The sequence below is a fragment of the Lithobates pipiens genome, unplaced genomic scaffold, assembly GCF_037356315.1.
Source record: "Lithobates pipiens isolate NorthernLeopardFrog02 unplaced genomic scaffold, aLitPip1_a1.2 Scaffold_35, whole genome shotgun sequence".
In the NCBI taxonomy this organism is placed as follows: Eukaryota; Metazoa; Chordata; class Amphibia; order Anura; family Ranidae; genus Lithobates; species Lithobates pipiens.
In genome coordinates, this window is record NW_027507811.1 from 7,021,526 (window position 1) to 7,092,823 (window position 71,298).

The following is a 71,298-nucleotide window of genomic DNA, read 5'->3' on the forward strand; positions in this document are numbered from 1 at the left end:
TCCAGGTTCAAGCCCCACCATCCAAGTGGACATACGGTAGCTCTTAGTAACAGGGCCACTCGCGGGCTCGCTTCTCTTGCCACGCTTCGGCCACGGTCTCGCTTTGCTTGCCACGCTTCGGGCACGGCCTCGCTTCGCTCGCCACGCTTTGGGCACGGCCTTGCTTTGCTCGCCATGCTTTGGGCACGGCCTTGCTTCGCTTCCCACTCTTCGGGCACGGCCTCGCTTCGCTCAGCAATTTTTTATTCTAACTCTATGTCCACTTGGATGGTGGGGCTTGAACCTGGACTCAGTGCGCAGGCGCCGCTCATCTTCGGAGACTTTCTGCGTCTCCTTGTCCTCCGTACTGCACAAGCACAATACAGGATGGACACTATCCGACGGGGGACAGTATTCGACACAACACCGGGTTCCCTTAACTACAATGGCGGCGGAAGCACCCGACAGCTTATGGAAACATGCAAAAAACTCCGATATCCCCAACGAAAGTCTAGTGGAACCAATTGCCTTCAGAAGTCACCTACTTAGTAACTAGAGTCTCAGTATAAATACTGCTGTTCTGTGAAGCACTCAGAGGTTTGTTAGAGAACCTTAGTGAACAAACAGCATCATGAAGGACAATGCACACACCAGACAGGTCAGGGATAAAGTTGTGGAGAAGTTTAAAGCAGGGTTAGGTTATAAAAAAAAAAAAAATCTCCCAAACTTTGAACATCTCATGGAACTCTGCTCAATCCATCATCCGAAAAAGAACGTTTCTTTCACTCTCTCACTCACTTTCTTTTACTTTCTTGGACCAACACTGGGTCTATAGCACAATTAATACAACACTAATCCATCACCCAGATTTTCCTCTTTATTTTCATTCCCAGATGCCCATATTTATGTTCAACTTGCCATCTGCTGTCCCATGGGGATTTTATTCCTGGGTACATCTGTTCTGCATATCCTTGCGGTCTTTGCGGAGAGACGCCGTCTGTAGTTTACCTTTGGTGCCCACGACTATATGTAGAATCCATGGTCATTGTGTAAGTATGGAGAGAGGTCTCCGCGGTATTCTCCTCTCCCCACATAATAGATATCATTTTTATTTCTCTATTTTGATACATCGTTTCATTTATCTACATTTTTTGGATACACTCCTTGCATCTGCCGCTGATGTATGGATATAATCCCATGAAACGCGTCGAGATTTTATATGCTACGTTCAGATGTTTACAATGAATTTTTCAGATGTGTAGAACATGGATTCCTAATCTACTCTTACCAATGTTCTGACGGTTTCTGCCCACATTAATCATGTTGGGTTCTATTTTATATGAGAATATGGATTGATGAATTTTGCGTATATTGTAAGTCCTGTACTATTACTATGTTTTCTGATCTGTAAATATATGAAAAAATGTTTTTGATACTATTTGTTTTAGCCCTTGTACACACGGTCGGACATTCTGACAACCAAATCCGACGGATTTTGTCCGAAACTGTTGCATACACACGGTCGGACAAAGTTGTCAGAAAATCCGATTGTAGATAACGTGATGCCGTTATTTCGTTACGACGGGGCTATGTTCAGGCTAGTAGCCAATAGCTTTGGTCTAGGAATTTGATCTGAGCATGCGTGGCACTTTGTCCATAGGAGTAGGCTACACATGATCGGAGTATGTCCGATCGGAGCATTTTGTCGGAAAATTTTTACGGACAAGTTGGAAAACTTGGTCCGTCGGAGTATCAGTCCGATGGAGACCACACACAGTCGGATTATCCAACAAAACGGTCCGATAGGACACATTCCGTCTGAATCTCCGACCGTGTGTACAAGGGCTTATACTTGCATGTGTGCCATGGAGTATATGCATGGTTACATGGAGTAAATACATTGTTACCGGTACTTAGTGTTCTTTTTGCTTTCCTGCTGCACGCCTCATTTAAAGTCCCAACCTTTTGCTGCATTAATAGGGATGGAGACATTTGACTTACGGGGCTTATGCCTCATTTAAAGTCCCAAAACTCTCCCTTTCTCAACGTTAAGAAATGCCCCTGGCACTATGCCCAGAGGCTTCTATAGAAAAAGAGGGACTTGCTTGTGTAGTGGAATATTTTATGTTCTAAAATTGCTTTATTAAGCACTCCTTTCAGTATGCTCATGGAAAATAAGTATTTGTTTTAATACGTGTATTTCCATGATAGGATGATGAATATGTTTGGGGTACATAGACCACACCCAAATAAACAGGTCTGTCCCCTATTGGTGGTCAACTACAGGTGGATTTTCTCAAAATATTTCCCGGTCATATCCTGCTTTGTATATTGTACATAAGATGCTAAAAAGAGGAAATAATACTTTTATGACCTTTCTGGGTTTGTGTATTGAGTGCATTGCTCCCGGAGCTCTGTGTCTGGTAGTGAGGAACGGAGGGTGCCGGCACAGGTTAGTACACAATAAGGTAGTAAGTAATACATCTCTTATGCCGCGTACACACGACCGGACTTTTTGACACCAAAGGTCCGACAGAACAAGTCCATCAGACAATTCGATCGTGTGTGGGCTCCATCGGACCTTTGCTTGCCAAAAATCAGGCAGACTTTAGAAATAGAACATGTTTTAAATTTTTCCACCGGAACTCCACCGGACCGAGAAATCTGTTCGTGTGTATGCTAGTCCGACGGACATAAAACGACGCTAGGGCAGCTATTGTCTACTGGCTATGAACTTCCCTATTCTAGTCCGGCCGTACGTCATCACGTTCGAATCCGTCGGACTTTGGTGTGATTGTGTGTGGCCAAGTCCGTTCATTCGGAAAGTCAGTCGAAACTCCGCCGAAAGTCCGTCAGAAAGACTGTCGGGCCTAGTCCCTCAAAAAGTCCGGTCGTGTGTACGCGGCATTAGATAGATAGGTACCCTTAACTCATTACAAATCTGGGAATATTCTTTTACTGATCCCTTCAGAAGTTGGCTATAGTATCCCGGGTCGCTAACTTATTAAATGACTGTGAAGGATCCCCCCTCTCAGTGTTTACCCAACACCCTTCCCTTACACCACTGTGGTGTACATAGCCAGCGCTGAGAACGTAGCAATGGGGGCAGGGACCCAGCAAGCTCTATCCTCTAAAGCAGCCTTTCTCAACCTTTTCAACACAGATGAACCCTTGAAATAGTTGTGGTCTCAGGGAACCCCTGCTAAAAATTTGAAATTTACAACTCATGATACATTCGTGTGAAGGCCAGTGAGAGGAATGGTCCTTACACTTGTGGTCATTGGGAAGAATTACCTCCTTACAGATAGCAAAAAAAATCAAAAATCAATGGTGTCAGTGGTAATTTATCTGAGAGGCAGAAAATGCCCAATGCTGAAAGAACCCCTTGCAACCTGTGGAGGAACCCTAGGGTTCCAACGGAATGCTGGTTGAGAATCACTACTCTAAAGGGTACCTACAGGATGGGTTTTCAAACTTTTTAGATACAAGGCCTGCAGCAAAAAAACTTAAAAGGAGAACTCTACCTTGGGACAACACTAAAGTTCCCTTATAAAGACAAACTGCCAAGATCAAAAACTTGTTTTCCTATGATCTCTTAATGCTGAGAGTCCTGGTAATTAGGAAAATTGCGGACCAGCTATAAAAGGAGGTTAAATGATGTTTAGTGTATCCTTATTGCAAAGGGATGATTGGTAATTTTTACAAGGCCTGCAGCAAAAAACCTTCAAGAACTCTACCTTGGGACAACACTAAAGTTCCCTTATAAGACATAAAGACAGACTGCCAAGATAAAAAAACTTGTTTTCCTGTGATCGCTTAATGCTGAGAGTCCTGTTCATTAAGAAAATCATGGACCAGCTATAACGGAGGTTAAATGATGGTTTAGTGTATCCTTATTGCATAGGGATGATTGGTCATTTTACAAGGCCTGCAGCAAAAAAACTTCAAGAACTCTACCTTGGGACAACACTAAAGTTCCCTTATAAGACATAAAGACAGACTGCTAAGATCAAAAACGTGTTTTCCGGTGATCTCTTAATGCTGAGAGTCCTGTTCATTAAGAAAATTGTGGACCAGCTATAACGGAGGTTAAATGATGTTTAGTGTATCCTTATTGCATAGAGATTATTGGTAATTTTTACAAGGCCTGCAGCAAAAAACCTTAAAGGAGAACTCTACCTTGGGACCACACTAAAGTTCCCTTATAAGACAAAGGCAGACTGCCAAGATCAAGAACTTGTTTTCCTGTGATTGCCTAATGCTGAGAGTCCTGTTCATTAAGAAAATCATGGACCAACTATAACGGAGGTTAAATGATGGTTTAGTGTATCCTTATTGCATAGGGATGATTGGTAACTTTCTTCAGCTAGTAAAAGGATAGATAGCATTTGAATGTGTGTATGTTGTAATATTTGGTGGGTTGTTTAGCTCATTGTAGCGCTCACCTTAGTTAGTCAGGTTGAAAAAAAAAAAGACACAAGTCCATCTAGTTCAACCAATAAAATATTACCATCCCATATACACAATCCGTGACCACAGTTGATCCTGAGGAAGGCAGAAAACCCCAGAAAAGCATGATCCAATTTGCTACAGTAGGGGAAAAAAAATCCTTCCTGATCCTCAAGAGGCAATTGGATTTTCCAGTGATTAGAGTCCACACCAGTTGTGCCATTTAAGGACTTGTATGCCCTCTTTTATTAAAGAGAAAGAAAAACAAAAAAACAGCAACAGAACAGTTGCCCACACAGGGGTATCTATTAATGCAAAACAAAGTAAGAGGAATTACGGGTGGAATGATATATGGGTCTATGAACTGATGAACCTATACTTACGTCATGTTCATTAAGGAAATTGTGGACCAGCTACAACGGAGGTCAAGTGACTTTTAGTGTATTCCTATTGCATAAAGATTATTGTACATTTTCTTCAGTTAGTAAACAATAGATAACATAGCATATAGAAAAGGTTTGTTTCCTTGGGCTTACTGCAGGAATCAGAGAGCCGAAAAAATAAAACTACCTTGTGGTTGGAGTCGGTGATGTGAGTTGAGGTGATGAGGAGTTTGGAGGTGGAGGTAGTGATGGGGTTGAAGGTGGTGAGGGTGATGTGGTTGGAAGTGGTGATGGTGATGTGATGATGGTGATGGGGTTGGAAGTGGTGATGGGGGTGGAGGAGGTGATGTGATGATGGTGATGTGGTTGGAGGTGGTGATGGTGATGTGTGTGGAGGAGGTGATGTGATGATGGTGATGTGTGTGGAGGAGGTGATGGTGATGATGTGGTTGGAGGTGGTGATGGGGATGGTGATGTGTGTGAAGGAGGTGATGGTGATGTGTGTGGAGGAGGTGATGGTGATGTGATGATGGCGATGTGGTTGGAGGTGGTGATGGTGATGTGGGTGGAGGAGGTGATGGTGATATGGGTGGAGGTGGTGATGGTGATGTGTGTGGAGGAGGTGATGTGTGTGAAGGAGGTGATGGTGATGTGTGTGAAGGAGGTGATGGTGATGTGGTTGGAGGTGGTGATGGCGATGTGATGATGGTGATGTGGTTGGAGGTGGTGATGTGTGTGGAGGTGGTGATTGTGATGTGTGTGGAGGAGGTGATGGTGATGTGTGTGGAGGAGGTGATGGTGGCGATGTGGTTGGAGGTGGTGATGGCGATGTGGGTGGAGGAGGTGATGGTGATGTGGGTGGAGGTGGTGATGGTGATGTGTGTGGAGGTGGTGATGGTGATGTGTGTGAAGGAGGTGATGGTGATGTGGTTGGAGGTGGTGATGTGTGTGGAGGTGGTGATTGTGATGTGTGTGGAGGAGGTGATGGTGATGTGTGTGGAGGAGGTGATGGTGATGTGTGTGGAGGAGGTGATGGTGATGTGATGATGGCGATGTGGTTGGAGGTGGTGATGGCGATGTGGGTGGAGGAGGTGATGGTGATGTGGGTGGAGGTGGTGATGGTGATGTGTGTGGAGGAGGTGATGGTGATGTGTGTGAAGGAGGTGATGGTGATGTGTGTGAAGGAGGTGATGGTGATGTGGTTGGAGGTGGTGATGGCGATGTGATGATGGTGATGTGGTTGGAGGTGGTGATGTGTGTGGAAGTGGTGATGTGGTTGGAGGTGGTGATGGTGATGTGTGTGGAGGAGGTGATGGTGATGTGATGATGTGGTTGGAGGTGGTGATGGTGATGTGATGATGAGGATGTGGTTGGAGGTGGTGATGGTGATGTAGTTGGAGATGGTGATGTAGTTGGAGATGGTGATGTGGTTGGAGGTGGTGATGTTGATGTGGGTGGAGGTGGTGATGGCGATGTGTTTGGAGGAGGTAATGGTGATGTGGTGATGGTGATGTGGTGGGAGGTGGTGATGTGTGTGGAGGAGGTGATGGTGATGTGGTTGGAGGTGGTGATGGTGATGTGGGTGGAGGAGGTGATGATGATGTGACGATGGTGATGTAGTTGGAGAACGTGATGTGATGATGGTGATGTGGTTGGAGGTGGTCATGTTGATGTGGGTGGAGGTGGCGATGTGGTTGGAGGTGGTGATGGTGATGTGTGTGGAGGAGGTGATGGTGATGTGTGTGGAGGTGATAGTGATGTGATGATGGTGATGTAGTTGGAGATGGTGATGTGGTTGGAGGTGGTGATGTGGTTGGAGGTGGTGATGTGGTTGGAGGTGGTGATGGCGATGTGGGTGGAGGAGGTGATGGCGATGTGGGTGGAGGAGGTGATGGTGATGTGGGTGGAGGTGGTGATGGTGATGTGTGTCGAGGAGGTGATGTGATGATGGTGATGTGGTTGGAGGTGGTGATGTGTGTGGAGGAGGTGATGATGATGTGTGTGGAGGAGGTGATGATGATGTTGATGGAGGTGGTGATGGTGATGTGGGTGGATGTTGATGTTAATGTGATTCGAGGTAGTGATAGTGATGTGGTGATGTGATGATGGTGATGTGGTTCGAGGTGGTGATGGCGATGTGTGTGGAGGAGGTGATGGTGATGTGATGATGGTGATGTGGTTGGAGGTGGTGATGGCGATGTGGGTGGAGAAGGTGATGATGATGGTGATGTGGTGATGGTGATGTGGTTGGAGGTGGTCATGTTGATGTGGGTGGAGGTGGCGATGTGGTTGGAGGTGGTGATGGTGATGTGTGTGGAGGAGGTGATGATGATGTTGATGGAGGTGGTGATGTGATGATGTGGTTGGAGGGGGTGATGGTGATGTGGGTGGAGGTGGTGATGTGGTTGGAGGTGGTGATGGTGATGTGTGTGGAGGAGGTGATGATGATGTTGATGGAGGTGGTGATGGTGATGTGTGTGGAGGAGGTGATGATGATGTTGATGGAGGTGGTGATGGTGATGTGGGTGGATGTTGATGTTAATGTGGTTCGAGGTAGTGATAGTGATGTGGTGATGGTGATGTGATGATGGTGATGTGGTTCGAGGTGGTGATGGCGATGTGTGTGAAGGAGGTGATGGTGATGTAATGATGGTGATGTGGTTGGAGGTGGTGATGGCGATGTGGGTGGAGGAGGTGATGATGATGGTGATGTGATGAGGTTGGAGGTGATGATGGTGATGTGGTTGGAGGTGGTGATGGTGATGTGGTTGGAGGTGGTGATGGTGATGTGTGTGGAGGAGGTGATGATGATGTTGATGGAGGTGGTGATGGTGATGTGGGTGGATGTTGATGTTAATGTGGTTGGAGGTAGTGATGGTGATGTGGTTGGAGGTGGTGATGGCGATGGTGATGTGGGCGGAGGAGGGGATGATGATGGTGATGTGGTTGGAGGTGGTGATGTGTGTGGAGGAGGTGATGTTGGTGATGTGGGTGGAGGTGGTGATGGTGATGTGGGTGGAGGTGGTGATGTGGTTGGAGGTGGTGATGTGGGTGGAGGTGATGTGGGTGGAGGAAGTGATGGTGATGTGGGTGGAGGTGGTGATGGTGATGTGGGTGGAGGTGGTGATGGAGGTGGTGATGGCGATGTGGGTGGAGGTGGTGATGGCGATGTGGGTGGAGGTGGTGATGGCGATGTGGGTGGAGGTGGTGATGGCGATGTGGGTGGAGGTGGTGATGTGTGTGGAGGAGGTGATGTTGGTGATGTGGGTGGAGGTGGTGATGGTGATGTGGGTGGAGGTGGTGATGTGGTTGGAGGTGATGTGGGTGGAGGTGGTGATGGTGATGTGGGTGGAGGTGATGATGATGGTGATGTGGGTGGAGGAAGTGATGGTGATGTGGGTGGAGGTGATGATGATGGTGATGTGGGTGGAGGAAGTGATGGTGATGTGGGTGGAGGTGGTGATGGTGATGTGGGTGGAGGTGGTGATGGAGGTGGTGATGGCGATGTGAGTGGAGGTGGTGATGGTGATGTGGGTGGAGGTGGTGATGGTGATGTGGGTGGAGGTGGTGATGGCGATGTGGGTGGAGGTGGTGATGGTGATGTGGGTGGAGGTGGTGATGGCGATGTGAGTGGAGGTGGTGATGGTGATGTGGGTGGAGGTGGTGATGGTGATGTGGGTGGAGGTGGTGATGGCGATGTGAGTGGAGGTGGTGATGGTGATGTGGGTGGAGGTGGTGATGGTGATGTGGGTGGAGGTGGTGATGGCGATGTGGGTGGAGGTGGTGATGGTGATGTGGGTGGAGGTGGTGATGGCGATGTGAGTGGAGGTGGTGATGGTGATGTGGGTGGAGGTGGTGATGGTGATGTGGGTGGAGGTGGTGATGGCGATGTGGGTGGAGGTGGTGATGGTGATGTGGGTGGAGGTGGTGATGGTGATGTGGGTGGAGGTGATGATGATGGTGATGTGGGTGGAGGAAGTGATGGTGATGTGGGTGGAGGTGGTAATGGTGATGTGGGTGGAGGTGGTGATGGAGGTGGTGATGGCGATGTGAGTGGAGGTGGTGATGGTGATGTGGGTGGAGGTGGTGATGGTGATGTGGGTGGAGGTGGTGATGGTGATGTGGATGGAGGTGGTGATGGCGATGTGGGTGGAGGTGGTGATGGTGATGTGGGTGGAGGTGGTGATGGCGATGTGGGTGGAGGTGGTGATGGTGATGTGGGTGGAGGTGGTGATGGTGATGTGGTTGGAGGGGGTGATGGTGCAGAGGAGGAATTACAGGTGGAATAATAGATGAGTCTATGAACTGATGGACTTATCATTGGAGTCTACTACAGACGTCCTGAGATTTATGAGAAGGGGGAGAGTCGGCTGTTCCAACAAGTACAAGTCGGTAAAACCAAACTACTAAGAAACAATATTAAGATTATATTTGTATTTTTATCAGGTAAATATGAAATGTTACATCTATAAAATGTCATATTTTCCCCACTTTAAGACAGCAGGTGGTGCTCTCCAGGAAAAAACCTGTAATGTAGTCTGGTCTCCCCTTCTCTCTCATCCATATCTAGAGTCTCTCCCACCAGGATGTCTTCCTATGAAGCTTCTGCTGAAGATCAGGGGAGATCAGACTACACTGCTAGAGGGACTCAACCAGCAGTAATATTCCCTCCTCTCAGAGTAAGCCACACACTCCATAAGGAAAAAAATAAATAAACCTTACTACAGACTTCAAAGTGTTTCTTCCATGATAAAGATCAGAGGAGCGCTCAGCCGCGTGTTTTCTGAGGTGTATATTAAGGTGAGCTTCTTCCCAGTGTGAGATCTCTGATGTACGGCAAAATATGATCCATATAGAAGACGTTTCCCAAACTCAGGACAACAATACACCTCCAGGGTTGGTGTGGGTTCTCTGATGTTTGAGAAGATAGGACTTCTGTGAAAAAACATTTCCCGCACTTGAGGCAGGAATACGGCTTTTCCCACGTGTAGCATATCTGATGTTCAGGAGCAACATGGACTTTCATGAAGGGAATTTTCTACACTAAGAAGCTATGCATAGGTTTTATTGGTTGAACTAGATGAACTTTTTTTTTTTTCTTTTTTCAACCAAACTATATAACTAGGTATCTACTCACACATGTGAGAACTACAGTGTTTGTTAAAATCGTACTTGCGTGAAAATCTTTTCCCGCACTCGGGGCAGGAATACGGCCTCTCACCCGTGTGAGATCTCTGATGTTTATTAAGGTCTGATCTCTGCGGATAACATTTTCCACACTCGGGACAGGGATACGGCTTCTCCCCCGTGTGAATTCTCTGATGTATTTTAAGATGGGAATTCTGTGAAAAACGTTTCCCGCACTCAGAACAGGAATAGGCCTTCTCACCCGTGTGAGTTGTTTGATGAGATAGAAGGTGTGATATTTGTGTAAAACGTTTTCCACACTCAGGACAGGAATACGGCTTTTCACCCGTGTGAGTCCTATGATGTGCATTAAAATGAGCCTTGTGTTTAAAACATTTCCCGCACTCGGGGCAGGAATGTGCCTTCTCCCTTGTGTGAGATCTTTGATGTTTAACAAGTTCTGATTTCTGAGACACACATTTCCCGCACTCAGGGCAGGAATATGCATTCTCACCCGTGTGAATTCTTTGATGTATTTTAATGGCCGATTTTTTTGAAAAACGTTTTCCACACTCAGGACAGGGATACGGCTTCTCCCCCGTGTGAAATCTCAGATGTGAATCGAGATGGGCCTTCTGATAAAAACATCTCCCGCACTCGGAGCAGCAAAACGGCCTCTCGCCTGTGTGAGCTCTTTGATGTTTTGCAAGGTTGGATTTTATCGTAAAGCGTTTTCCACACTCGGGACAGGGAAACGGCTTCTCCCCCGTGTGAGATCTTTGATGTAAAACAAAACAGTCATATTTACGTGGAAAACACTTCCCGCACTCGGAGCAGGAGTATAGCTTCCCACTCGTGTGCAATTTCTGATGTTCAGAAGAACGGGGCTTCGGAGAAATACATTTTCCGCCTTCCTCCGTGTGATCTCCTGTGATGTCCTCATCTTCCATTTTACAACCTGGAGATAAAGTGAGACGATCCTTTGAGGGTTTCTCCATGGCGTGTCCTGGAAAAATATAAAAACATCATCAATAGATATGAGAGGGTTAGTTCACTTCCATCAAGATTCCATCTGGATCAGGTAGATATGAGTGAGGAGATGTTCTCTGTGGAGGTCCCAACCAGCCGGGACTTTTCCCCCCACTTCTGTCCTTTGGTCCTCATCCCAGATCACTTCTACATTTACACAGCCTTGTCAGAAGAGCAGGAACCAATGGGGACTGGGAGGTCCATGCTCTTCACACAACCACAAGCCTAGGCACTGGGTCATGTGACCTCTGATAGACAAGAGGGTCAAAGTCCTGACTTGAAGACCCTTTACCATAGAACAAGTGACCATAGGCCTAGGCTTCTGGTGATATGCAGCACTAAAGGGAGCTTGCAGAGAGAAGATACGTGTTTTAGAGTTACTCCTCATCGCAACGAGACATTTAATATAGTTTTGTAATAAAATTTAGCTATAAGTCTTCTGGAAGAAGAGGAACCAACCTAAGAAAGGCTCAATCTGTGTTATCACATCTGTGCTACTGTAACTAGGAGTGACCCACAACCTAATACTGGCAGCTGAACCGCAAATAGGGTATCAGTACAGGGAGGGGACCATCATCCACCTAATACTGCCAGCTGAACCACAAATAGGGTATCAGTACAGGGAGGGGACCATCATCAACCTATTATTGGCTGATATCACTCAGCTCCCGCCCTAGTCTGGACCAATCAGTGAGGATAAGAGAAGCATATATGATGGGTCACCTGTGCTGATCTCTGTAGGAGTGTCCTCCTCTATGAATGTCCTCGTCATTCCAGCCTCCTCCGTATATTGCTGATCATCCCATATATACTCCTCCTCCTCCTCCTCCTCTACGTCACACTCAATTTTCACATTAATTAGATCTTCACCCTCAACTTTCATGTTCATCAGATCTTCACCCTAAACCAAACAGAACGGCAGAAAATAACATCTGTAACATAGAAGTATTTATGATGTGAGATCACATAGAAAATATCATCTTGTAGAGTCCACACATCATCTCCACATGTCAGAGTGTTCAATCACTTTATGTTCCCGACCCTCAACTCCACCTACCTGATGATGGTGGGGGATGGTGTGACCTTCAACTGTACCTACCTGATGATGGTGGGGGGTGGTGTGACCTTCCTGTGTGGAATCCCGGGAATCCAGAGAACGGGGGCATCTCTCTGGTGGGTTTCCGTTATTAGAGGACTCCATCATAATGTCTTTGTAGAGATCCTGGTGTCCTTCAGAAAGCTCCTTCATCACACCATAGTCCTCTTTATAACCTTCCTTAACAATACGAGGGGTGTGCTGATAAGTATTGAGCCTTACCCAAAAAAAAAAAAAAAGGAGTTATGCCCCGTACGCACTAATCAGATTTTCTGCTGCATTTTTCCTTCAGGTTTGCCAAAACCATGTATTGCAAGAGCCGGCCTGATTGCATACAAATCAAAACTCCTAAAGGTTTGACCTCATATTATATGGTTTTGGAAAAACTCAGCGGAAGAACTAATAGTGTGTGGGGGGCTTTAGAAAGCTGTAAATTGCAGGGTGTACTGGCCAAGTTGTCCATCTTCAAATGGTGCAAAAACCAACTACATATGGATTTTAACTTATCTTCTTATTCTTTTTCAGGTCCAACGTGAACATGGCGGCACCTCCAGAAAATTGGTGGAAGAGCAATAGGATCATAATCAAGTTCTTGTTTCTCCAAGGGAAAGGTGCAAAGCAGATCCGCGATGAAAAGTCACAAACTTTGCAACTTGGCAACAGTTGGTTGTCAATTTTAAAATCGGGCAGTTTGGTGTTGAAAGTGAGAAACTTTTCGGTCTCGGTGTCTGCAAAAGTCCGAAGTTTTGGGATCCACTTTGCTATAAGCTTTCTCATTTCCAAGTCATTGTGGATAACGGCACCAACTCTCTCACGTGATATTCTCAGATATGTAGCAATACATTTGGCTGATATTCGGCCTTCCTCCATGATCATGTCAGGTCCTTGGGGGCCTCCTAGTCTCTCCCTATACCTCTTCCTCTCTCTGTTGGGGTACCCCAAGGCTCAGTCCTTGGGCCCCTCCTATTCTCGCTCTATACCTCTTCACCTCTCTGTTGGGGTACCCCAAGGCTCCGTCCTTGGGCCCCTCCTATTCTCGCTCTATACCTCTTCACCTCTCTGTTGGGGTACCCCAAGGCTCCATCCTTGGGCCCCTCCTATTCTTGCTCTATACCTCTTCATCTCTCTGTTGGGATAACCCAAGGCTCCGTCCTTGGGCCCCTCCTATTCTCGCTCTATACCTCTTCCCTGGGCCAGTTGATGACCTCCCATGGCTTCCAATACCACCTCTATGCCGACGACACGCAGATCTATCTCTCCACTCCTCACCTCACCCCCTCCATCTCCTCACCGATCTCCAACTTACTGAATGACATATCAGTATGGAGGTCACACCACTTCCTCAAACTCAATCTTTCCAAAACTGAGCTTCTTATATTTCCTCCTTCCCGCCCCCCCCCCCTCATGATTTTACCATCAAGATCAACATCACAACCATTGGTCCCTTCACACATGCCGGTGTCCTGGGTGTAATCCTTGACTCTGACCTCTCCTTCAGCCCCCACATCCAATCACTGGCTAAATCCTGCCGCCTTCACCTCCGCAACATCTCCAGAATTCCACCTTCCTGACTAATGACACCACAAAGCAACTCGTTCACTCCGCGATTATTATCTGACTACGGCAACTCTCTCCTTAATGGCCGACCCTTACACAGGCTCCTCCCCCCTTCAGTCTATTATGAATGCTGCTGCTAGACTAATACACCTCACTAACCAATCTGTGACTGTTGCTCCTCTCTGCCAATCCCTTCACTGGCTCCCCCTCCCTCACCGTATAAAATTCAAAATACTAACCATAACATACAAAGCCATCCACAACATCGCCCACCATCTACGTCACCAACCTCATCTGCAGATATCACCCAAATCGCCCCCTCCGCTCCTCCGAGGACCTCCTGCTCTCTAGCTCCCTTGTTACCTTCTCTCATGTTCGTCTTCAGGACTTCTCCAGAGACTCTCCCATCCTCTGGAACTCCCTGCCCCGATATGTCCGATCAGCCCCTAACCTATCCACCTCCAGGACTTCTCCAGAGCCTCTCCCATCCCCTGGAACTCCCAGCCCCAATATATCCGATCAGCCCCATAACCTATCCACCTTCAGGACTTCTCCAGAGCCTCTCCCATCCTCTGGAACTCCTGGCCCCGGTATGTCCGATCAGCCCCATAACCTATCCACCTTCAGGACTTCTCCAGAGCCTCTCCCATCCTCTCGAACTCCCTGCCCCAGTATGTCCAATCAGCCCCTAACATGTCCACCTTCAGGACTTCTCCAGAGCCTCTCCCATCCCCTGGAACTCCCTGTCCCGTTATATCTGATCAGCCCCTACCCTGTCCACCTTCAGGACTTCTCCAGAGCCTCTCCCATCCTCTGGAACTCCCTACCCCAGTATATCTGATCAGCCCCTACCCTGTCCACCTTCAGGACTTCTCCAGAGCCTCTCCCATCCTCTCGAACTCCCTGCCCTGGTATGTTCCGATCAGCCCCTAACCTGTCCACCTTTATGAGATCCCCAAAAACTCAATTATTCAGGGAAGCCTATCCCACACCCACCTAAAAACTGTAGAATGTAAGCTCTACGAGCCGGGCCCTTCTATATTGAACTGTACTGTAATTGTGCTGTCCCTCCTCTACATTGTAAAGCGCTGCGTAAACTGTTGGTGCTATATAAATCGTGTATAATAATAATAATAAAAAATAAGAATAATAAGAATAATAAATAATGTCATGGATGACCTTCACATTTTTTGCAGGCACAGAGACAGGAACAGAAACAGGCCTTCCAATGAAAGTTTCTCCCTTTCATACACCCAAAATGGGCCAGTTTTAAAATGGACAACTCAACGTTTTAACTGTAGGGTCACTATAAAGCTAAAGTTTGTGACATTTCATAATGGATCTGCTTTGCACCTTTCCCTTGGAGAAACAGGATGGTCCTATTGCTCTTCCACGATGATTTTTTTTTTCCTGGGAGGTGCCGCCACATTCACTTTGGACCTGAAAAAGAAAGAGAAGTTAAGTAGTTGATTTTTGCACCATTGAATATAGACATATTGGCCAGTACACCCGGCCATTTACAGCTTCCAAGCCAAGTTTTTTACAATATTGTATTACAATTCCTGGGGTTTACTTTTATTTTTTTTTAACAACTTGCGGATCGCCCACCGTCGGTATACGTCGGTATGTTGATGTAGAATGGCTAATTGGGCCCAATTACAGGGAATGTAAATATCCCTTTTTACAGAGAGATCTCGGGTCGGAATTGATGCCACAACGTCGCACCGGCACCCGAAAAGGTCATAAAGATGGCTGGGGAGACCATCTGGTCCTCGGTCAGCTCTACATGGCATCGCTACATCCTCCGAGGGTCATAGAGATGGCCGGGGACCAGCTGGCCTACGGTCAGCTCTACATGACATGGCTTCCGACCTACGAGGTCATAGAGAAGGCTGGGGACCATCTGGTCTTCGGTCAGCTCTACATGACATCGCTTCCGACCTCCGAGGAACATCGGCCCTCAGTCAGCATTACATGACAGAGCTACATCCTCAGAGGGTCATAGAGATGGCCAGGGACCATCTGGCCCTCAGTCAGCTCTACATGACATTGCTTGCGACCTCCGAGGGTCATAGAGATGGCTAGGGACCATCTGGCCCTCGTTCAGCTCTACATGACATTGCTTGCGACCTCTGAGGGTCATAGAGATGGCCAGGGACCATCTGGCCTTCGGTCAGCTCTATGGTAAACTTCTACCGCCGGCCAATTCATTCTGAACAGCCGCTATGATTGTTTTTATTTTGCAGGTAAATGCCAGGAGAAAAGAATGATGCCTGCAGCTGTACCCATCACCCAGATATCTCCACTCAAAGCCCATGACGTCATATGATGGCCTATGGGCGGAAAGTGGTTAAAATGCTTTACATTTTCTATTCTATCCCCATTAAGCTCAAAACAGTCATGATTTTCTGTGTTTATGATCTTCGTCTTGTGTCGATTCAGTTCTAATCCCATGTTTCGACTTTCGGTTTTGACTTCTCTGAGTAAATACAGCATATCTGCTGGCGATGTGTGTTGTGTCGTCTGCATAGCGCAGGTTGTTTATGGTTTTCGAAACGCCAACTTTGATACCGACAGACTCTTCTTCCAAACTTGCGTTTCTGAAGAGGACTTCACAATAGTGGTTGAATCACCACAGGTTGAACTGGATGGACTATTGTCTTTATTCAACTTTACCTACTATGTAAATTAGGTCAGGTGACAATATTCACCCTCGCCTGACGCCACGTGTTATTGGAAACCAGTCAGTCAACGTTGCCATATTCAGTTCTCACTGCAGCTTCTTGATTTTTTTCCCCGAGACTCTTCATCAAATGAATTATGCATTTAGGTATTCCCATTTGCAACATAGTCCTCCACAATTTATTATAATCCACACAAAACACTTTGCTGTAGTCAATGAAGCAAAAGTATGAAGTCTTATGGTATTCTTTGCACTTCTCTCGAATATCCATCTAACGTTGGCAATAATGTCTCTTGCTCTTCACCCTTCTCTGAACCCAGCCTGAACTTCAGGTAGTTCTCGCTCGATGTATTCTTCCTTGTATTATTTTCAGCAATACTTTGCTGGCATGTGGAAAGATAGCAATTGTTCGTTTTGAGATCGCCTTTCATTGGTGTCTGTGAGAGTAATAGTATCATATTGTGTGTCAGTGGTAGAAATTCTGCTCCATCGTTGGCGTCAGTGTAAGGAATTCTGCTCCAATGTTGGCGTCAGTGGAAGGAATTATGCTCCAACGTTGGCGTCAGGGGCAGGAATCATGCTCCATCGTTGGTGTCAGTGGCAGCAATTCTGCTCCATCGTTGGCGTCAGTGGAAGGAATTCTGCTTCATCGTTGGCGTCAGTGGAAGGAATTCTGCTCCATCGTTGGCGTCAGTGGAAGGAATTCTGCTTCATCGTTGGCGTCAGTGGAAGGAATTCTGCTCCATCGTTGGCGTCAGTGGAAGGAATTCTGCTCCATCGTTGGCGTCAGTGGAAGGAATTCTGCTCCATCGTTGGCGTCAGTGGAAGGAATTCTGCTCCATCGTTGGCGTCAGTGGAAGGAATTCTGCTCCATCGTTGGCGTCAGTGGAAGGAATTCTGCTCCATCGTTGGCGTCAGTGGAAGGAATTCTGCTTCATCGTTGGCGTCAGTGGAAGGAATTCTGCTCCATCGTTGGCATCAGTGGAAGGAACTCTGCTCCATCCTTGGCGTCAGTGGAAGGAATTGTGCTCCAACGTTGGCGTCAGTGGAAGGAATTCTGCTTCATCGTTGGCGTCAGTGGAAGGAATTCTGCTCCATCGTTGGCGTCAGTGGAAGGAATTCTGCTTCATCGTTGGCATCAGTGGAAGGAACTCTGCTCCATCCTTGGCGTCAGTGGAAGGAATTGTGCTCCAACGTTGGCGTCAGTGGAAGGAATTCTGCTTCATCGTTGGCGTCAGTGGAAGGAATTCTGCTCCATCGTTGGCGTCAGTGGAAGGAATTCTGCTTCATCGTTGGCATCAGTGGAAGGAACTCTGCTCCATCCTTGGCGTCAGTGGAAGGAATTGTGCTCCAACGTTGGCATCAGTGGAAGGAATTCTGCTCAATCCTTGGCATCAGTGGAAGGAATTATGCTCCATCCTTGTGTCATGGTTATGCAATAGAGTTCATCTGCTTACCTGTCTCCATGTGTTCATTTCTAGAGACCAGCCAAGCCTCACCTGACTGCTTTTATAATCCATCCTCTGGCATGGCTCCACCCTAGCTCCTATCAGACTACTCTATATTAACCTGTGCACTGCTAGCCAATCCTGCTGATCAACTTTTGTGTGTTAGCTTCCTGTTACCTGCCGTGTGCTCTTCTACTGTTTTCCGTTACCGACTTTGGCGTGTCCTGACTATCCCTGTTTGCCTGTGATCCTGACCTTTTGGCGTGTCTCTGACTATTCTTGTCTGCTTGTGGCCCCGACCTTGGCTTTGTCCCTCACCATCCCTATCCTCCTGTTGCCTACTGTGGGTGTGAGCTGGGGGACCCTGGGGGTCGCGACCTGGAGCCAGTTGCAGCCAAGTCCATTCTCACCACTCGAGGCTCTGGTGAACACCTGCTGGCTCTTAGACTCCGCGCCCCAGGGAATCTTACGCTCTAACCCCCGGTGGGATCCATCTTGGTGTTCTGGCGGCCCTGCCTTCCTATCACCTTGATCCCTGTCCGCAGCAGTCAGCCGTAGGGTTCACAACCTTGCGGTGCACTCCTAAGCCCTACGGTGTGCATCTGTCACCTGGGCTCTAGGTGACTTGACACCTTGGTGTCAGTGGAAGGAATTAAGCTCCATCCTTGGCTTCAGTGGAAGGAATTATGCTCCAACGTTGGCGTCAGTGGAAGGAATTGTGCTCCAACGTTGGTGTCAGTGGAAAGAATTCTGCTCCATCCTTGGCGTCAGTGGAAGGAATTATGCTCCATCCTTGTGTCATGGTTATGCAATAGAGTTCATCTGCTTAGCTGTCTCCATGTGTTCATTTCTAGAGACCAGCCGAGCCTCACCTGACTGCTTTTATAATCCATCCTCTGGCATGGCTCCACCCTAGCTCCTATCAGACTACTCTATATTAACCTGTGCACTGCTAGCCAATCCTGCTGATCAACCTTTGTGTGTTAGCTTCACCTGGGCTCTAGGTGACCTGACACCTTGGTGTCAGTGGAAGGAATTATGCTCCATTGTTGGTGTCAGTGGCAGCAATTATGCTCCATTGTTGGTGTCAGTGGCAGCAATTCTGCTCCATCGTTGGCGTCAGTGGAAGGAATTATGCTCCAATGTTGGCGTCAGGGACAGGAATCATGCTCCATTGTTGGTGTCAGTGGCAGAAATTCTGCTCCATCGTTGGTGTCAGTGGCAGCAATTCTGCTCCATCGTTGGTGTCAGTGGCAGCAATTCTGCTCCATCGTTGGTGTCAGTGGCAGCAATTCTGCTCCATCGTTGGCATCAGTGGAAGGAATTCTGCTCCATCGTTGGCGTCAGTGGAAGGAATTCTGCTCCAACGTTGGCGTCAGTGGAAGGAATTCTGCTCCATCGTTGGCGTCAGTGGAAGGAATTCTGCTCCAACGTTGGCGTCAGTGGAAGGAATTCTGCTCCATCGTTGGCGTCAGGGACAGGAATCATGCTCCATCGTTGGCGTCAGTGGAAGGAATTCTGCTCCATCGTTGGCGTCAGTGGAAGGAATTCTGCTCCATCGTTGGCGTCAGTGGAAGGAATTCTGCTCCATCGTTGGCGTCAGTGGAAGGAATTCTGCTCCATCGTTGGCGTCAGTGGAAGGAATTCTGCTCCATCGTTGGCGTCAGTGGAAGGAATCATGCTCCATCGTTGGCGTCAGTGGAAGGAATTTTGCTCCAACGTTGGCGTCAGTGGAAGGAATTCTGCTCCAACGTTGGCGTCAGTGGAAGGAATTCTGCTCCAACGTTGGCGTCAGGGACAGGAATCATGCTCCATTGTTGGTGTCAGTGGCAGCAATTATGCTCCATCATTGGCAGAAATTATGCCCCATTGTTGATGTCATTGCTGTGCACAAAGCAAGGTCCATAAAGACATGGATGAGGGAGTTTTGGATGGAGGAACTTGACTGTCCTGACCTCAACCCAATAGAACACCTTTGGGATGAATTTGAGCATAGACTGCAAGCCAGGCCTTCTCGTTCGACATCAGTGCCTGACCTCACAAATGCTCTTCTGGAAGAATGGTCAAACATTTCCATAGACACATCTCCTAAACCTTGTGGACGGTCTTCCCGGAAGAGTTGAAGCTGTCATAGCTGCAAAGGGCGGGCCAACTCAGCACTGAACCCTACAGACTAAGACTGGGATGCCGTTAAAGTTACTTTTGGTAATATAGTAATATCTACCTGATGATGGTGGGGGATGGTGTGATCTTCCTGTGTAGAATCCCGGGAATACAGAGGACGGGGACATCTCTCTGGTGGGTTTCTGCCATCAGTTGGCTCCATTGTGACATCTGTGGGTCCTCCTGAAAGCTCCATCACACCATACTCTTCATCCTCCTCTTTGTACTCTTCTTTAACAACGATTATATCATCCCCGAGGATTCCACTCTGAATAAATAGTAAAATGTATTGTAACAAACATGATTGTGTATGAATCATTATAACCAATAATTAATAATCACCTACCTGATGATGGTGGGGGATGGTGTGACCTTCCTGTGTGGAATCCCGGGAATACAGAGGATGGGGGCATCTCTCTGGTGGGTTCCTGTAGCTGAATGACTCCACCATGGTGTCCTGGTACAGATCTTGGTTTCCTTCTGTAATTTCTGGCTCATCCATCCCCCCATCCTCATCATCCTCCTCTTTTATCTCTTCTTTAACATAAACGTTAGGATCTCTCAGGTTTTCTCTCTGAATATATAATAAAAATGACATCAATGGTAACAATGCAGATAATGTACAGATCCTAATGATACTATCAGTGATTGTTCCTCATCTACCTGATGATGGTGGGGGATGGTGTGACCTTCCTGTGTGGAATCCCGGGAATACAGAGGACGGGGACATCTCTCTGGTGGGTTCCCATTACTGGATCCATCTGTAGGAAACACACACACTGACTGAATACATTGTTTCTATGTGTTTATCAGATGATGGGGGATCTAGGTGGAGCCTCCGTACTGCTCTCTCCTTTACAATAAAGTCTCCTCTTACCCGGTGATGTGAGGGGCGGCTGATTGGCCATCATGACGTCCTTGTAGAGATCCTTGTGTCCTTCTAAATACTCCTACATAGGGAAATAGACAGTGACACTACTTAGGAACCTGATACTTATCATGATACAGTCACCATCCAGACACATCCCTCTTCTGTTACTGGATAATGTCCCAGAATTCCCAGAATCCTCCTCACCTCTCCTGTCAGAAGCTCCATCATCTTCTTGGTGACTTCTAGAATCTTCTCCATGTTGTGTCTCTCAGGTTTTAGGGAGTCACATGGAGGCACTGTGATGGTCATATGATCACCGGACTTCACCAGAGGAAATCTCTGTATTGGGGAACCAATAGGAACATCATGTTAGAATCCCAGAATCCTCCTCACCTCTCCGGTCAGGTCTGTGTTTTATTAATAGAGATAAGAGTGATGTCATGTGACCTCCCAGAATCCTCCTCACCTCTCCGGTCAGGTCTGTGTTTTATTAATAGAGATAAGAGTGATGTCATGTGACCTCCCAGAATCCTCCTCACCTCACCGGTCAGGTCTGTGTTTTTATTAATAGAGATAAGAGTGATGTCATGTGACCTCCCAGAATCCTCCTTACCTCTCCGGTCAGCAGGTAGATGATCTCCAGGGTGAGGTTTAGTATCTTCTCTGTCATGTGACTCCGATCCTCCTCCATCCTCATTGGTCATGTGATCTATAAAACGTTTCCCTGTAAATCAAGATCATTATTTTTTTTTTAAATAAATGCTCTTTCACTTCAAACACGGCACTTCTCTAAAACACTAACAAGTCGTCATCTACAAACAGAGCTCCCGACAGACTGCCGATGAACCTGTATTTCCCCATCCAGCTTTCTTCTTCCCTAGACTGACTACTAAACTGTCCTCCCCGTAATATGTTCCCTCCACCACTCTTTCCACAATAGTGTCTTCTCTCCCTAATCTCTAATTTCTCTACCCATCTTCTCCTCCCCCAAAGTACACCCCTTCTTAACCAATGGCACCTCAAAACAACAAATTCACTCCCAGCCTATCTCATCTTAACTACTGTAACTACCTTCTGCTGGTTGACATCTACGCAGGCTACCCCCCCTTCAGTCTATCATGAATGCTGCTACAAGACTCATCCACTTTACCAATGGCTCAGTGTCCTCCACCCCTCTCTGCCAATCCCTCCACTGGCCTCCATTCAGTGTCCTCCACCCCTCTCTACCAATCCCTCCACTGGCCTCCATTCAGTGTCCTCCACCCCTCTCTACCAATCCCTCCACTGGCCTCCATTCAGTGTCCTCCATCCCTCTCTACCAATCCCTCCACTGACTTCCATTCAGTGTCCTCCACCCCTCTCTACCAATCCCTCCACTGGCCTCCATTCAGTGTCCTCCACCCCTCTCTTCCAATCCCTCCACTGGTCTCCATTCAGTGTCCTCCACCCCTCTCTACCACTCCCTCCACTGACTTCCATTTAGTGTCCTCCACCCCTCTCTACCAATCCCTCCACTGGTCTCCATTCAGTGTCCTCCACTCCTCTCTGCCAATCCCTCCACTGGCCTCCATTCAGTGTCCTCCACCCCTCTCTTCCAATCCCTCCACTGGCCTCCATTCAGTGTCCTCCACACCTCTCTACCAATCCCTCCACTGGTCTCCATTCAGTGTCCTCCACTCCTCTCTGCCAATCCCTCCACTGGCCTCCATTCAGTGTCCTCCACCCCTCTCTTCCAATCCCTCCACTGGCCTCCATTCAGTGTCCTCCACCCCTCTCTTCCAATCCCTCCACTGGTCTCCATTCAGTGTCCTCCACCCCTCTCTGCCAATCCCTCCACTGGCCTCCATTCAGTGTCCTCCACCCCTCTCTACCAATCCCTCCACTGGCCTCCATTCAGTGTCCTCCACCCCTCTCTGCCAATCCCTCCACTGGCCTCCATTCACTGTCCTCCACCCCTCTCTACAAATCCCCCACTGGCCTCCATTCAGTGTCCTCCACCCCTCTCTACCAATCCCTCCACTGGCCTCCATTCAGTGTCCTCCACCCCTCTCTACCAATCCCTCCACTGACCTCCATTCAGTGCCCTCCACCCCTCTCTACAAATCCCTCCACTGACCTCCATTCAGTGTCCTCCACCCCTCTCTACCAATCCCTCCACTGACCTCACCTAACAAATAACATTCAAAATATTAACAACAAAATACAAAGCCATCCATAGTTCTGCCCTGAGCTACATCAGCATCCTCATCTCATTGCCGGGGTTTTACGCCTTCCTCTGGATCAATTGTGGGTATAGGATTGTGTATATGGGATTGTATTTTTTTTGGTTGAATTAGATGGCCTTGTGTCTTTTTTCAACCTATGCAATATCATCCAAACTGTCCCCTCTGCACCCGTGACCTTCTGCCCTCTACCTCCCTCATCACCGCCTCCCATTCTCATCTTCGGGATTTCTCCAGATAACTCCCTATACCCCAATCTGTGTAGATCAAAAATAAGATCTTATTACCTCCTCTGCTGCCACTTACAGCAATGTCTCCTCCCGACTCACCTCTCACCTGGAACTTCCTATTTATACCCGACGTCACTTCCTGTCTTTCATAGAGACTTCCTGTCTGGGTCAAAGTGAGATCACCACCTGTGGAGATCAGAGGAACTGCAGCCCCCGAGAATCGTCTCGTGGTGCAAACGTGGTTGTGCCATTTTATTTATGCACTCTGTACACCTTTCAGACATAACATTATGACCACTGACAGGTAACATGAATAACCTTGATTGGATATGTGCACGCTGGAAATTTTCTTTTAGTTTCGGATGTATTCGTTGAAGAATTTCGTTTTGTCACATTCATCCGATTTGTTTTTGGGATTTGTTTCGTATTTTCTTCGCCGTTCGTTTCTTATATTCGTTGGTTCTGGTGGATCGGAAACATTTTGCAGTTTTTCCAGAAGATTGCCATCTTGTCAGGGCTGGGCTCATCCCTTCCTTCTCTGAGCTGGCCACTCAGTTGTCGGCTAGTTGACAGCTCCAATCTCTCTCCACAGTTACTCTGCTGTTGATGATATCCTGCTCGTCAGTCCTGCCTACTTAAGCCGTCCAGTCCAGAGGAGCTCTGCCTTCGCCTTGGTCAACATCACAGAGACTATCTCCTGCGATCCTGTTCAAGACTTGCTTTGCCGACATCCCTTCTGGCTCCAGATCCTGCTTGCTGTTCCACTACATTGATACCTGACTTCTGGCTTGGCTGACTATCTGTTCCCGGTTACTGAACTTTGGCTATGTTTTGACTACGTTTGTTCTTTTTACTTTTATTATTAAACAAGTGTGATTTAACTGTACTTCTGTCTCGGTCTGATTTAATGGTTTCTGACACATCTATTTGATATTATTATCGAATCAGACAGACTGTAATTGGAAGTATTCAATATTTTCAGACGCCAGTCCAACCCTCCAATCAGCATGAGCTGATTGGACAATATCATGTGCATCCAAATTAACGAATGGAACTTAATTCAGATCCATTTGTTACCTGAATGCGAATTATCGAATGAATTTGAAAATTGGATTAATTTCCTCATGAATCCAAACTACTATCGCATCATGCAACGTCATCCGGATGAAACAAATGCATTCATTAATTTCACTATAACTTTTTAACAACTTGGAGATTCATATACATCCAAATCTCTGAAAATGACATTTCAGGCGTTTTCCGTGTGACTTCCCCCATAAATCTATATGATTTGACTTTAGTTCCCTTGGCACTTCAAAAAACACAATTTAAACCTGCCAGGGAGTATCCTTCTTCCACTCTTACTCAGAAGATTGTGTCAGGGGAAGATGTCAGCCTTTGACAAAACACGTAGGGCGGGGCCGGGATGTGGTGACGATATCTTGCATGTTGGCTTTGCTGCTCAGAACTGCTGTCTACACAGATAAGCACTTTTGGAATGCATTTAAATGGATTTTTACCAGATTTTAAGCAACAAAGTGTTTTGCGGGGGACAGATATATGGAGGGGCTCCGCTGGGAAACAGATGTAAGGACGGACTCCGCTGGGGACACAGATTAAGGAGGGCTTCGCTGGGGACACAGATGTAAGGAGGGGCTCCAATGGGGACACAGATGTAAGGAGGGGCTCCAATGGGGACACAGATGTAAGGAGGGGCTCCAATAGGGACACAAATGTAAGGAAGGGCTCAGCTGAGGACACAAATCTAAGGAGGGGCTCCGCTGGGGACACAGATGTAAAGAGGGGCTCCGCTGGGGACACAGATGTAAGGAGGGGCTCCGATGGGGACACAGATGTAAGGAGGGGCTCCAATAGGGACACAAATGTAAGGAAGGGCTCAGCTGAGGACACAAATCTAAGGAGGGGCTCCGCTGGGGACACAGATGTAAAGAGGGGCTCCGCTGGGGGCACAGATGTATGAAGGGGCTCCGCTGCGGACACAGATGTAAGAAGGGGCTCCGCTGGGGACACAGATGTGAGGAGGGGCTCCGCTGGGGACACAGATGTAAGGCAGGACTCCACTGATGGGGATACAGATGTAAGAAGGGACTCCGCTGGGGGAACCTGATGTAAGGAGGGACTCCACTGGGGGCACCTGATGTAAGGACGGACTCTGCTGGGGGCACATGATGTAAGGACAGACTCGGCTGGGGACACCTGATGGAATCTGGTGGCAGGCGACGTGGCAAGTGACACGCTCAGGGCTCCCACTGATTCTGCATTATGGTGAGTTGAATGATTTCATTTTATATTACAATGTAATAATAGAAATATTGCGCTTCAATTATCCTGACACCATATCAACCATGGTGACGGGATGATTGACATTCTAACACCAGGTGTTTGGAGTATCTTTATCTGTCGATTGTTAAACTTTCTAGAATACACATATTTCTATTGTGGTGTAGGATCTGGGCCTGCTGTCCCTCCATCCCTCTTTCCTTGCTCTCCCTCCAACCCTTGTTCTTCTCAGACGCTAACCACACCACCTTAGAGCCACATCCACTATTTCACTGAAACCACGCCCATTTTCACCAAGTGTGAGGGGTCAAAAAGGAAGGGCGGGGTCTGGTCCCCCCCCCCCATCCTAAAACTTCACCAGCCACCACTGCTCACACTTCTGCTCATTGTCTTCAATAATCAGTCTAGGGTTTGTGTTTTTGTGGTTTTATTTTTGGAGAACTGGGATAGGGAAGGAGATTTAGATACTCCAAGAAATAGAACTATTCACAGTTGAGGACATCTAAACGATCTATCGGTTAGGCTCGGGTGAAGTCCTTGCGAATAGCATATTTCTCCTTAGCAATAGCGTACAGTAGTTTCAGAAGTGAGGAAAGTTCCTCAGTAGTAGTAGGAAGGCAAAGCTCTTTAGGTACCAGGCAGTGACGGCAGACTGGCAGTCTAAAAGTAGTAGAACTGAGCAAAGTCCTATGCAGTAGCAAACAGTTGGACAAGCTTTTCAGGACATTAGCCAGTATTCCCTTGTTCAGACCCTCAGGGTAAAAGCACAAACCTATTTTTTGTTAGAGAATGGGAGCGTGACCTCCAGTGTAAGTTCACTGGTGAGAAATTGCACCACCTATGCCACTTGACTCACTCTAGTTCAGTGGACTACAAAACACAAGAGATACATTTTAAGCTGTTGTAGAGATAGTATGGGTGCCCGCGTCTCTTGCTAGAATCCATCCCTCAACATCTGATCTGTGTTGGAGGGGATGTGGCCAGAGGGGGAACGTTCCTACTAGACTTGTGCACAACGGAAAATTTCCTTTAGTTTCGGTTCGTTGTCATTCGTAAAATACATCATTTCGTTCTGTTATATTCGTTATGTTACGTTAATACGTTTTCGGATAATTTGTTATTATTCGTAGAGTTTCGAATTCATTCGTTCGTATTCGTTGAAATTCTCTGTTTATGTATGTATAGACATTCGTGATAATGATTCGTAGTTTGGAAAGTCGTTTGTTTATTGAATCTTTAAACACACACAATGACAACGTCTCTTCTCCTCGGCTCAAATACAATACAACACCCTTCTCACTCAGTTCTCAGGAATGCACTTTGCCAGTAATCCATCCTCCGGCACAAAATTAGGTAGCTGATTGGACTATAAGATTTACTTTGAGCTGACCTTTTGTTTCATTAAATCTTTAAAGAATTACCAAATTCATTCGAATTCATTCGTTACATTTCTTTCATATTCGTTGTTATTCGTTATTTGTTTATTCGGACATTCAATACAACACCCTTCTAACTCAGTTCTCAGGAATGCACTTTGCCAGTAATCCATCCTCCGGCACAAAATTAGGTAGCTGATTGGACTATAAGATTTACTTTGAGCTGACCTTTTGTTTCATTAGATCTTTAAAGAATTACCGAATTCATTCAAATGCATTCGTTATATTTCTTTCATATTCGTTGTTATTTGTTTATTCGGACATTCAATACAACACCCTTCTAACTCAGTTCTCAGGAATGCACTATGCCAGTAATCCATCCTCCGGCACAAAATTAATTAGCTGATTGGACTATAAGATTTACTTTGAGCTGACCTTTTGTTTCATTAGATCTTTAAAGAATTACCGAATTCATTCGAATTCATTCGTTATATTTCTTTCATATTCGTTGTTATTCGTTATTTGTTTATTTGGACATTCAATACAACACCCTTCTAACTCAGTTCTCAGGAATGCACTTTGCCAGTAATCCATCCTCCGGCACAAAATTAGGTAGCTGATTGGACTATAAGATTTACTTTGAGCTGACCCTTTGTTTCATTAGATCTTTAAAGAATTACCAAATTCATTCGTTATATTCCTTTCGTATTCATTGTTATTCGTTATTTGTTTATTCGGACATTTGGATGCATCCGAATGTCCGAAAGATGCAAAATTCGGCCGAATTTCGATTCGTTACGAAACGAATTGCACAAGCCTAGTTCCTACATAGATGGTGGGACTGTCCACTGCTATTGCCCTTTTGGTCTCTGGTCCGTAAGCACATTTTGGGTGGGCTAGCTATCGATCTGCCCACTTCACCAAAACACTTTCTCCTTCACGTTCCCCGCAGTGTTCTCCCTCACCTTCTACAAGCTGCAAAACGCCTCGTAGCAGTCCACTGGAAGAGCCCGTGTATTCCGAGCGAGCTCGAATGGATTGAGAAGGCATGGGAGATTATGGAGGCGGCAGAGTGGCTAGCCATCCGCAAGGGTACCCAAAAAAGATTTTATCCACTTGAGGGACTTGGAGCAACCATATTTCTGATTCAATTTCAGCGTCCTCCAGTCTGGACATGGCTTTTTTTGGCCCTTGCATTTAAGCAGCTTGTCCAGGCCAACCAGAACCCAGGAGTTGGTAACCTTGATGTTTCTGCATCTAACCTGTTAATAAACCAGGTGTGAACTTTATGTTATGAATATGGGAGCGGTAATCTTTTTCCCAGTGTTGTTTTACGTGTTCCAATCTTAATTTAAAAAAAATTCACACGTCTTAAACCTATTGTACTATTGCTCCGAGTTTCAGCGCAAGCTCTTCTGCCCTCTCTCCGGGGAGCAGACGATCTGTCCACATAGATCGAATATCTGGGACAAGTGAGGACTTACATGTGCTATGTTGTGCTGGTTTATCTCACTATTTTTATTATCTTGTAGTATTGCATAGTTGCCAACAGTCCAGATTTTCCCGGGACAATACCGATTTTGGGACCCTCGTCCCGATTGCAGGCCGTCCCGATTCGGAATTTTCTCTTTTGTTCATGTAAAAACAGGAATGTTTGGCTCTGCAGCAGTTCTGGCTACTAGCTCCAACAAAATGGCCGCCGGCGCCGCCGCGAGAGCTTTCCCTTTGTGTTCAGCTATATCTCCTCTCGTTCCTCGTGTTTGTTGGAGAGGGGAGGGGCCGATCCGTGCAGCCAATGAATCGGCTTCTCTCTTCACAATTCTCCAGCCAGGGTTAGCTGGTATGGATTGGCCTCTCCCCTCTCCACTAAACACGAGGAACGAGAGGAGATGTAGCTAGACTGCAGCCAACACTCCGTCTGCAGCCAACACTCCACTGGGGGCACCTGATGCAAGAGGCACTCCGCTGAGGACACTGACCACTGGGGGAACCTGATGTAAGAGGCACTCTGCTGGGGACACTTGATGTAAGAGGCACTCCGCTGGGGACACTTGATGTAAGAGGCACTCCGCTGGGGACACCTGATGTAAGAGGCACTCCGCTGGGGACACCTGAGGTAAGAGGCACTCTGCTGCGGACACCTGAGGTAAGAGGCACTCTGCTGCGGACACCTGAGGTAAGAGGCACTCTGCTGGGGACACCTGAGGTAACAGACACTCTGCTGGGGACACCTGAGGTAACAGACACTCTGCTGGGGACACCTGAGGTAAGGACAGACTCTGCAGGGGGCATCTGATGCAAGGACGGACTCTGCTGAGGCACCTGGTAGCATGCGACGTGGCAGGTGACACGCTCAGGGGTCCCACTGATTCTGGATTATGGCGAGTTGAATGATTTCATTCTATATTACAATGTAATAATGCGCTTCAATCATCCTGACACCAGACCAACCATGGTGCTGGGATGATTGAATCGCTAACACCAGGTGTTTGGAGTATCTTTATCTGCTGATTTGTTAAACTCTGGAATACCCATTTCTACTGTGGTGTAGGATCTGGGCCTGCTGTCCCTCCATCCCCCTTCCCTTCTCTCTCCCTCTTTTCCCCTTTCTTTCGTCACCTCTCATTCATCTCAGACTAACCACACCCCCATTTAAACCACGCCCATAATTTCATGCAAGCCACGCCTATTTTTCCGCGTGCGACAAATTTTTATTTTTTTTGCTATGTCACGTCTACGAACGCATGCCTCACCCCCTAATTATAATAATACTCCGCCTACAGCCAAAAAAGCGTTCCTATACATTTTTTTTTTACAATGTTGGCAACTATGGTATTGCGATTGAAGATATATTTTTCCCTTTATTTTATTGTACTGCCTAAAAATGTTAAATAAAGATTATACAAAAAAAAAAAAAAGCCTATAGATCCTTTAAATTGTCTGTACTTACAAAATGTCCTGGGACAGATCTCTGTAGAACCAGTGTCACTCCAAAATCAGGCCCTCAGGACTCCCTCCTGAGGCTGCATGGCAGCATGCTCTCTCTTGCTTCAAGCCCTCAGGTCGCCCACATGGCAGCAAGTGGCAGGGGAGGCAGCATTTCTCTACCAGCTTGGTGCAATCCTCTGTTAGGAAAGACCAAGAGTCCATGAGCTCCTAGAATATAAATACAGGCACCCAACATGCATAGGGGCACCTCCCCTTGTAATTACAAAAAGCAGGGATCGGGAGCTTTTAGTTAGGCACCGCTAACAGTTCCGGGTGCACGTGCCATGCACGCACTCGGCAAAGCTGTATGCACAGCAACTCATGCAAATATGCTGCTCCTACTATTTGCATGCAGCTGGCGCCAAAGGGGCTAATCACTATGTATCTACCCGGAGCACATAGATTCACTGCAAGAGCACTGATCACTTCAAAAGTTGGCTATAGTATCCTGGATCGCTAACTTAAGAAATGACTGAAGGATTTCCTAACACTCTTCCCTTACACCACTATGGTATACATAGCCAGTGCCCAGAACAGAGCTGGGAGCTCTTAATGCTGCGAGTCCTGTTCATTAAGGAAATTGTGGACCAGCTATAACGGAGGTTAAATAATGTTTAGAGTATAGGGATGAATTGTTAATTTTCTTCAGCTAGGAAAAGGAAAGATAGATAGCATTTGAATGTGTGTATGTTGTTATTTGGAAGGTTGTTTAGCTCAGTGTAGCGCTCACCATAGTTATATAGTCATGTTGAAAAAAAAATAAATACACAAGTCCATCTAGTTCAACCAATAAAATCATACACTCCCATATACACAATCCTTTACCACAGTCCAGTTGTAAGGGTAGGAGGCTTGGTTTACTGTGGCGTTGGGGGAAGATCACTGTTCATCTTTTTAGTCAAGGTTCATTCCCCTACGGATGCCTCTCGGGATCCTTGGATGTTTGCTTTGCTTTTATAGACATTTAAATGCTGCATTTATTTACTTTAAATCCTATACCCACAGTTGATCCAGAGGAAGGCAGAAAAAAAAAAAAACCACAGCAAAGCATGATCCAATTTGCTACAGCAGGGGGAAAAAAAAATCTTTCCTGATCCCCTGAGAGGCAATCAGGTTTTCCAGAGAGTAGAGACCACGCCAGTTGTGCCATTTAGGGGCTTGTTTGCCCTCTTTTATTAATCAGAAAGGAAAAAATAAAATAAAAAAAATCCAACAACAGAACAGTTGCCCACACAGGGGTATCCATTAATGAAAAACAAAGTAAGAGGAATTACGGGTGGAGAGATATATGGGTCTATGAACTGATTAACCTATACTTGGAGCATACTACAGCCGTCCTGTTCATTAAGGAAATTGTGGACCAGCTACAACAGAGGTTTAAGTGACTTTTAGTGTATTCCTATTGCATAAAGATTTTTGTCAATTTTCTTCAATTATTAAAGGATAGGTAGCATATGTATGTATGTATGTATGTATGTATGTATGTGTATTGTAGTCTACATGCCTCATATTGTTCTTTATCTCTGAATGTAAAAAGCTTTTGGGCACAGCAATCTTGTTCAGTAAAAGCATATAGAAATGTTTATTTCCTTGGGCTTACTGCAGGAATCAGAGAGCCGAAAAAATAAAAAATATCTTGGGGTTTGAGGTGGCGATGGTGATGTGGTGGTGATGGCAATGTGGTTGGAGGTGGCGGCGGTGATGTAGGGTGGGGTGGAGATGGTGACGTGGTTGGAGGTGGTGACGGTGATGTGGTTGGAGTTGGAGGTGGTGACGGTGATGTGGTTGGAGGTGGAGGTGGTGACGGTGATGTGGTTGGAGTTGGAGGTGGTGACGGTGATGTGGTTGGAGTTGGAGGTGGTGACGGTGATGTGGTTGGAGTTGGAGGTGGTGACGGTGATGTGGTTGGAGGTGGTGACGGTGATGTGGTTGGAGTTGGAGGTGGTGACGGTGATGTGGTTGGAGTTGGAGGTAGTGACGGTGATGTGGTTGGAGTTGGTGACGGTGATGTGGTTGGAATTGGAGGTGGTGACGGTGATGTGGTTGGAGTTGGAGGTGGTGACGGTGATGTGGTTGGAGTTGGTTACGGTAATGTGGTTGGAATTGGAGGTGGTGACGGTGATGTGGTTGGAGTTGGAGGTAGTGATGGTGATGTGGTTGGAGGTGGAGACGGTGAGGTGGTTGGAGATGGCGATGGTGCAGAGGAGGAATTACGGGTGGAATGATAGACGGGTCAATGAACTGATGGACTTATCCTTGGAGTCTACTACAGACGTCCTGAGATTTATGAGAAGGGGGGAAGAGTCGGTTGTTCCAACAACTACAAGCCGGTAAAACCAAACTACTAAGACACAAGATTAAGATTATATTTACATTTTTATCAGGTATGAGAGGACTTTGAGGAAACAAATAATCCTACTAAAGGCTTCAAAATATTTCTTCCATGATAAAAGTTCAGAGGAGCGCTCAGCCACGTGTTTTCTGAGGTGTATATCAAGGTGAGCTTCTTCCCAGTGTGAGATCTCTGATATACGGCAAAATATGATCCGTATAGAAGACATTTCCCGCACTCAGGACACTAATAGACCTCAAGGGTTGTGTCGGTTCTCTGATGTTTGAGAAGATAGGACTTCTGTGAAAAGCAACATTTTCCCGCACTCAGGGCAGGAATACGGCTTCTCCGCTGTGTGAGATTATTGATGTCTGATTTTTGTGGATAAAAATTTCCCTCACTCAGGGCCAAAAAAATTGCTTTTCCCCCCCATGTGTAGAATATCTGATGTTCAGTAAAACTGGACTTTCATGAAGGGCATTTTCTACGCTAAGAAGCTACGGTACGCATCTACTCACCTAAGTGAGACCTACAGTGTTTGTTAAGATCGCACTTGCGTGAAAAACATTTCCCGCACTCGGGGCAGGAATGCGGCTGCTCACCCGTGTGAGATCTTTGATGTTTAACAAGGTCTGATTTCTGTGGATAACATTTTCCACACTCAGAGCAGGAATATGGCTTCTTCCCTGTGTGAGATCTTTGATGTTTATTAAGGTCTGTTTTCAGTGGATAGCATTTTCCACACTCGGGGCAGGAATACGGCTTCTCCCCCGTGTGAGATCTTTGATGTTTAACCAGGTCTGATCTCTGTGGATAACCTTTTCCGCACTCAAGACAGGAATACGGCTTTTCGCCCGTGTGAATTCTCTGGTGTATTTTAAGATGGGAATTCTGTGAAAAACGTTTTCCGCACTCAGAACAGGAATAGGCCTTCTCGCCCGTGTGAGTCGTTTGATGGTTTAGAAGGTGTGCTATTTGCGTAAAACGTTTTCCACACTCGGGGCAGCAATACGGCTTTTCGCCCGTGTGAGTCCTATGATGTGCATTAAAATGGGACTTGTGTTTAAAACATTTCCCGCACTCGGGGCAGGAATACGCCTTCCTACCCGCGTGGGATCTTTGCTGTTTAGGAAGGTCCGATCTCGGAGACAAACGCTCCCCACTCTTAGGGCAGGAATTTGCCTTCTCACCCGTGTGAATTCTTTGATGGGATTTAAGGACTGATTTTTTCGTAAAACGTTTTCCACACTCGGGACAGGGATACGGCTTTTCACCCGTGTGAAATCTCAGATGCGAAACAAGATGGGCCTTCATATAAAAACATTTCCCGCACTCGGAGCAGCAAAACGGCCTCTCGCCTGTGTGAATTCTTTGATGTTTTCCAAGGTTTGATTTTACAGCAAAACATTTTCCGCACTCAGGACAGGGAAACGGCTTCTCCCCCGTGTGAGTTCTTTGATGTAAAACAAAGTCATATCTTCGTGGAAAACCCTTCCCGCACTCGGAGCAGACATGTTTCTTCTCGCTCGTGTTCATGCTCTTATGTTCAGGAGGACAGGACGTCGGTAAAGAACGTTTTCCAGATTCCTCCATGTGATAACCTCCCGTGATGTCCTCATCTTCCATTCTACAACCTGGAGATAAAGTGAGACGATCCTTTGAGGGTTTCTCCATGGCGTGTCCTGGAAAAAAAATATAAAAACATCATCAATAGATATGAGAGGGTTAGTTCACTTCCATCAAGATCCCATCTGGATCAGGTAGATATGAGTGAGGAGATGTTCTCTGTGGAGGTCCCAACCAGCCGGGACTTTTCCCCCCTCTTCAGTCCTTTGGTCCTCATCCCAGATCACTTCTACATTTACACAGCCTTGTCAGAAGAGCAGGAACCAATGGGGGACTGGGAGGTCCATGCTCTTCACACAACCACAAGCCTAGGCACTGGGTCATGTGATCTCTGATAGACAAGAGGGTCAAAGTTCAGACTTGGAAGACCCTTTACCATAGAACAAGTGACCATAGGCCTAGGCTTCTGGCGATATGCAGCACTGGAGGGAGTTTGTAGCAATATTTTCAAATTTAAAGATGAGTGTTTTAGCGTCACTCCTTAGCCCAATGAGACATTTAATAGAGTTAACATTTAGCTACAAGTCGGCTGGAAGAAGAGGGACCGACCTAAGAAAGGCTCAATCTGTGTTATCATATCTGTGCTACTGTATCTAGTTGTAGCACCCTCTAGTGTGTAGCTAGTGTAAGTACATTTAGTTAATGGCTCATGGCAGTTGTACGAGTCTGTAATTGGGTCGGGTTACTGTAGGGCAGGCTAGATGGCTCTAGAGGGCAGGTAGTTGGTACCTCCCCCTCCTGGATCTAGAAGCTCGGAGAAACGCTGGGCAAGAGGTCCTAATCTGCATACTTGAAAGGCTGGCCTAAGGATTGGCCAGATTCCTTCTCGACCTTTTCAACATGGAGGAACTCTTGAAAATAGTTCTCCGGTCTCAGGGGAACCCCCTGATAAAATTAGAAATCTACAACTCATGATACTTTAGTGTGATGGTCGGTGGGAAGAATGGTCCTTACACTTGTGGTCATTGGGAAGAATGGTCCTTACACTTGTGGTCATTGGGAAGAATGGTCCTCACACTTGTGGTCATTGGGAAGAATGGTCCTTACACTTGTGGTCATTGGGAAGAATGGTCCTCACACTTGTGGTCAGTGGGAAGAACGCTCCTCACACTTGTGGTCATTGGGAAGAACGCTCCTCACACTTGTGGTCAGTGGGAAGAACGCTCCTCACACTTGTGGTCAGTGGGAAGAACGCTCCTCACACTTGTGGTCAGTGGGAAGAATTACCTCCTTACAGAGAGCTAAAACGATCAATGGCGTGAGTGGGAACTTATCTGAGAGGCAGAAATTGCCCAATGCTGAAGGAACCCCTAGCAACCTCTGGAGGAACCCTAGGGAGGAACCCCGGTTGAGAATCACTGCCTTAGGCCAGCCCTTAAATATGGGGGAGCCTGGCCAGCTTGGGGGGGGGGGGGTGGTCAGGTGGAAGATGGCGTGCTAAGGTTGCTGTTGTGTAGCCTGGGGAGGGGACCCCCGGCTCTGGGGGGGCTCTGCCTCCAGGCTGGGAGCTGAGGAAAGGAAGTAGGGGAAGCCTGAGAGGGGGGAATCTCCATTACCTTTGGGTTTAGTGCAGAAGAAATCCAGGCTGGCATGGGAGGATGCGTCCAGTTGGAGGCCTTAACGGGAATCTTGCTCGGTGCAGTGGGGAGTAAAGGACAGTGTACGTACCTCAGCACATACAAAAGGGGAGAGACTGACAGACGTAGTTGTAAGGAAAAGTTCTGTGCACAGGCTAAAACACGTTCCTTTCCAAGCTCACAAGAATTGGGCACTGGCTAATGCATATGCGCATGCGCCATCGCACATTCTCGTGCGTGACGGCGCACACGTGCACCTGTGACGGACGTTGGCGCCAAACAGACTATTTAACCATAGCCAGGGCTCAGGATCACTGAGGGCTTTATCTTTCATCCTTCCCTGCATCCTGTGTTCCCGTTATCCGGATTCCAGTTGCTGACCCGGCTTGTCTAAGAACTCTCTGAACTCTGCACAGACCCTGGCTTGTGCTTGACCTTCTCTTCGGTCTGCTCCAATGGCTTCTATTGCACCGATTGGCTCCTGACCCCGGCTTGTACCCAGACCATGCTATTGCCTCCTCCTTTGTACCTGTCCTGCCGGTAGATGACCCGGCTTCCTGACACATCCTGCTGTTCTACAGTCTGCTACCAGCGCATTGCTCACCTGCCCGCTGTCGCCAGTACCGGCCTGCTTCAGTCTACTATCCTCCAGCTGTCTACTTCACTGAAGACCTCTAATGTCTGGCATGGTTACCCGCTCTGCTACTGGCAAGACCTACAGGCACTCATGCCACTCTGCACTCCTGTTCACACTACCAGGGGTGTAAGTGAGGCCCGAACGAGACCTATCCCTCATTGATTTGGTCTCTTCTCATACCAACAGATGCGGGCCAGCTATCTATTTAGAGCCGCTAAACGTGCAATAGCCAGGGCCTGGAAAAAAAAATGGCCGTTTCATTTGCGGAGCTGAGGAGCATTCTGACCACCCTCACGATCAATGAGAAGATGAGTCGTATCCTCCACGACCCTCACACTAAATTTCTCAAGGTATGTGCCCCGGGGTGGTCTTACGATCTCCCTATTCTATATCCGACCAGCCCAGGCCTGTCTAATTGACCCCGCTCATCTCCCAGCCTGGGGGACCCGTCTCCCTTCGCCTCTCTTTCTACTTCTCTTCCATCGTCTTTTTTGTTATCTTTCTCTTCTTCCCCTGTTCTTTGGGCTCCCCACTTCCATTAAATATTCAGTCTAAGATTTGTTTTCTTACATTTTTGTGGTTTGCGTCACACCTCAGCCCTTAGGCCTAGGTACCCGGTGTTGACCCCCCTGGCCTTGGTCGGAGGGCCCCTCTTGATCAATAGTACTTCCTTAAAAACACATTCCATGTGTGTACTTGTTCACATGATGTTTTCACTCTTATGCCGCGTAATAGGTCTGACGGAATCATTCCCATCGGGAAAACCGTTAGTCTGTATGCTGGTCCGACGCGAGGGCAGCTATTGGCTACTGAACTTCCTTTTCTAGTCCCATCGTACGTCATCACGTTCAAAGCGAACGGACATTGGAGTGGACTTTAGTCCGTTCATGTGTGGGCAAGTCCGTTCGTTCGGAAGTCCCTCGTGACTCCGTCGAAAGTCCGTCTGACTTTTTCTGCCGGAAAGTTTGGTCGTGTGTACGCGGCCTTAGCCTACTTTTGGTATCCCCTGCGTGGAAATGTTGCATTTGTGTTTTTTTTTTTTTATATATTCCTCTGTATTCCTCCCTGCACCCCCCCCCCCCCCCCATAACATCCTCTGTCCCCTGCACCCCCCACTGTAGCATCCTCTGTCCTGTAGCGTCCTCTGTCCCCTGCACCCCCCACTGTAGCGTCCTCTGTCCTGTAGCGTCCTCTGTCCCCTGCACCCCCCCACTGTAGCGTCCTCTGTCCCCTGCACCCCCCCACTGTAGCGTCCTCTGTCCCCTGCACCCCCCCACTGTAGCATCCTCTGTCCTGTAGCGTCCTCTGTCCCCTGCACCCCCCCACTGTAGCGTCCTCTGTCCCCTGCACCCCCCCACTGTAGCGTCCTCTGTCCCCTGCACCCCCCCACTGTAGCGTCCTCTGTCCCCTGCACCCCCCCACTGCAGAGTCCTCTGTCCCCTGCACACCCCCCCACAGTAGTATCCTCTGTCCCCTGCACCCCCTCCCCCCCACTGTAGTGTCCTGTCCCCTGCACCCCCCCCCCCCCTATTGTAGCGTCCTCTGTTCCCTGCACCCCCCGACTGTAGATTACTGTGCCCTGCACCCCTCACTGTAGCATCCTCTGTCCCCTGCACTACCCCCCCCCACTGTAGCGTCCTCTGTCCCCTGCACCCCCCCACTATAGCGTCCTATGTCCCCTGCACCCCCCCACTGTAGCGTCCTCTGTCCCCTGCACCCCCCCCCCCACTGTAGCGTCCGGTCCCCTGCACACCCCCCCCCACTGTAGCGTCCTGTCCCCTGTACCCCTCCACTGTAGTGTCCTGTCCCCTGTACCCCTCCACTGTAGTGTCCTGTCCCCTGTACCCCTCCACTGTAACATTCTCTGTCCCCTGCACCCTCCCCACTGTAGTGTCCTGTCCCCTGTACCCCTCCACTGTAGTGTCCTGTCCCCTGTACCCCTCCACTGTAACATCCTCTGTCCCCTGCACCCTCCCCACTGTAGCGTCCTCTGTCCCCTGCACCAGCCCCCCACTGTAGCGTCCTCTGTCCCCTGCACCAGCCCCCCACTGTAGCGTCCTCTGTCCCCTGCACCAGCCCCCCACTGTAGCGTCCTCTGTCCCCTGCACCAGCCCCCCACTTTAGCGTCCTCTGTCCCCTGCACCAGCCCCCCACTTTAGCGTCCTCTGTCCCCTGCACCAGCCCCCCACTTTAGCGTCCTCTGTCCCTTGTACTACCCCCCCCCCCCCCCCCCCCCACTGTAGCGTCCTCTGTCCCCTGCACTATCCCCACCACTGTAGCGTCCTCTGTCCCCTGCACCCCCCCATTGTAGCGTCCTCTGTCCCCTGCACAACCCCCTCCCCCCCCATTATAGCGTCCTCTGTCCCCTGCACACACCCCCCACTGTAGCGTCCTCTGTCCACTGCACTACCCCCCCCCCCCCCCACTGTAGCGTCCTCTGTCCCCTGCACTACCCCCCCCCCCCACTGTAGCGTCCTCTGTCCCCTGCACTACCCCCCCCTACTGTAGCGTCCTGTCCCCTGTAACCCTCCACTGTAGTGTCCTGTCCCCTGTACCCCTCCACTGTAACATCCTCTGTCGCCTGCACCCTCCCCACTGTAGTGTCCTGTCCCCTGCACCCCTCCACTGTAGAGTCCTTTGTCCCCTGCACCCCCCACTGTAGTGCCCTCTTTCCCCCACCTCACAAACACACGCTGTTGTAGGTAGAAATCTCCTGCCTTACACAGGTGTACAGCAAGCAGAGATCGATATCACCGGGCTGGATGGGGGCGAGAACTGCTGAAGTTAACTTTTCACATTAACAGGCTGGTGATTTGGTGATTGGTTGCTAGGATCACCCGGCAGCCAATCACCTACTGTTTATGGGAAAAGTAAACTCCAGCAGCTCCCCCATCCAGCCCTGTGATAACGGCGCTCGCAGCTGTCCAATGAAGAGGACATCGGCGAAAATGTCAGCGGACGGGGTGCCCATAAATTAACCACGGCCGGTGATGGGCCGATCATTCAGCAGTGGTGGGCTGTGGGTTGCCGACCCCTGCCCTATACCGTATCCAAGCCATTTCCCCCCCCCCCCCAATGAAACAAAAACAAGCCCATGGACTGATTTCTTGTGTCTGGATGCAAGGCGGAAATGCGTGTTGTTGGCTGTGCAGGAACAGGGTGACTCGGTATTCAGTGGCTCCAGCAGGTGTAGCACTACATAGGAATGAAATACAACCCAAAACCGCCAGCTGAGAACCAGGACGAGCGTGCCCATGTCAACCTATTATCACTCGGCTCCCGCCCTACTCCGGACCAATCAGTGAGTAGTAACAGAGCAGAGATAAGAGAAGAATATATGATGGGTCACCTGTGCTGATCTCTGTAGGAGTGTCCTCCTCTATGAATGTCCTCGTCATTCCAGCCTCCTCCGTATATTGCTGATCATCCCTCACATACGTCTCTTCTTCTTCACCCTCAACTTTCATCTTCATCAGATCTTCACCCTAAACCAACAGAATGGCAGAAAATAACATCTGTAACATAGAAGTATTTATGATGTGAGATCACATAGAAAATATCATCTTGTAGAGTCCACACATCATCTCCACATGTCAGAGTGTTCAATCACTTTATGTTCCCGACCCTCAACTCCACCTACCTGATGATGGTGGGGGATGGTGTGACCTTCCTGTGTGGAATACAGAGGATGGGGACATCTCTCTGGTGGGGTTCTCTTATTAGGTGGCTCCATCATAATGTAATTGTAGAGATCCTCATGTCCTTCAGAAAGCTCCTCCATCACCCCATCCTCATCATCCTCCTCTTTTATCTCTTCTTTAACCTCAACTTTATCATCTTTCGGGTTTTCACTCTGAATATATAATAAAAATGACATCAATGGTAACAATGCAGATAATGTACAGATCCTAATGATACTATCAGTGATTGTTCCTCATCTACCTGATGATGGTGGGGGATGATGTGACCTTCCTGTGTGGAATCCCGGGAATACAGAGGACGGGGACATCTCTCTGGTGCGTTCCTGGTATTAGGTGTCTCCGTTGTGACATCTTTGTGTCCTCCTGAAAACTCATTCATCACTCCATACTCCTCATCCTCCTCTTTATACTCTTCTTTAACAACAATGTTATCATCCCCGAGGTTTCCACTCTGTTACAATGAATGTTTTATTATATATTCAAACACTTGTGTTTAAATCTTAACTATCAGTGATTGCTCCTCACCTACCTGATGATGGTGGGGGATGGTGTGATCCTCCTGTGTGGAATCCCGGGAATACAGAGGACGGGGACATCTCTCTGGTGGGTTCCCATTACTGGATCCATCTGTAGGAAACACACACACTGACTGAATACATTGTTTCTATGTGTTTATCAGATGATGGGGGATCTAGGTGGAGCCTCCGTACTGCTCTCTCCTTTACAATAAAGTCTCCTCTTACCCGGTGATGTGGGGGCGGCTGATTGTCCATCATGAGATCCTTGTGTCCTTCTGTTTATCAGATGATGGGGGATCTAGGTGAACCCTCTGTACTGCTCTCAGAATATTATATGACTAACCTGTGCTGATCTCTGTAGGAGTGTCCTCCTCTATGAATGTCCTCGTCATTCCAGCCTCCTCCGTATATTGCTGATCATCCCTCACATACGTCTCTTCTACTTCACACTCAACTTTTATGTTCATCAGATCTTCACCCTAAACAAAGAAAATTATAAAAAATAAAAATAAAAACTAAGTGAGGGGCGGCTGATTGGCCATCATGACGTCCTTGTAGAGATCCTTGTGTCCTTCTAAATACTCCCACTCCTCCATGGAGAAATAGACAGTGACATCCTGACACCTTATAGGAACCTGACACACACAATGATACAGTCACCATCCAGACACATCCCTTGTCTGTTACTGGATAATGTCCCAGAATTCCCAGAATCCTCCTCACCTCTCCTGTCAGCAGCTCCATCATCTTCTTGGTGACTTCTAGAATCTTCTCCATGTTGTGTCTCTCAGGTTTTAGGGAGTCACATGGAGGCACTGTGATGGTCATATGATCACCTGACTTCACCAGAGGAAATCTCTGTATTGGAGAACCAATAGGAATATCATGTTAGAATCCCAGAATCCTCCTCACCTCTCCGGTCAGGTCTGTGTTTTATTAATAGAGATAAGAGTGATGTCATGTGACCTCCCAGAATCCTCCTCACCTCTCCGGTCAGGTCTGTGTTTTATTAATAGAGATAAGAGTGATGTCATGTGACCTCCCAGAATCCTCCTCACCTCTCCGGTCAGGTCTGTGTTTTATTAATAGAGATAAGAGTGATGTCATGTGACCTCCCAGAATCCTCCTCACCTCTCCTGTCAGCAGGTAGATGATCTCCAGGGTGAGGTTTAGTATCCTCTCAGGTAGGTGACTCCGGTCCTCCTCCATCCTCATTGGTAGTACGGCACTTCTCTAAAACACAAACATGACGGCATCTACAAACAAACAATGCTCCTGACAGACTGCAGGTGAACCTGTATTTTACCATCCAGCTTATTTCTTCCCAGACTGATAACTGTCCTCCCTGTAATATGTTCCCTTTACCACTCTTTCCACAATAGTGTCTTCTCTCCCTAAACTCTCATTCCTGTACCCATCTTCTCCTCCCCCAAAATATGCCCCTTCTTAACCAACGACAACTCAAAGCAACCAATTCACTTCCAGCTTATTACTCGTCTTGACTACCGTAACTCCCTTCCCTTGGCCAACCTCTGCAGAGACTATCCCCCCCTTCAGTCTATCATGAATGTTGCTACCAGACTCATCCACCTTACCAACGGCTCAGTATCCTCCACCCCTCTCTGCCAATCCCTCCACTGGCCTCCATTCAGTGTCCTCCACCCCTCTCTGCCAATCCCTCCATTCAGTGTCCTCCACCCCTCTCTGCCAATCCATCCACTGACCTCCATTCAGTGTCCTCCACCCCTCTCTGCCAATCCCTCCACTGACCTCCATTCAGTGTCCTCCACCCCTCTCTGCCAATCCCTCCACTGACCTCCATTCAGTGTCCTCCACCCCTCTCTGCCAATCCCTCCACTGACCTCCATTCAGTGTCCTCCACCCCTCTCTACCAATCCCTCCACTGGCTTCCATTCAGTGTCCTCCACCCCTCTCTGCCAATCCCTCCACTGACCTCCATTCAATGTCCTCCACCCCTCTCTGCCAATCCCTCCACTGACCTCCATTCAGTGTCCTCCACCCCTCTCTGCCAATCCCTCCACTGACCTCCATTCAGTGTCCTCCACCCCTCTCTGCCAATCCCTCCACTGACCTCCATTCAATGTCCTCCACCCCTCTCTGCCAATCCCTCCACTGGTCTCCATTCAGTGTCCTCCACCCCTCTCTGCCAATCCCTCCACTGACCTCCATTCAATGTCCTCCACCCCTCTCTGCCAATCCCTCCACTGACCTCCATTCAATGTCCTCCACCCCTCTCTGCCAATCCCTCCACTGGTCTCCATTCAGTGTCCTCCACCCCTCTCTGCCAATCCCTCCACTGACCTCCATTCAATGTCCTCCACCCCTCTCTGCCAATCCCTCCACTGGTCTCCATTCAGTGTCCTCCACCCCTCTCTGCCAATCCCTCCACTGACCTCCATTCAGTGTCCTCCACCCCTCTCTGCCAATCCCTCCACTGACCTCCATTCAGTGTCCTCCACCCCTCTCTGCCAATCCCTCCACTGACCTCCATTCAGTGTCCTCCACCCCTCTCTGCCAATCCCTCCACTGACCTCCATTCAGTGTCCTCCACCCCTCTCTACCAATCCCTCCACTGGCCTCCATTCAGTGTCCTCCACCCCTCTCTACCAATCCCTCCACTGGTCTCCATTCAGTGTCCTCCACCCCTCTCTACCAATCCCTCCACTGACCTCCATTCAGTGTCCTCCACCCCTCTCTACCAATCCCTCCACTGGTCTCCATTCAGTGTCCTCCACCCCTCTCTACCAATCCCTCCACTGACCTCCATTCAGTGTCCTCCACCCCTCTCTACCAATCCCTCCACTGACCTCCATTCAGTGTCCTCCACCCCTCTCTGCCAATCCCTCCACTGACCTCCATTCAGTGTCCTCCACCCCTCTCTGCCGATCCCTCCGCTGGCCTCACCTAATACAATTCAGAATACTAACAACATACAAAGCCATCCATAGCTCTGCCTTGAGCTCCATCACCAACTTTGTTTCAACAGAGCCCCTAACCATGTCCTCTCTGCTCCTCACATGACCTCCTGCACGCATCCCCCTCATCATTTCTTCCCATGCTCTCCAGAGCCTCGCCAATCCTCTATAACTCCCAACCCCAATCTGTGTTAAAATAAAAATCTTACCTCCTCTGCTGCCAATTCCAGCAATGTCTCCTCTCTACTTCCTCCCGCCTCACCTCTCACCCGGAACTTCCTATTTATACCTGACGTCACTTCCTTTCTTCCATAGAGACTTCCTGTCTGGGGAGAAGTGAGATCACCACCTTGTGGAGATCAGAGAAACTGCAGCCCCGAGAACCGTCTTGTAGTGTGAACACGGCCTTGTGCTGCGTGTGTATGTACTGTACACCGGTCAACTGGTCAGCCATAACATTATGACCACTGACAGGTAGAGTTGCCACCTCATCCCTTTAAACCCGAACGCATATGAATAACATAGGTTCTGTGGCTGATAAGGTGGTAATTAAACTCACTTGGTGCCTCATCTGCATTAAATTAGCCTCAGAACCTGTGTAATTCATGTGTGTCTGGGTTTTAGGGGATGAGCTGGCCACCCTACTGACAGGTAATGTGAACAACTTGGATTATCTCGTTACAATGGTATCTGAAAGTCAGTTTGTTGTGTATGGGGCTGTGTAGCTGCAGACCGGTCAGGGTGTCCATGCTGACCTGTGTCCACAGCCAAAAGTGCCTACAATGGGCGCATGAACATCAGCACGGGAGACTCGTTTATTGGATCATTTGTTATGATCGCCATTCGTTACTTCGGGTGCATTTGTATTCGTTCCGTTCCATTCGTTTAGATGCGGCTTTCATTACTTCGGAATAATTCGTAACTTTGGATGCATTCGTGTTCGTTACGTTAACTATTAGTTACTTTGGCCAAATTTGAAAGGAAATTCCAATACCTATAATTATAACATAATTATCCTAATGTAATCGATTTGTTAAACTCGTAGGTTGAATTGTTTTTCATTCTTCTTCCATTCAGTGTCCTCCACCCCTCTCCACAAATCCCTCCACTGGCTTCCATTCAGTGTCCTCCACCCCTCTCTGCCGATCCCTCCACTGGTCTCCATTCAGTGTCCTCCACCCCTCTCTGACAATCCCTCCACTGGTCTCCATTCAGTGTCCTCCACCCCTCTCCACAAATCCCTCCACTGGTCTCCATTCAGTGTCCTCCACCCCTCTCCACAAATCCCTCCACTGGTCTCCATTCAGTGTCCTCCACCCCTCTCCACAAATCCCTCCACTGACTTCCATTCAGTGTCCTCCACCCCTCTCTGCCGATCCCTCCACTGACTTCCATTCAGTGTCCTCCACCCCTCTCTGCCAATCCCTCCAATGGCTTCCATTCAGTGTCCTCCACCCCTCTCTACCAATCCCCCCACTGGTCTCCATTCAGTGTCCTCCACCCCTCTCCACAAATCCCTCCACTGGCTTCCATTCAGTGTCCTCCACCCCTCTCTACCAATCCCCCCACTGGTCTCCATTCAGTGTCCTCCACCCCTCTCCACAAATCCCTCCACTGGCTTCCATTCAGTGTCCTCCACCCCTCTCTACCAATCCCTCCACTGGTCTCCATTCAGTGTCCTCCACCTCTCTCTACCAATCCCTCCACTGGTCTCCATTCAGTGTCCTCCACCCCTCTCTACCAATCCCCCCACTGGTCTCCATTCAGTGTCCTCCCCCCCTCTCTACCAATCCCTCCACTGGTCTCCATTCAGTGTCCTCCACCCCTCTCTGCCAATCCCTCCACTGGTCTCCATTCAGTGTCCTCCACCTCTCTCTACCAATCCCCTCACTGGTCTCCATTCAGTGTCCTCCACCCCTCTCCACAAATCCCTCCACTGGCTTCCATTCAGTGTCCTCCACCCTTCTCTGCCGATCCCTCCACTGGCCTCCATTCAGTGTCCTCCACCCCTCTCCGCAAATCCCTCCACTGGCTTCCATTCAGTGTCCTCCACCCCTCTCTGCCAATCCCTCCACTGGTCTCCATTCAGTGTCCTCCACCTCTCTCTGCCAATCCCTCCACTGGCTTCCATTCAGTGTCCTCCACCCCTCTCTGCCAATCCCTCCACTGGCTTCCATTCATTGTCCTCCACCCCTCTCTGCCAATCCCTCCACTAGCTTTCATTCAGTGTCCTCCACCCCTCTCCGCAAATCCCTCCACTGGCTTCCATTCAGTGTCCTCCACCCCTCTCTACCAATCCCTCCACTGGCTTCCATTCAGTGTCCTCCACCCCTCTCTACCAATCCCTCCACTGGTCTCCATTCAGTGTCCTCCACCCCTCTCTGCCAATCCCTCCACTGGCCTCCATTCAGTGTCCTCCTCCCCTCTCTACCAATCCCTCCACTGGCCTTCATTCAGTGTCCTCCACCCCTCTCTGCCAATCCCTCCACTGGTCTCCATTCAGTGTCCTCCACCCCTCTCTACCAATCCCTCCACTGGCCTCCATTCAGTGTCCTCCACCCCTCTCTGCCAATCCCTCACCTGGCTTCTATTCAGTGTCCTCCACCCTCTCTTTCAATCCCTCCACTAGCCTCTATTCCGTTCTTTCAGATTTTTGTTATTTCGGGTTTTCGTTCTTTTGGATTTTCAGTCTGTCTGAAAATTCGTTTTCGCATGTATTCATCAAGAGCCTTTCATTCATTAGGATGCTTCATCCGAAAAACGAATTTGTAGCCAAAACGAATTGCACATGTCTACTTACCACCTACCTGAACATTGTTGGTGGCAAAGCCCCCCCCTTCATGGAAACTATTCCCCGATGACAGTGACCACCTTCAGCAGGATAATGCACCCTTACACGCTGCAAAAAATGCATGGGCTTTTTCACCCCCCCATCTTCTACCTTTTTTCACTGATTTACCAAATATATTGTAATGCGAGCAGACTCACACAGAGCTGTGCACTCTGCAGCCTCCCCTGTGTCCCTATTGGTAGGAAGAAGAAAGTCAATCAAAGGAGCAGTCACAGGCACCAATCAGAGGGACTTTTACAAGCTGCAGGAAGCAGCTGCAAAGGACTCTGGAATATGAAGTTCCAGCACAAACCAAGAGCCGCATTCCCTGTGGGAGGAAAGTAAAAGACTCCATTTTAATTCCTGAAGAGATTCTCAGTCACCATGAGGCAGTGAAAGAGATCAGACCTGAGGGAGAGATGCTGTGTCTCATATGATCTCCCAGTATGATTTAGGCCTCCACTAGCAGTCGGGACATCCAGCCTGAGAAGAGAGGGGGATTCCAGGTGCATATCAAGGCGCACCTGCACTGACGGTGAAGTGTTCCAGTGTGAGGTGACTAGTCAGGTCACTAGGGAAGCCTGCTTGTTCCAGGACGTTCGTTTGGGCCTTGACCACAGGATTTGGTGAGAGGGCATTTTGCCCATCTGCAGGGAACAGAGACACTGCAGAGAACAGAGTATGAACACTGTGTACAGGCATCGTTGCTGGTATGTCAGGAACCATGAAATCAGACCAAGATAGAAGTGCAGTTAAATCACACTTGTCTAATAATAAAAGTAAAAAGAACAAACGTAGTCAAAACATAGCCAAAGTTCAGTAACTGGAACGGATAGTCAGCCAAGCCAGAAGTCAGGGATCAATGTAGTGGAACAGCAAGCAGGATCTGGAGCCAAAAGGGATGTCAGCAAAGCAAGTCTTGAACAGGATCGCAGGAGAAAGTTTCTGTGATGTTGACCAAGGCGAAAGCAGAGATGCTCTGGACTGGATGGCTTAAGTAGGCAGGACTGATGAGCAGGATATCATCAACAGCTGAGTAACTGTGGAGAGAGATGGGAGCTGGCAATTAGCCACCAGCTGAGCGGCCAGCTCATAGAAGGAAGGGATGAGCCCTGACATGGTAGTCATCTTGCTGACACTTGTAGTGTCACAGGGATAAGGCCATCCATTTCTGGGGACACTGTATACAGACCTCATTGTCCTCTCACCTTGCTGAGGAGGATCCTGCCTGCTTCACTTGATAATCTGGGCCAGTTGCGTTTTTTGACCCTGCTATCCAGGAGTTTAAGTGCACCAAAGAAAGTGGCTAGCTGAAGACACAAAGTTTTATCTTTTCTTCAAAAGGACTGAAGCAACTAGTGCCATACGGACCCGCACACCCATATTCAGGGCTCTGCATATGCAGGGGGTGTGTGTGGGATAAGTTATCTAGGAAGTTATGCCATTACTTCTTGACTTGAATAAAGTGTTTAAAGTTGGGCCTGTGGTGTAAGTCCTTGTACACACGGTCGGAAATTCCGACCACAAAATCCATCGGATTTTTTCCCGAAACTGGTGTTGCATACACACGGCCGGACAAAGTTGTCGGAAAATCCGATCGTTCGGAAACGTGATGGCGTTCGTTCGTTCCGACGGGACTACGGTCAGCCTAGTAGCCAATAGCTTTGGTCTTCTAATTTGATCTGAGCATGCGCGGAACTTTGACCGATCGGAATTTCTCTACAAACGATCGGACAAAGTCCGATCGGATCATGTTGTCGTAAAAATGTTATATCCAGCTTTCAAACTTTGTTGGTTGGACATTCCAATGGAAAAAGTCCGATGGAGCCCACACACGGTCGGATTATCCGACAACATGGTCCGATCGGACATTTTCCATCGGAATGTCCGACCGTGTGTACAAGGGCCTAGAGGACAGAAGAGAGAGGCCGGACGCAAAGGGAGTCATTCCTCTGCTCTCCTTCTGCCTGGACTCATAGATAGGGTTGCTGCCTGGACTCATAGATAGGGTTGCTGTCTGGACTCATAGATAGGGTTGCTGCCTGGACTCATAGATAGGGTTGCTGCCTGGACTCATAGATAGGGTTGCTGCCTGGACTCATAGATAGGGTTGCTGCCTGGACTCATAGATAGGGTTGCCACCTGGACTCATAAATAGGGTTGCCACCTCATCCCTTTAAACGCAAACACATATTAATTACACGGGTTCTGTGTGTGATTGAGGTGATAATTAAACTCACTTGGTGCCTTATCTGCATTAAATTAGCCTCAGAACCCATATTCATGTGTGTTCGGGTTTAAAGGAATGAGAGGGCAACCCTACTCATAGAGCCAACCTGAGGTAGAGGTGACCAATCCAATTGAAAGTGTCACGTTGGGCTTTATCTGTTTGTCTCTGCTCTTAAGGGACATTCTCAGGTTTGGAATTCCGTGAAAGCAGTTTGAATATAGGATTGAGAGCTATATTGTTTTAAATCTCAGTTATTAGTTATTGATCTCTAGTCGATTACGTGAATATATACTGCTACCGTGTTATTCTTCCACAGAAATATTGAAGTAAAGGCAATTTCTGTGTTTTATCACAACGTGTGTGTGTTTCTCGTTGGTCTTTGCACTTATGCCTTGTACACACGGTCGGACATTCCGACCCACAAAATCCGTCGAAACTTGTGTTGCATACAAAGTTGTCGGAAAATCCGAAAGCTTGGAACGTGGCGACGCTCGTTGCGTTCGACGGGACCGCGCAGAGGCTAGTTAGCCAATAGCTTTGTTCTCGTAATTTGATCTGAGAATGCGTGGCACTTTGTCTGTGGGAATTCTCTACAAACATTCGGAAAATGTCAGATCGGATTTTTTTTTGTCGGAAAATTTTAGATCCTGCTCTCAAATTTTTTCAGATGGAAAAAGTCCGATAGAGCCCACGCACAATCGGATTTTCCGACAATATAATCCAATCGGATAATTTTCCGTCGGAATTTCCGACCTTGTGTACAGGGCATTACACTACTGCCGGGTGTGCCAAGAGGGGGCCTGAGGCTGTTATTGGGGTTGAGAGGCAGAGTAACGGACTGAACAAACGAAAGTAGCTCATTCGGGGTGGGTATCGCTACACTTACATCTTCAGTTCTTATTAAGCTTTTCCCCCCCTAAAGCCCCTTCCTCGCTTGCTCTGTGACTATGGAGGGAACTCTAGTACTCCCGATAGCATTGAACCGGCCCATGCACCTATGGTCTGACCCGATCAAAGCCCTGGATAGCCACTCCTTGAGCTCTCACAGATTATCCGCATCTTCTGACTCAAGGATCGGTTTGCCACCCTGCTTCACAGTTGGTGGCTTTAATGGTATGGCTATTAAGAGTTTGTTTATTAAGTAGATTGGGATTCCCCCCACCCTCCACAGCCAGGCACACCAAATTTCTCAGTCTCCCAGTGAAAGGAGGTATACTGGACGACCACCTGTCTTATTAGGTACACCAACAGGGCCCTCAGATATCTGGAGACACCGAACGAAACGAGAGGCAGGTTGTGCATTCGTAAAATGTCTACTTTTATTGGGTGCGTATACAGCTTATATGTGGTTCAGCTTACCAATTAACCACTTCAGCCCCGGACCATTTTGCTGGTCAATAACCAGACCACTTTTTGCGATTCGGCACTGCGTCGCTTTAACTGACAATTGTGCGGTCGTGCGACGTGGCTCCCAAACAAAATTGACGTCCTTTTGACGTCCTTTTTTTTCCCACAAATAGAGCTTTCTTTTGGTGGTATTTGATCACCTCTGCGTTTTTTATTTTTTGCGCTATAAACAAAAATAGAGTGACAATTTTGAAAAAAACGCATTATTTTTAACTTTTTATGATAAATATCCCCCAAAAATATATAAAAAAAACATTTCCCTCAGTTTAGGCCGATACGTATTCTTCTACATATTTTTAGTAAAAAGAAATCACAATGATTATTGATTGGTTTGCGCAAAAGTTATAGCGTTTACAAAATAGGGGATAGTTTTATGGCATTTTTATTAATAATTTTTTTTTATTAGTAATGGAGGCGATCAGCGATTTTTATTGTGACTGCGACATTGTGGCAGACACATCGGACATTTTCGACACATTTTTGGGACCATTGTCATTTATACAGCAATCAGTGCTATACAAATGCAGTGATTCCTGTGTGAATGACACTGGCAGTGAAGGGGTTAACCAGTGGGTGGCAGTGTAGGGGTTAAGTGTTCCTAGGGGTGTGTTACCAACTGTTGGGGGCTGGGCTTTAAATTAGTGAACACTGATCTCTGCTCCAATCACATGGTCAGAGATCAGCGTCACTAGTTGCTAGGCAGAACGGGGAAATGCTGTTTATAACAGCATTTCCTCGTTCAGCCGCCCCGTGAGACGATCACGGGTATGCCCGCAGCGATTGAGTCCGCGGGACCCGCGACCGGACTCACAGGGCTCCCGACCAGCACGCGAGCGGGCCGGCGGAGGCTCGCGAGCGTTGGGAGGGCGGCATTAAAGATTGGAAGTACCTGTACGCCAATATGCCTGCCCGTGCCATTCTGCCGACGTACATCGGCGTGCGCTGGTCGGGAACCGGTTAAAAGAGGGGAGGTGGAAGTGGTTAGTAAATGATGTATTTGTATAGAAATATATAGTTATATGGTTACACAAGTCAGTGACCCCTTAAGATACATTATCATGAGTTAACACCGGTCAACAGGCCATCTGGTTATGAGTCATAAGTCATCCTGTCCCATGGCCTACAGAAAAGGGAACAGGAAAGGACAAACCAAACCACAATGATATATATAGAGCAGCCATCCTCAACCAGGGTTCCGTGGAACCCTGAGGTTCCTCCAGAGGTTGCTAGGGGTTCCTTGAGTTGTGGCTGATGAACCACCTATTTGATGTTGTCTACAGAGTTCAAGGTTCAGCACCACTTAGCAAAGCCAGCAGCAGCATGACACCAAATATCTTTTTAGCTGTCTTTAAGGGGGACATTCCTCCTATTGACCACCAATAGAAGGAGCATTTTTCCTATTGAACCATGATGATTTGGTTTTAGGAAGGGTTCCTCAAGACATACAAAAACATTTTTGGGGTTCCTCTGCATAGTTGCATAGTTACATAGTTAGTAAGGTTGAATAAAGACACCAGCCCATCCAGTTCAACCTGAGTGAGTGTGGGTGCATGGAAACCTTCTCCAAGGAGGCACCAGAGAAGCTGCTTGCTGAGTCATCCAGCCTCCCTGAGTCACTCAACCCTGACCCAGATTCAAACCCAGGTCTGGCTCTCAGTCAAACCAGTTTTCCTATACTAACAAACATACATACAAAAATTTCGATGAATGATGATTTGGTTTTAGGAAGGGTTCCTCAAGACATACAAAAACATTTTTTGGGGGTTCCTCTAGGGTTAAACGGTTGAGAAAGCCCGATATAGAGTATAGTGCTGTGCAAGCAGTTTTCTTGTGCTAAAATCTAAAACGGAGTCACAATGGTTTGGGCATATTATTACACCCAGAGTCTGAAAAAAATTCAAGGACTTTGTTTTTTGCCATTTACTGGAGGGATTAGAAATTGGATGGGGATTGGGAATTATAGGATGCCCATTTGACTTCGGAACAGGGACACTTCTTCTCCTAGCTGTGTCACTCTAAGAGGATTTGTAGCAATGGCCCGTTACAGGCTGAGACCCGCAGGCCCCTAGGCTTGTGGCACCAGTCCATTCACTCCTGGCTTTCTCATTTACTGTGCATAGCTCCAGATGCCTGCCTTGTTTTGGCCCCATGTGGCTTGCGGTGGTTGAGTCCATTTACTCCTCATCTCTTGGCTCATTACATCTCTTGCTGGGGCCAACCACAAAGGGCATCCCCGATGAGCCCCCAAATGTATCACTACCTTTGCATGGGCCGCTGGAAGTTGCTTGTCCCCATTGGTTGTCCTGATCATGAAAGCCCCCCCAAAACCTCTGAGTTACTTCAAGCAAATATAAAATGCAAAGACACTAATAATCAGTAAAATGTACAAGTCAACACTTTACTAGGAGATCAAGCCAACCAGACATAAGCCTCTTGATCACCTTCCACCGATACTGGGCTTTTCTGACCTGACTTGAATCTCCAACAGTAACTACGGTATTACTGGAGTCTCTACCCCTTATGCCAGGCGTTCGCTGTCCTCCTGAAAGTAGGCAGGTATAGCCCTCCTCACTCCAGTAAAGCATGGCTGCGGTCTAAGCCAAACTCAATTCTCATGTCAATGAGGTTACATAGTAGGTGAGGTCAAAAAAAGACACAAGTCCATCAAGTCCTACCTATGAAAGGCAGTCCCCTTGTTCTGGTACCAATCTCACCGGCTGCCGTACTTCCTGTTCAGTCCATTCACTCCTGGGTATCCCAATTACTGTGCATAGCTCCAGATGCCTGTCTTGGTTTAGCCGGCGGTGCGCACACGATGGCAGGGTGGCATATAGTAAAAGACGTACCTGTACGCCAGTATGCCTGCCCGTGCCATTCTGCCGACGTACATCAGCGTGCGCCGGTCGGGAAGTGGTTAAATGACTTTAAGGGTATCCCTATTACATACAGATGCATTGTTAATTTTTACAGCTACTAAAGGAAAGATAGCATTTGATTGAATGTATGTTCTAATGTTTGCAGGGTTGTTTAGCTCAGTCTGGCACTCACCAGTGAGTAGAGTCTATGCCAGTTGTACCGTTTAAAAGCTTGTATGCCCACTTTTATTAAAGAACAAAAAAATCCAACAGAAGAGTTGCCCACGCAGGGGTATCCACCATCAATGCAAAACAAAGTCAGAGGAATTACGAGTGAAATAATAGGTGGGTCTATGAACTGATGACCTTATAGTTGGATTATACAACAGACGTCCTGAGATTTATGAGAACGGGCAGAGTCGGCTGTTTCAACAAGTATAAGCCGGTAAAACCAAAACTACTAAGACACAATATTAAGGTTATTTGCATTTTTATTAGATAGGTATATATATATATATAGATATATATATATATATATCGTTCCGTCGGACGAAAGTTAACTTGAGATTTTCGGATCGTGTGTACGGGTCTTTAGAGAGAGAGAGCGAGACTGCCGAGATCAAGATTTTTTTTTTCTCTGATCACCTAATGTTGAGAATCCTGTTTATTAAGGAAATTGTGGACCAGCTATAACGGAGGTTAAATGACTTCAAAGCGGAGGTCCACCCTAAAGTGGACCTTCTGCTCATTGGAACCCTCCCCCCTGAAAGGTGCCAATTGTGTGTACAGTACAGGTATCTGCACCCACTTCCGGCGTAGATTCTGCAGAAGGTACGCCCCTTTCCACAGAATCTACGCCCCTTTCCGAAGGTCCCCCGCTGCCTGCTGGGAAACACACGGATCCCAGAGGCAGTGGGGACCATCCTTATTGTGCAGTGCGACTCGCGCATGCGCAGTAGGGAACTGGGAAATTAAGCCGAAAGGCTCCACTTCCTGATTACCATACCCAAGATGGCGGCGGCAGCACCTGAGAGACGATCGAGAGAGATCGGCTTCGGGTGCCGACATCGCGGGCGCGCTGGGCGGGTAAGTGTTATTATTTTAAAAGTCAGCAGCTGCAGTATTTGTAGCTGCTGGCTTTTAAAAAAAAACAAAAAACGGCGGACTCCCGCTTTAAGTGTATCCCGATTACATAGAGAATAACTGTTAATTTTTACAGCTATTTAAAAGGAAAGCTAGCATTTGATTGTGTGCATCTTGTGATGTATGCCCACTTTTATTTAAGAAAAAAAAAAAAAATCAGAACAGTTGCCTACGCAGGGGTATCAATGCAAATAATTGTCAGAGGCATAACGAGTGAAATGATAGATGGGTCTATGAACATATAAACGTATACTTAGATTATACAACAGACGTCCTGAGATTTATGAGAAGGGGGAGAGTCGGCTGTTTCAACAAGTATAAGCCGGTAAAAGGAAAACTACGAAGACACAATATTAAGGTTATTTGCATTTTTATTAGATATATATATATCAAATATTACATCTAGAAATATTATATTTTCCACTTTCAGCCAGCAGATGGCGCTCTCCAAGTACATGAAGCTGACTGTGCAGGCTAATGAGTACTGTCAGTCTTGTAATGTAGTTTAATGGTTCTCAACCCTGTCCTCAAGTACCCCCAACAGTCCATGTTCGCAGGTTTTCCTTTATCTTGCACAGGTGCTTTAAATCAGAGTCAATGGCTTGGTATTTTGGACAGCTATTTTTATCTAAGAGAAATTCCCAAAACATGGCCTATGGGGGGGTACTTGAGGACAGGGTTGAGAACCACTGATGTAGTTAAATCTCCCCTTCACTCTCATTCACATCTAGATTCTCTCCCACCATGACCTTTCTCTGAAGCTTCTACTGAAGATCAGGGGAGATCAGACTACACTGCTAGAGGGACCGAGTCAGCAGTAATACTGCCTCCTCTAAATCTCCGTACACATGATCAGATTTTCAGACGATCATTCGTCCGTTTTTTCGTTGCATTCTAGTCTCATGTCGAAAGTGAAGAGGTTACTCACCATATGAAAATTCTCGTTCGACAGAATACAACTTCAGAAGTGATGTAATGTGTTGACTAGTTTTGTATGTATTTTTTCGTTTCTGATCATTGCTCTTACGATTTTTTTCCATGTGAAAACCTTACTAATTAAACGAAAATCGGATGTTGAGTTCACGTACGACAAAAATATTATAGCCTGCACATCCAACAGAATCGGCTGTCGAAAGCACCGTACTAACGAACCGGCAATGGGCAGATCGTCCGTCGGACGAAAGTTAACTTGAGATTTTCGTATCGTGTGTACGGGTCTTTAGAGAGAGAGAGCGAGACTGCCAAGATCAATCATTTATTTTTCTCTGATCACCTAATGTTGAGAATCCTGTTCATTAAGGAAATTGTGGACCAGCTATAACGGAGCTTAAATGACTTTAAAATGAGTATAAAAATGAAGAAAACCACGCTAAACAACGGTGGGGGTTGGAAATCAAAAAGGATAGTGATAACAATAGCTATAGACAAATACTAATTGTATCACTAGGTTGCTGCCACCCACAAGGAGAGAAACTCCAATTGGGGTTTCCTCCAAAAAATAGAACAATATGGTAACCGGGGTAGTTGGCGCTACCTACAAATAAAACTCCTTACAAATAGAGTGAAGAAAAATCCTTCTACCGGGATTCCTCAAATCCTATAAGGTCCTAATTGTTTCTATTAGGATCAAGGAAAACGGCAACAGAAACAGTTCCTACTAGAATCTATTACAATCATAAAGATGGTCTCATGTGTATCAGCCACACCCTACAGAGTAAGGTCGGTATATATAAAAAATATATAATCCCGAATAGATCATGCGTTCATCCTAAAAAATATATATATATAATAAAAAAGGGGTATATGCCAAAAAATGCTGCTATTATGCGATTTTCCAAGTTACAAGCTACTCAAATGTCCCAAAAAACAGCAATATTCCTACTGGAAATTAATTCCTGAGATTGACAGATAAATCCAATAAACGAAGGAGAAAGGAGAGAACTAAAAACCAAACAACAACAAACAAAAGACAAAAAATTGTATATGTGTATCTGTTGCTAAGTGCAACATTGCCTAAAATCGCATTAACGCCAAGATATATTTAAATAAGCAAATTCCCAGTAAGAGGCGTATATAAATGTGCTTGTGAAATTATAGTCAAAACTTAAATATACAAGCTATAAGTGCAACATATATATATGTTTATACTAGCATGTTGCACTTATAGCTTGTATATTTAAGTTTTTCCACTTTTTGTCTGACGAAAAAACAGACTCGGCTGTCGAAAGCACCGTACTAACGATCCGACAATGGGCAGATCGTCCGCCGGACGAAAGTTAACTTGAGATTTTCGTATTGTGTGTACGGGTCGAGAGAGAGAGAGAGAGAGACTGCCAAGATCAAGAATTTTTTTCCTCTGATCACCTAATGTTGAGAATCCTGTTCATTAAGGAAATTGTGGACCAGCTATAACGGAGCTTAAATGACTTTAAGTGTATCCCTATTAGACTTGTACACAACGGAAAATTTCGTTTAGTTTCGGGTTCCTTGTCATCCGTAAAATACATAATTTAGTTCTGTTATATTCGTTATGTTACGTTAATACGTTTTCGGATAATTCGTTATTATTCGTAAAGCGTCGAATTCATTCGTTCGTATTCGTTGAAATTCACTATTTATGTATGTATAGACATTCGTGATAATGATTCGTAGTTTGGAAAGTCGTTTGTTTATTGAATCTTTTAACACACACAATGACAACGTCTCTTCTCCTCGGCTCAAATACAATACAACACCCTTCTCACTCAGTTCTCAGGAATGCACTTTGCCAGTAATCCATCCTCCGGCACAAAATTAATTACCTGATTGGACTATAAGATTTACTTTGAGCTGACCTTTTGTTTCATTAGATCTTTAAAGAATTACTGAATCACGTCGAATTCATTCAAATTAATTCGTTATATTTCTTTCATATTCGTTGTTATTCGTTATTTTTTTATTCAGACATTCGAATGCATCCGAATGTCCGAAAGATGCAAAATTCGTCCGAATTTCGATTCGTTACGAAATGAATTGCACAAGCCTAATCCCTATTACATACAGAATAACTTAATTTTTACAGCTATTTATAAGGAAAGCTAGCATTTGATTGTGTGCATCTTGTGATGTATGCCCACTTTTATTTAAGAAAAAAAATCCAACAGAACAGTTGCCCACGCAGGGGTATCCACCATCAATGCAAAACAAAGTCAGAGGCATTACGAGTGAAATGATAGACGTGAAACCTATAAACGTATACTTAGATTATACAACAGATGCCCTGAGATTTATGAGAAGGGGGGAAGAGTCGACGCGCGACAAAAATTTTATAGCCTGCACATCCACTTCCACATCCAGAGAGAGAGTGAGACTGCCAAGATCAAGATTTTTTTTACCTCTGATTACCTAATGTTGAGAATCCTGTTCATTAAGGAAATTGTGGACCAGCTATAACGGAGGTTAAATGACTTTAAGTGTATCCATATTACATAAAGAATAACTGTTAATTTTTACAGCTATTTAAAAAGGAAAGCTAGCATTTGATTGTGTGCATCTTGTGATGTATGCCCACTTTTATTTAAGAAAAAAAAATCCAACAGAACAGTTGCCCACGCAGGGGTATCCACCATCAATGCAAAACAAAGTCAGAGGCATTACGAGTGAAATGATAGATGTGAAACCTATAAACGTATACTTAGATTATACAACAGACGCCCTGAGATTTATGAGAAGGGGGGGGGGGGAAGAGTCGGCTGTTCCAACAAGTACAAGCCGGTAAAACCAAACTACTAAAACACAAGATTAGGATTATATTTGCATTTTTATTAGCTACATATGAACTATTACATCTAGAAATTTCATATTTTCCACTTTCAGGCAGCGGGTGGCAGTCTCCAAGCAAATAAAGCTGCCTGTGCAGGCTGATGACTACTGTCAGTCTTGTAATGTACTTAAATCTCCCCTACTCTCTCATCCATGTCCAGAGTCTCTCTCTCTCTATGATGTGTTTCTATAAAGCTTCTACTGAAGATCAGGGGAGATCAGACTACACTGCTAGAGGGGACTCAATCAGCAGTAATATTACCTCCTCTAATGCCACATACACACGATCTGACTTTTCGACGGACTTGGCCTGGTCGGACAATCCGACGGACTTACCCCCTTTCCCTGAAAATAAGACCTAGTGTGATTGTCGGTGATGGCTGCAAAATAAGTCCTACCCACCAAATAAGCCTTACCCTGTTTCCCTGAAAATAAGCCCTACCCTGAAAATAAGACCTACAAGGACTTTAACTAGGGCTTATTTTGGGGGGTAGGGCTTATATTGAAGGCATCACCGACAATCACGCTAGGTCTTATTTTCGGGGGAAACAGGGTAGCAGCGGAGGTCCGTCGGACTTTCAGACGAACGGACTTGCCTACACACAAACACTCCAAAAGTCAGACGGGATTTGAATGTGATGACGTAGAAGAAGGAAGTTCCAATAAGAATAAGTAGCCAATAGCTGCCCTAGCGTCGGTTTGATTCCATCGGACTAACCCACAGACGACCGGATTATTGGGCCGGACTCGAGTCCGTCGGAAAGATATGAAACTTGTTTTATTTCTAGGTCCGTTGGACTTTTGGGAAGTCCGCTGGAGCCCACACACGATCAAATTGTCCGACGGATTCCAGTCTGCCCCGACCAAGTCCGTCGAAAAAAAAAGTCCGATCGTGTGTACGCGGCATAAGAGTAAGCCCTTGTACACACGGGTCGGACGTTCCGACAACAAAATCCGTCGGATTTTTCCCGAAACTGGTGTTGCATACACACGGTCGGACACAGTTGTGGGAAAATCCCATCGTTCAGAACGTGATGACGTCATTTCGTTACGACGGGGACTACGTTCAAAGGCTAGTAGCCAATAGCTTTGGTCTCGAAAATTTGATCTGAGCAATGCGTGGCACTTTGTCCGATCGGAATTCTCTACAAAACGATCAGACAGAGTCTGACTTTTTCTGGCTGCGTTTCGGGCCAGTAAAAGATCGAGAGCGGGTTCTCTATTTTTTTTCGGTCGGGAAAAAGTTTCCAAAATGAGCTGCGCTAAAAACAAAAAATTTATCAAACACCTAATCAAAACCTATACCAATAAACATAAAAAACAATATTAAGTTGACAAAAAATGTGATTAGTAAATAGTATACATAAGTACTATCATATCATCATAAAAGTGAATAAAGTGTATACTAGATCTAAAATGAAATTAGCATAAATAATATAGAAAAAAACCCCCCACAATAATTAATGTAAATTGAAACAAAAAATAGTGTGTGCTAAATCTAAACGAATAAAATTAACGAAAATAATATTCAAAAACAATAAAGAGTTCATATATGATGAAAAAAATTTTGTCCAAAAAGTATTGCTGATTCCTGGGAGATAGGCGTTCTGACGTCTCCGCGTTCTACGCCCAACCAGGAAGTGCGGGCGGCACACGAGTCCGGCCGGCTCGTTTTTTATGTGATCGTTTTTTTCTTTACATATGTGAGTGTAAATTTTTTTAAATTCTACTTCATTAAACCAAGTGGTTTTACGCTATGCGAGTGTCTTTGATCTTTTATACCGTATATACTCGAGTATAGGCCGACCCGAATATAAGCCGAGGCCCCCAATTTACCCCCAAAAAAACTGGCAAACTTATTGACTCGTGTATAAGCCGAGGGTGAGACATGCCTGTCCATCCCTGTGTGTGTGTCCGTCCATCCCTGTGTGTCCGTCCATCCCTGTGTGTCCGTCCATCCCTGTGTGTCCGTCCATCCATCCCTGTGTGTGTCCATCCATCCATCCATCCCTGTGTGTGTGTGTGTGTCCATCCATCCATCCATCCCTGTGTGTGTGTGTGTCCATCCATCCATCCATGTGTGTGTGTCTCCATCCATCCCTGTGTGTGTGTGTCTCCATCCATCCATCCCTGTGTGTGTGTGTCTCCATCCATCCATCCCTGTGTGTGTGTGTCTCCATCCATCCATCCATCCCTGTGTGTGTGTGTGTGTGTGTCCAGCCTACCTGTGTCCCGAGCCTCCGTCCCGTGCCTTGCCTCCTTGCCTCCGTCCCGTGCCGTGCCTTGCCTCCGTCCCGTGTCGTGCCTTGCCTCCGTCCCGTCCCGTGCCGTGCCTTGCCTTGCCTCCGTCCCGTGCCTTGCCAGGATCGCCGCTCTTCGTCGGCGCCTCGGCGGCCATTCTAAAATTCAAAAGCCGCGCCTCCACCTTCGCCTGTGATAGGCGGAACACTGAATTTCCCAGCAGCCTGTGTTCCGCCTATCACGGACATCGTCTCATCCTCGTCCGTAGTACGAGGATGAGACGATGTCCATGATAGGCGGAACACAGGCTGCTGGGAAATTCAGTGTTCCGCCTATCACAGGCGAAGGCGGAGGCGGAGGCGCGGCGTTTGAAGGGTAGAATGTCCGCTGTCTGTCTGCTCGACACGCTGATCGGGCAGGCAGACAGCGATGACTCGAGTATAAGCCGAGGGGGGCACTTTCAGCCTCAAAAAAGAGGCTGAAAATCTCGGCTTATACTCGAGTATATACGGTACATGATCCACGATACCCTCGTTTCCTGACTGGAGGCTTCGTACTGGAGATAGAGACAGCGTGGTGCCAGCAATCTACGATACCTTCGTTTCCCGATTGGAGCCTTCGTATTGGAGATGTAAATGGTGGGATGCCTGTGACGGTTCATCCAGAAACCTCTGTGCTGTTGCCTTACTGATCTCACTAACACTGGGATCTAAAGCTCTGGTAAGCGGCCCCTCTTCTCACTGGTGGAGGATTGTTTTGATTATTTTCTATATACACGCATTTGTGGATATTTTTGCTCCTTAATATCAAGTTTGAGGAATCAGCAATACTTTTTGGACAAAATTTTTTTCATCATATATGAACTCTTTATTGTTTTTGAATATTATTTTCGTTAATTTTATTCGTTTAGATTTAGCACACACTATTTTTTGTTTCAATTTACATTAATTATTGTGGGGGGTTTTTTCCATATTATTTATGCTAATTTCATTTTAGATCTAGTATACACTTTATTCACTTTTATGATGATATGATAGTACTTATGTATACTATTTACTAATCACATTTTTTGTCAACTTAATATTGTTTTTTATGTTTATTGGTATAGGTTTTGATTAGGTGTTTGATAAATTTTTTGTTTTTAGCGCAGCTCATTTTGTTCACCTATTTAGTTTGATATCGGAGTATTACGATTAGGGTTGCTGCTTATACAGTGGTGTGAAAAAGTGTTTGCCCCCTTCCTCATTTCCTGTTCCTTTGCGTGTTTCGGAACATCAAACCAATTTAAACAATAGTCAAGGACAACACAAGTAAACACAAAATGCAATTTGTAAATGAAGGTGTTTATTATTAAAGGTGAAAAAAAATCCAAACCATCGTGGCCCTGTGTGAAAAAGTGATTGCCCCCCTTGTTAAAACATACCATAACTGTGGTTGTCCACACCTGAGTTCAATTTCTCTAGCCACACCCAGGCCTGATTATTGCCACACCTGTTCACAATCAAGGCATCACTTAAATAGGAGCTGCTTGACACGGTAAGGTCCACCAGAAGATCCTTAAAAGCTACACATCATGCCGAGACCCAAAGAAATTCAGGAACAATTGAGAAAGAAAGTAATTGAGATCTATCAGTCTGGAAAGGGTTATAAAGCCATTTCCAAAGCTTTGGGAATCCAGCGAACCACAGTGAGAGCCATTATCCACAAATGGCGAAGACATGGAACAGTGGTGAACCTTCCCAGGAGTGGCCGGCCGCCCAAAATTACCCCAAGAGCGCAGCGACGACTCATCCAAGAGGTCACAAAAGACCCCACAACAACGTCCAAGGAACTGCAGGCCTCACTTGCCTCAGTTAAGGTCAGCGTTCATGCCTCCACCATCAGGAAAAGACTGGGCAAAAATGGCCTGCATGGCAGAGTTCCAAGGAGAAAACCACTGCTGAGCAAAAAGAACATCAAAGCTCGTCTCAATTTCTCCACAACACATCTTGATGATCCCCAAGACTTTTGGGACAACATTCTGTGGACCGATGAGACAAAAGTGGAACTCTTTGGAAGGTGTGTGTCCAAGTATATCTGGCGTAGAAGGAACATTGCATTTCATAAAAAGAACATTATACCAACAGTAAAATATGGTGGTGGTAGTGTGATGGTCTGGGGCTGTTTTGCTGCTTCAGGACCTGGAAGACTTGCCGTGATAAAAGGAACTATGAATTCTGCTGTCTACCAAGAGATCCTGAAGGAGAATGTCCGACCATCTGTTCGTGTACTCAAGCTGAAACGAACTTGGGTTCTGCAGCAGGACAATGATCCTAAACACACCAGCAAGTCCACCACCAAATGGCTGAAGAAAAACAAAATGAAGACTTTGGAGTGGCCTAGCCAAAGTCCTGACCTGAATCCTATTGAGATGTTGTGGTATGACCTTAAAAAGGCCGTTCATGCTCGAAAACCCTCTAATGTAACTGAATTAGGACAATTCTGCAAAGATGAGTGGGCCAAAATTCCTCCAGGATGCTGTAAAAGCCTCATTGCACGTTATCGCAAACGCTTGGTTGCAGTTGTTGCTGCTAAGGGTGGCCCAACCAGTTATTAGGTTTAGGGGGCAATCACTTTTTCACACAGGGCCATGATGGTTTGGATTTTTTTTCACCTTTAATAATAAACACCTTCATTTACAAATTGCATTTTGTGTTTACTTGTGTTGTCCTTGACTATTGTTTAAATTGGTTTGATGTTCCGAAACACTTAAGTGTGACAAACATGCAAAGGAACAGGAAATGAGGAAGGGGGCAAACACTTTTTCACACCACTGTAGGTTGCTTTCTTTTGTTGTTTGAGTAGCGCGGTTTACCCTTTGTACCGGGAAAAAGTTTCCGATCGGAAATTCCGATCGTCTGTAGCAATTTCCGACGTGCAATCTTCCTACGCACGCTAGGGAAACAATTCGACGCATGCTCGGAAGCACTGAACGTCATTTTCTCGGCTCGCCGTAGTGTTTTACCTCACCGCGTTCTTGGCGGTCGAAAGTTCCAAGAACTTTTGTGTGACCCGTGCGTATGCAAGCCAAGCTTGAGCGGAATTCCGGTCAAAAAAAAAACCATCCACAAGTTTTTTTTCTGATGGAAAATCCGCTCGTGTGTACTCGGCGCAAGAAACTATGGATCTACTCATCTGTGTGAGACCGACAGTGTTTGGTAAGCTCGAACTTGCGTGAAAAACCTTTCCCGCACTCGGAGCAGGAATACGGCTTTGCCCCCGTGTGAGATCTTTGATGTTTAGCAAGGTCCGATTTCTGCGGATAACATTTCCCGCACTCGGGGCACGGATACGGCCTTTCACCCGTGTGAGATCTTTGATGTTTATTAAGGTCCGATCTCTGCGGGTAACATTTCCCGCACTCGGGGCAGGAATACGGCTTCTCCCCTGTGTGAATTCTCTGATGTATTTTAAGATGGGCATTCTGTGAAAAACATTTCCCGCAGTCAGGGCAGGAATACGCCCTCTCACCCGTGTGGGTTGTTTGATGGGTTAGAAGGCCTGATCTTTGCGTAAAACATTTTCCACACTCGGGACAGCAATACGGCTTTTCGCCCGTGTGAGTCCTCAGATGCGCGTTAAGATGGGATTTATGCGAGAAACATTTCCCGCACTCGGGGCAGGAATATGCCTTCTCACCCGTGTGAGTTCTTTGATGTTTTTTAAGGTAATTTTTTTCTCTAAAACATTTTCCACACTGAGAACACGGATGCAGTTTCTCACCTGTATGAGACCTCAGATGTTTGTTAAGATGGGACTGGAGAAAAAAACATTTCCCGCACTCAGAGCAGGAATACGGCTTCTCCCCCGTGTGAGATCTCTGATGTGTAACAAGAGAATTTTTCTGTGAAAAACATTTCCCGCACTCAGGGCAGGAATACGCCTTCTCGCCCGTGTGAGTTCTTTGATGTTTTACAAGGTCTGATTTTTTCGTAAAACATTTTCCACACTCGGGACAGGGATATGGCTTTTCACCCGTGTGATATCTCATGTGCGATTCCACGTGGGCCTTCTGCGAAAAGCATCTCCCGCACTCGGGGCAGGGAAACGGCTTCTCACCCGTGTGAGTTCTTTGATGTTTTGCAAGGTTTGATTTTATCGTAAAACATTTTCCGCACTCGGCACAGGGAAACGGCTTCTCCCCCGTGTGAGATCTTTGATGTAGCACGAAACAGTCATATCGTCGTGGAAAACTCTTCCCGCACTCGGAGCAGGTGTAAACCTTCTCACCCGTGTGCAATGTCTGAGGTTCAGAAGAAGGACCGGACTTGGGTGAAAAACCTTTCCCAGATTCCTCCGTGTGATCTCCTGTGATGTCCTCATCTTCCATTTTACAACCTGGAGATAAAGTGAGACGATCCTTTGAGGGTTTCTCCATGGCGTGTCCTGGAAAAATAGAAAAACATCATCAATAGATATGAGAGGGTTAGTTCACTTCCATCAAGATCCCATCTGGATCAGGTAGATATGAGTGAGGAGATGTTCTCTGTGGAGGTCCCAACCAGCCGGGACTCTTCCCCCCTCTTCAGTCCTTTGGTCCTCCTCCCAGATCACTTCTACATTTACACAGCCTTGTCAGAAGAGCAGGAACCAATGGGGGCTGGGAGGTCCATGCTCTTCACACAACCACAAGCCTAGGCACTGGGTCATGTGATCTCTGATAGACAAGAGGGTCAAAGTTCAGACTTGTAGACCCTTTAGCACAGAACAAGAGACCATAGGCCTAGGCTTCTGGTGATATGTAGCAGTATTTTCTCCCAGAAAGATAAGTGTTTTAGTGTTACACCTTACACAAATTAGATGTTTAATAGAGTTTTATGGTAACATTTAGCTATAAGTCGGCTGGAAGAAGAGGAACCAACTTAAGAAAGGCTCAATCTGTGTTATCATATCTGTGCTACTGTAACTAGGAGTGACCCACAACCTAATACTGCCAGCTGAACCGCAAATAGGGTATCAGTACAGGGAGGGGACCATTACCAACCTAATACTGCCAGCTGAACCACAAATAGGGTATCAGTACAGGGAGGGGACCGTCATCAACCTATTATTGGCTGATATCACTCAGCTCCCGCCCTACTCTGGACCAATCAGTGAGCAGTAACAGAGCAGAGATAAGAGAAGAATATATGATGGGTCACCTGTGCTGAACTCTGTAGGAGTGTCCTCCTCTATGAATGTCCTCGTCATTCCAGCCTCCTCCGTATATTGCTGATCATCCCTCACATACGTCTCTTCTACTTCACCCTCAACTTTCATCTTCATCAGATCTTCACCCTAAACCAACAGAATGGCAGAAAATATCATCTGTAACATAGAAGTATTTATGATGTGAGATCACATAGAAAATATCATCTTGTAGAGTCCACACATCATCTCCACATGTCAGAGTGTTCAATCACTTTATGTTCCCGACCCTCAACTCCACCTACCTGATGATGGTGGGGGATGGTGTGACCTTCCTGTGTGGAATCCAGAGGACGGGGACATCTCTCTGGTGGGTTTATGTTATTAGGTGACTCAAGCATGATGTCCTTGTAGAGATCCTTGTGTCTTTCAGAAAGCTCCGTCATCACTCCATATTCCTCATCCTCCTCTTCACACTCTTCTTTAACCTCAACTTTAGGATCTCTCAGGTTTCCACTCTGAATATATAATAAAAATGACATCAATGGTAACAATGCAGATAATGTACAGATCCTAATGATACTATCAGTGATTGTTCCTCATCTACCTGATCAGGTTTTGAATGCTTGTGACCTTCCTGTGTGGAGTCCCAGGAATAGAGAAGACGGGAACATTTCTCTGGTGGTTTTCTGTTATTAGGCGTCTTCATTGTGACATCCATGTGTCCTTCTGAAAACTCCTCCATCACACCATACTCCTCATCCTCCTCTGTAAACTCTTCTTTAATAACAATATTATCATCCCCGAGGTCTCCACTCTAAATATATAATAAAATATTTATCATGACAAACACGATTGTGAGTAAATCATAACTACCAATGACTGTTCCTCATCTACCTGATGATGGTGGGGGATGGTGTGACCTTCCTGTGTGGAATCCCGGGAATACAGAGGACGGGGACATGTCTCTGGTGGGTTCCCATTACTGGATCCATCTGTAGGAAACACACACACTGACTGAATACATTGTTTCTATGTGTTTATCAGATGATGGGGGATCTAGGTGGAGCCTCCGTACTGCTCTCTGAATATATCATGACTCACCTGTGCTGATCTCTGTAGGAGTGTCCTCCTCTATGAATGTCCTCGTCATTCCAGCCTCCTCCGTATATTGCTGATCATCCCTCACATACGTCTCTTCTACTTCACCCTCAACTTTTATGCCATTCAGATCTTTACCCTAAACAAAGAAAATATCTTGTAGGATCCATACATCATCTACACAAGTCATGTTCTAGATGCTCCATCCCACCAACCTGATCTTCCTGTGTGGAATCCCGGGAATACAGAGGACGGGGACATCTCTCTGGTGGGTTCCCATTACTGGATCCATCTGTAGGAAACACACACACTGACTGAATACATTGTTTCTATGTGTTTATCAGATGATGGGGGATCTAGGTGGAGCCTCCGTACTGCTCTCTCCTTTACAATAAAGTCTCCTCTTACCCGGTGATGTGAGGGGCGGCTGATTGTCCATCATGACGTCCTTGTAGAGATCCTTGTGTCCTTCTAAATACTCCCACTCCTCCATGGATAATGTCCCAGAATTCGCATAACTGCCCAGCTCTTCAGTCAACAGCTTAGTGATCTTCTTGGTGACTTCTAGAATCTTCTCCATGTTGTGTCTCTCAGGTTTTAGGGAGTCACATGGAGGCACTGTGATGGTCATATGATCACCGGACTTCACAAGAGGAAATCTCTGTATTGGAGAACCAATAGGAACATCATGTTAGAATCCCAGAATCCTCCTCACCTCTCCGGTCAGGTCTGCGTTTTATTAATAGAGATAAGAGTGATGTCATGTGACCTCCCAGAATCCTCCTCACCTCTCCAGTTAGTAGGTAGATGATCTCCAGGGTGAGATTCAGTATCCTCTCAGTCATGTGACTCCAGTCTTTCTCCATCACCATTGGTCATGTGATCTATTAAGGTTTCCCTGTAGACCAATAATTAATTTTTTTAATAAATACTCTTGCACTTTAGACACGGCACATCTCTAAAACACAAAAAAGACAGCATCTACAAATAGAGCTCCTGACAGACTGCAGGTGAACCTGTATTTGCCCATCCAGCTTGTTCCTTCCAAACTGACTACTCTGTCCTCCCTGTAATATGTTCCCTCCACCACTCTTTCCACAATAGTGTCTTCTCTCCCTAAACTCTCATTCCTGGACCCATCTTCTCCTCCCCCCAAAATACGCCCCTCCTAACCAATGACACCTCAAAGCAACTAATTCACTCCCAGCTTATCTCTCGTCTTGACTACTGTAACTCCCTTCCCTTGGCCGACCTCTACAGAGACTATCCCCCCCTTCAGTCTATCAGTAATGTTGCTACCAGACTTATCCACCTTATCAACGGCTCAGTGTCCTCCACCCCTCTCTGCCAATCCCTCCACTGGCCTCCATTCAGTGTCCTCCACCCCTCTCTGCCAATCCCTCCACTGGCCTCCATTCAGTGTCCTCCACCCCTCTCTGCCAATCCCTCCACTGGCCTCCATTCAGTGTCCTCCTCCCCTCTCTGCCAATCCCTCCACTGGTCTCCATTCAGTGTCCTCCACCCCTCTCTGACAATCCCTCCACTGGTCTCCATTCAGTGTCCTCCACCCCTCTCTGACAATCCCTCCACTGGTCTCCATTCAGTGTCCTCCACCCCTCTCTGCCAATCCCTCCACTGGCCTCCATTCAGTGTCCTCCACCCCTCTCTGACAATCCCTCCACTGGTCTCCATTCAGTGTCCTCCTAACCTCTCTGCCAATCCCTCCACTGGCCTCCATTCAGTGTCCTCCACCCCTCTCTGCCAATCCCTCCACTGACCTCCATTCAGTGTCCTCCACCCCTCTCTGCCAATCCCTCCACTGGCCTCCATTCAGTGTCCTCCACCCCTCTCTGCCAATCCCTCCACTGGCCTCCATTCAGTGTCCTCCACCCCTCTCTGACAATCCCTCCACTGGTCTCCATTCAGTGTCCTCCACCCCTCTCTACCAATCCCTCCACTGGTCTCCATTCAGTGTCCTCCACCCCTCTCTACCAATCCCTCCACTGGTCTCCATTCAGTGTCCTCCTAACCTCTCTGCCAATCCCTCCACTGGTCTCCATTCAGTGTCCTCCACCCCTCTCTGCCAATCCCTCCACTGGCCTCCATTCAGTGTCCTCCACCCCAAGAAAATTCAAAATATTAACATACAAACCCATTCATAGCTCTACCCCGAGCTACATCGGCAAACTCTTCTCAATATATCACCCAAACCACCCTCTTTGCTCCTCCCAAAACCTCCTGCTTTCTATCGCCCTCATCTCCTCCTCCCATGCTCTCCTCTGGGACCTCTCCAATCCTCTAGAACGCCCAACCCCAATCTGTGTAAATAGAAAATAAGATCTTATTACCTTCTCAGCTGTCAGGTCCAGCAACGTCTCCTCTCTACTTCATCCTGAATCACCTCTCGCTCTGTAATTCCTATTTATACCTGACATCACTTCCTGTCTTCCATAGAGACTTCCTGTCTGGTTAGAACTGAGATCCCCATCTTGTGGAGCTCAGAGGAACTGCAGCCCCGAGGACCATCTCGTAGTGTGAACACAGCCTTTGGCCTGTTTTTATGTATGTACTGTACACCGATCACCCAGAACCAGAGTTGCCAACCTACGAGTTTGAAATTTACTGACACGGCACCCAAAATTCACTGCTAGAGCCAAGTTTATTTCCAAATGTTATAAATTTGCACAGTTTTAAGTGCAAATTTCACTATTTAGGCTACAAACTAGTACAATATGCGATTAACAATGTGATTTAACCACTTGCCGCCCGCCCTATAGGCAATTGACGGCGGCAAAGTGGTTGCATAATCCTGACCGGACGTCATATGACGTGATCAGGATTATGAGCCGCTGCGTGCCCCCGGGGGCACGCATCGCGGCGATCGTTGTTGCGGGGTGTCAGTCTGACACCCGGCAACTACGATCTCGGTAAAGAGTCTCCGACGGAGACTCTTTACCACGTGATCAGCCGTGTCCAATCACGGCTGATCACAGTGTAAATGGGAAGAGCCGGTGATCGGTTTTCCCTCACTCATGTCTGTCAGATGCGAGTAGAGGAGAGCCGATCGGCTGCTCCTCTGACAGGGGGGGTCTGTGCTGATCGATTATCAGCACAGCCCCCCCGAGGATGCCCACACTGGACCACCAGGGACGCCACCAGACCACCAGGGAAAAGGTAATCCTCCCTAGACCACCAGGGATGCCAGTCAGCACAATGGGTGCTAATCAGTGCCCATAATGGATGCCAATCAGTGCCCACAATGGGCATCACTGATTGGCATGCATTATTGTTTGGCACTGATTGGCATCCATTACTATAGTAGAACACCAATGCCGCCTATGTGTGCTCACCTGTGCCGCCTATGTGTGCCCACCTGTGCCGCCTATGTGTGCCCACCTGTGCCTCCTATCAGTGCCCACCTGTGCCGCCTATCAGTGCCCACCTGTGCCGCCTATCAGTGCCCACCTGTGCCACCTATCCATGCCCATCCATGCCCATCTGTGCCGCCTATCCATGCCCATCTGTGCCGCCCATCCATGCCCATCTGTGCCGCCCATCTGTGCCGCCCAGCTATCAGTACCAATTTGTGCCACCTATCAGTGTCCGTCCGTGTCGCCCATCCGTGTCGCCCATCAGTGCCGCCTATCAGTGCCACTTCATTGGTGCCACATTGGTGCCCATCAGTGCCGCCTTATCAGTGCCCATCAGTGTAGCCCCATCAGTGCCCATCAGTGAAGGAGAAAACGTACTTATTTACAAAGTTTTGAAACTGAAACAAAAAAAAAATTTATTTTTCAAAATTTTTGGTATTTTTTTATTTGTAGCGCAAAAAATAAAAACCGTAGAGGTGATCAAATACCACCAAAAGAAAGCTCTATTTGTGGGAAAAAAATGATAAAAATTTCATTTGGGTACAGTGTAGCACGACCGCGCAATTGTCATTCAAAGTGCGACAGCGCTGAAAGCTCAAAATTGGTCTGGGCAGGAAGGTGTTTAAGTGCCCTGTATTGAAGTGGTCAAGGTAGATATTAAGGCAAAAAAATATATTTCTTATTTTATTTTCGATATAGTAAGCTCAGGGACAGGACTCAGGAGGGCAAGAAATTAGAATGGGCAGGTGCACACATATGAAGTTGACTCTGAGGCCGGGATCACACTGGTAGGACAAACGCTCCGACATTGGGAGCTCATGTGGCTTGACGTGTGAAAATCAATGTTTCCCTATGGGAGCCGTCTTAACTGGTCTGACACAAGTCGGTCCTACTTTGATCCTACTTCAGCCCATTGACTATCATTGAAGTAGGATCAAAGTCAGATCCTTGTCCTAACCAATCCAACTTTGGCATCCGACATTGTGTTATTTCCTGCCCCCTGCTGTAGCCCCTCCCATTGTGTGTTAGTTTTGATTGGTCAAAGGACAAGTCATACAATCTGAAAAGTCGGATCAAAGTAGTATCCTGTTCATGAAAGTCAGAAGGTTGTAGGACCAATGTAGGACTGATGTCGTAGAACAAAGTAGGATGAAAGTCCTACTACTGTCATGTAGTATAGTGTGAACTTGGCCTCGCGGTGGCACGTCAGCGACGCGACGCGTGTCCCTCTGAGTCACAGCGACAGTCTCTCTCCACTCCAGGTTGGTCGCTTCTGTCCACTCCAATTCAAACAGCAATGAGAGCCCAGCTCCCGGATTGCCTTGTTTCCATCCCGCAGACCCGCACACAAGGCTCTGGCCGCTCGGCCCGGCTCCCTTGCACCATAACATCGCGTGACATGCTAAGGCAACACCTCCACCAGACTCGCCCCAAACACACTGTAGCAGGCACTTGGATGGCCATTGCCGGCTCTGAACCGAACCGGCTCCGAGCGTCACAGCCATATTTTTTTTTTACTGACAGCCGTTTCCTGTCACTGGCAGGAGAAAAGTGCCTGTTTTTTTACTGGCTGCCAGTAACAATACTGGCGGATGGCAACACTGTCCAGAGCATTAAGAGCACTGACAGGTAAAGTGACTAACATTGATTAGGTATGTGCATGCCGGACATTTTTTGCTTTGTTTTGGATGCATTCGTTCATTGTAGAATTTCATTTTAGACAGATTCGAATCAGAAGGATCCAATATTTTTTGGACGCTAGTCCAACCCACCAAGAGAAATGGCATGAGCCGATTGGACAATATGGACTGGCGCCATGTGCATCTTGAATTAAAGAATTTCAGATCCATTTGTTATCCGAAATCTGATTTATTGAACCGATTCGAAAATTTGGAGAAGAAATTAATTTCCCCATGGACCCGAC

General features: G+C 47.1%; 3 protein-coding genes and 2 long non-coding RNA genes across 6 annotated transcripts in view; 1 reads left to right on the top strand and 4 right to left on the bottom strand.

The window, feature by feature from the left end:
• Nucleotides 1–9,230: 9,230 nt before the first annotated feature.
• Nucleotides 9,231–20,490, bottom strand: LOC143955750 (uncharacterized). Its single transcript, XM_077465871.1, has 4 exons — nt 20,261–20,490; nt 19,976–20,182; nt 11,691–11,868; nt 9,231–10,944 (listed from the first exon to the last, which is right to left on the bottom strand). Exons 1-4 carry the CDS (start codon nt 20,414–20,416, stop codon nt 9,941–9,943), a joined length of 1,545 nt encoding a protein of 514 aa, XP_077321997.1. The 5' UTR covers nt 20,417–20,490; the 3' UTR covers nt 9,231–9,940.
• Nucleotides 20,491–20,993: 503 nt separating this feature from the next.
• On the bottom strand, nt 20,994–23,363 carry LOC143956130 (uncharacterized). Its single transcript, XR_013269829.1, has 3 exons — nt 23,295–23,363; nt 21,399–21,509; nt 20,994–21,124 (listed from the first exon to the last, which is right to left on the bottom strand). It is a non-coding gene; the product is annotated as an uncharacterized LOC143956130 (long non-coding RNA).
• A 69-nt stretch (nt 23,364–23,432) lies between these two features.
• Nucleotides 23,433–24,123, top strand: LOC143956154 (uncharacterized). Its single transcript, XR_013269854.1, has 2 exons — nt 23,433–23,541; nt 23,830–24,123. It is a non-coding gene; the product is annotated as an uncharacterized LOC143956154 (long non-coding RNA).
• Nucleotides 24,124–32,106: 7,983 nt separating this feature from the next.
• On the bottom strand, nt 32,107–44,669 carry LOC143955624 (uncharacterized). 2 transcript variants are annotated; one of them, XM_077465722.1, is made up of 9 exons: nt 43,439–44,669; nt 41,425–41,526; nt 41,017–41,151; nt 40,637–40,772; nt 40,305–40,402; nt 40,017–40,226; nt 39,715–39,927; nt 39,424–39,559; nt 32,107–33,916 (listed from the first exon to the last, which is right to left on the bottom strand). In XM_077465722.1, the coding sequence occupies exons 2-9, from the start codon at nt 41,506–41,508 to the stop codon at nt 32,745–32,747; spliced, it is 2,184 nt and encodes a 727-aa protein (XP_077321848.1). In that variant the 5' UTR covers nt 41,509–41,526; nt 43,439–44,669; the 3' UTR covers nt 32,107–32,744. The 2 variants fall into 2 exon arrangements, with proteins under 2 accessions (XP_077321848.1, XP_077321847.1); XM_077465721.1 differs by lacking the exon at nt 43,439–44,669 and having other exon boundaries at nt 41,425–42,230.
• A 17,804-nt stretch (nt 44,670–62,473) lies between these two features.
• Nucleotides 62,474–71,298, bottom strand: part of LOC143955464 (uncharacterized) — a 209,211-nt gene continuing 200,386 nt past the window's right edge. Inside the window, exons 18-22 of the mRNA XM_077465507.1 lie at nt 66,412–66,640; nt 65,800–65,897; nt 65,208–65,420; nt 64,917–65,052; nt 62,474–64,161 (exon numbers count right to left, since the gene is read on the bottom strand). Of these exons, the coding sequence (XP_077321633.1) occupies nt 62,903–64,161; nt 64,917–65,052; nt 65,208–65,420; nt 65,800–65,897; nt 66,412–66,640 (1,935 nt within the window). The 3' untranslated portion in view covers nt 62,474–62,902. The remainder of the gene's footprint in view (nt 64,162–64,916; nt 65,053–65,207; nt 65,421–65,799; nt 65,898–66,411; nt 66,641–71,298) is intronic.

Coding starts and splice junctions, on each gene's coding strand:
- LOC143955624 (XM_077465722.1), bottom strand. CDS start 41,508: ATGAGGATGGAGGAGGACCGGAGTCACCTACCTGAGAGGATACTAAAC. Junction 41,152..41,424: donor TCTACCTGCTGACAGGAGAG/GTGAGGAGGATT, acceptor TCTCCAATACAG/AGATTTCCTCTGGTGAAGTC. Junction 39,928..40,016: donor TCATCCCCCACCATCATCAG/GTAGATGAGGAA, acceptor TTATATATTCAG/AGTGAAAACCCGAAAGATGA.
- LOC143955750 (XM_077465871.1), bottom strand. CDS start 20,416: ATGGATGAGCCAGAAATTACAGAAGGAAACCAAGATCTGTACCAGGAC. Junction 20,183..20,260: donor CCATCCCCCACCATCATCAG/GTAGGTGATTAT, acceptor CTATTTATTCAG/AGTGGAATCCTCGGGGATGA. Junction 11,869..19,975: donor CCATCCCCCACCATCATCAG/GTAGATATTACT, acceptor TGTTTGGTTTAG/GGTGAAGATCTGATGAACAT.